A 54,257-nucleotide genomic window follows, 5' to 3' on the forward strand; every position below is an offset into this window, starting at 1 on the left:
TTCGAAAGGGTGGATTCAAGAGCCTGGTCCCAACGAGACTTCATGTAAATAAAAAGTATATCTTTTGCAAGTTCACTTTGTGTGTGCGGGTGTGCGTGTTCGTATACCTTTCTGCTTTTTATAAGCAGTTCCCTCAACCGAAAAAGAAAGCAAAAACAAAAACCACAATAGTACTACTATGCATTCTTCAAAAAATTCCCAAGCTGAAATCAGAGAGACCTAACCTAGATTGATAACAGTTCCCTCGACCAAAACTGAAAGCAAAAACAAACACCACGATTAAAGAACCATATATGCTTTCCCCAAAGATCAGATTTCAAGATGTTGATAGCTTTCACCACATCATGAAGAAAGTTTTCCTTTACAACTATGAATCAAAGAATCAGCACCAAAACATCAAACAAGAAGCTATATATGCAACTTGAGGTAGAGAGTTTTCATTATTGAACATTGGGCTAAAAATGAATGCGTCGCAATCCCATTCATTACCATAAGCCAATGATGTTAAGATTTTTCCGTGGAGAGCTCATCAGAAATACAACGGTATAATGTCTGATGTTGGAAATATTTATTGACAAACCAAACATATCCCCTAGTTACCATAAGTAACAACTTGGTGAGCCGCAATTTGACGAAGTGTTGTATATACAACACCACCTGCATTAATGCATAATCTAATTAGGAAAAAATAACCAAACTGTTCCGTTCAGCATTCTCTAGAACACAAAAGTACAACAAAGTCTAGTGGGCACCATAAAAAAAGTTGAACGACCTGACATATAAACCTCCATGATCTCACGGAACTTACGAAGTACAAGTATTTTCCAAAATGTATAAAGATCATTATGATGTGCAACACAATTTTCAATCACATGAGAAGGGGTAATTACACTTTCCAAGTATAAAATATCACCCAGTTTTCACTTTGTACTCTAAACAACAGAAGTTTCAATACGCATCGTTATTAAACTACCAATTGATTTGACTTTGCAACTTCCAGTAAAATTGTGTTACGTGACCAATTTTCATTCATCTTATTGGTTAGATCTTACCCGAGTGTAAATGAAAAATATAGGTCGTTGGGGATAAAATCAACAGCTAAGAATCTGGCTCAAAGATACGGCCAAGAAGAGATAAGGCAAGTTGACTCGGACTCCTAAAAGGAAAGAGCTTCACAAGGCAAGTAAGACTCAATCACTCCAAAGAAGGAAATAGACCTCTATAAAATGAGGAAATCTCTACAAATCTAAACAGGCTCTCTACAACTTCTCTACGCACGGCCTCCGCCACACACAGTGACTCCAAATGACCTCTCCTAAGGGAGGCATCATCTTCAACCTCCTCCGAAATCTTAAATTTCTCCATTATATTGAGAGATACGTGAGACCATGAGAAGGGGTAACTACACTTTCCAAGTATAAAATGTCACCCAGTTTTCACTTTGTACTCTAAACAACATAAGTTTCAATATGCATCGTTAATAAACTACCAATGGATTTGACTTTGCACCTTTCATTAAAATTGTATTACGTGACCAATTTTCGTTCATCTTAATGGTTAGATCTTAACCTAGTGTAAATGAAAAATATAGGTTGTTGGGGATAAAATCAACAGCTAAGAATCTGGCCCAAAGATAAGGCCAAGAAGAGATACGGCAAGTTGACTCAAACTCCTAAAAGGAAAGATCTTCACAAGACAAGTAGAATTCAATCACTACAAAGAATGAAATAGATCTCTATAAAAGGAGATCTCTACAAATCTAGATAGGCTCTCTACGACTTCTCTACGTACGGCTTCCACCACGCACAATGACTCCAAATGATCTTCTCCTAAGGGAAACATCATCTTCAACTTCCCGAAATCCTAAATTTATCCATTGTACTGAGAGATACGTAAGGCCATGAGAGATTGTAAAATCGTCTATTATAGTGGATTTCGCCCCCAAACGACCAATGGACGTAAGCATTTACCCAAACCACATAAATCCCTGCATCCCTCTGTATTTCTAATTTATACGCTTTGTCTATTATTTATTTCACGAATAAACGACAAGAGCATTGTATCGACGCCTGAATCATCCTCGTGGGCCGGGGATGACTCTTTCCTCCGTTCCGGTCTGCATTAACGTAGGTAATTAGAATGCAAATTGAAACTTTGTGTTGAAGGATGTAAGAAATGAAAATGGGGTGGTAGTTTGTAGGTGAAAATAGGATTTTCCCCATAGAACTAGCAAATGTCCCAGAGAACTTTAATATTGAGGAGCAAAAGCCAACTTCTTGAAGGAATGTTGGTATAATAAATTGTTTGATTAGATGAGTTGAGTTGAGAGTGTTTTTAAATCCAAACAAGGCCTAAAGTTTTCCTTTTGGCTATTAAATCCTTCCTTCTGAACACAAACCTCTTCCTCTTCAAATGAAACCCCACAATTTTCCCATGCACTACAAAAACATGTTGACAGGTTGGCTATTATCTGTCCTATGTCACAATCAATTGAAAAATTAGCAGATGTGTGGCCGTTGAAGTGGTAACTTGTGTAGCAGGCTGGCAGCTATGTCACAATTTATGGAGGATCAGCACTTAAAAAGAACTAATGATACATATTAGCGAAGGAGTGATATTGAATCTGTAGATAACATAGCTAAAGTAGTCTTGATCTTTACCTTGACCTTCGTGGAAGCTTGCACATTATGACCATGTAGGACAAGCTAATTGGAAATTGCTTAGCATTGGAACAAATTCTTCCAAGCAACCAGAGCAAGATTTGGTTTAAATCCCTATTTAATTGCAGCAGATGCAGAGGCCACTGAAGCCTCTGCTATTAGGGAGACTGGTTGACGTGCCTGCAGACAGGCACCTATATCGAAAGGGTGCAACTCAGAACCGTCAAAAAGAAGATTAACACCGGGAAGGATTACGTCTCTGCTATCAGCTTCATCTGTTTCAACCTTTACTGAACTCACAGGGGGACCTTCTTCTATGGGCCTTGTAGCAGCCTCATAGACAGGACTTAGTGCATATGATCTGCAAAGTAATTTTCCAATAAATCCAGGTGATTCACAACCAAATCAGAACAGCAGCAAAGAGAACCAACAAATCACTCCCTTTTCTATTAAAAGATTAAAAAAAAAAAGATGCTTCATGACCCTGTCTAGAAAGTGTGTTCATACAAATGATTTTGTTCTTCCTCACCAAATTTAGACTCAGAATGCTTCCCCAGAAAGTTGTTTTGCAGCTTGAGACGACCTTATGCGACATTATGGACAGTTCACAAGTTATTTTCAGATTCAATTATTGACCTCCATTTATCATTCCTAACCAACACCGTGTCAAGCTGGAAAACCATGCAAAATAAACAACAAATCCACAGTAGTAACCACCAAGCTTGATCAGGCTCCTAAGAGCATTGGCATTGGTCTATGCATATCCATATCTAAAGTCATATTTGGATAATATGACCCTAAAATCATCCACATTGGCTTATGCATATCTATAAATTTGGCTACCTATGAACAGTTGTTATCTAAATTTAGATAACAACTATTCACCCTACATATTATATTTTAATAATTAATTCTCTCTCCTCCCACTCTCTCTCACACAATCCTTTCATTTTCTCACTCCTTCAACAACAAAAAAAAACATTCACTTGCACATTCATTTTATTATTATAATATATTATATTTTTTTTTTTCATTTTATTATATTTTTAATATATTATTATTAAAAAATTATATTTTTTATTATTATATTTGTATTATTAATGTCAAATGTATGTAGTGGATGTTAATTGTAAAATATATATAAAAAAATAGATTTTAGCAAAAAAGTAATAATAATAAAATAATAATATTTTATTATTATTTTGTTTCAAATATGCATAAGCCAATGTGGGAATTTTGCTTGAATGGCAAAGTGGATATGCAAAAGAGGTAATTTTGCATATGCATATGCATAAACCAATGCTAATGCTCTAACCGCAAACTAGTTGATACTTCTTGATCTGACACATATTTTCCCGAAAGAACTCTTTCTCAGATTTTAACCACAGAAGATTATATTTAAACTAAAATATATTTTTTTAAAAAAATGGAAACTTTATCCCAATAAAAATCACATTTTCGCATAAATAAATACCCAACTCTCTAAATATTGATCTTCAATCAAACAGATCAAGCATTATGTGTCTATTAAGTCAAACGCAGGCATATCACCGAGTTATATTTTAAGTTCATGCACAACTTATTTATTATTCGAGTGAGTTTACGAGCTCCTTCATTTTGACAAAACAGATTATTAATATTGGATCTTATAACTTTATCTACAAATTTTGACAAACAAACTTTAACCTTTTGTTAATATCTTTAAATAATTAATATATACGCGTATTTACTTATAAAAAAAAAATTATATATACGCGTATCAATTATTATATTCATAAGGATTCGAGCAACATGAATAGTATTAGGGACATCATTTCTTCTCTCTTTATATAATTAAGATATTCCCATTATAAAAATAAAGATAATACTGTAAAAAATAATAAATATGAAGTAATTCTAATTTATATGAGCTTATACGAGTCAAGCTGAGTTTTATACGAGTTGTATTATTTATAACCGATCATAATTTTATGTTTGCAAACAGCTCATTTAATAAACGAATCGAACCAAACTCAAGTTTGACCTAGTCAATCTCAAGCAGCTTGTTGAATTGTCTTGTTTATTTACAGCCCTAACTGCCATAACTCCACTCAGTATCACCAGCTCCAGGCACCACAAGATACACCTTAAATATCCTGTTTCCTAGTTAATATTTCAAAATCATTAGCAAATACAAGTAAGAATAAACTTTCCCATACAAATGTTTTCCAAAAAACAATCTGCCTCAGCTTAAAGAAGTATCATTGGTAAGAAATTAAGAGAAAATCCCAGCACGGAGACTAATGAAATACAACATATCATAAGAGGCAAACAAGCTGCATGTAAAAATTGTGATGAACTGATTTATACATACCTAAGAATGCTGCCATCAAAGCTCAAAACTTCAGTTCGGCAACGATGCCGATTAGCAAGTTTTAGTCTGTGATGCTCACTCAAGGCTCCTGAAATGGGAGAAGAAGGGTCAACAAGTGGATTCCATCTTCCACTAGCATAGTTCATGAGTTGCCGAGATGAGTCCTTTGTTTGTTCTTTCTGGTAAAGAAGTTTTGCAGCAGGACCTGTTGCTTGGTACTCCACACAAACATCCCGTAACTTTTTTCGCAAACTTTGCATTGCATCATGATGCTCACTAAGTGAGTCTGATTGAAGTAATTGTGATGATACCACCCTTTTACATATACTGTTACACAATTTGGGACTAAAAAGTGGCATCCCAAATTCCACACTCAAAGGAACCCATTCATACTTTCCACAATCAGGAGAAAAGTGTTTTGAATTTCCTTCATTAAAGATTTTTAAGAGGCGAATGTAACCAACTGTCCATAAATCTATCTTGTTTGCCAAATCAGTTAACAGAGAGTTGAGTTTCAAACTTTCTTCTTCGCACAGTCCCAATTCCTTCCCTATATGAGCAATTGAACCATCGGCATTCTTTAGGGGCAACGGAACGTCCATAGTTATGATTCTTCCAGATTTATCAAGATCATACCTACCGAGGGGCTGCACTAGCACAGCCGAGTATTTAAGAAGTGAATTTAAACAATGTAAAAGTATACTTCCCTTGACTAAATTTCCTTCAAATTTCCCTCCCAGCCCTCCAATTGTAGAACCATCCCAAGACCATATAAGGGCTTTCTCACAACCAGCCAATGGCGCAGGAAGCAAGCGTAGACATTGTCCTTTCATGAGGACAACTGATAGAGGCCCACTTGCCACAGTTAAATATAGTACTAGTTTCATCCATGGTGTCATAGATGAATACGAGGGAGCACCAAAATGTATGGGACCTGTAGGTCCAGGAAGAATTGATGAAGGAGGAAGAGGAACCATGGACACAACAATGTCATAGTCACGATGAAACAACCGGTCTAAAGTTGCTGGAGCAAGAGAAGCCAAGCTTTCACAGCGAAGAATATCCACACGATATTTCTTTCTCCTTCTCAATGGATCTCTTCCAGCATCTGGCCCTTCGACCAGAATCATTTTCTCATCATTCTGGAAAGTTGGATCTGATTTAGGTACCTCGCTTGAGCAATTGGTGTCTTCTGATAAAGTAGCAGAAAACATTTCATCACCAGTACTTCCAGTAGCAGGTTCACTCAAAACATGGGGCATCCCCAACCTAGCCAAATCATCTTCTTCCTGCTCAGGTTCATTTGTACCAGAGTTTCCTGCTATGTCTGTCAAAGTGATATTAGCTATCAAAGTGGCCTCATCATTGGCTGACGCTACCATATCCATCTTATCACAAACTTCTTCTGTTTTGACATCAGTAGCAACTCCACCAGATTGCAGACATTCCAAAACACAACGCAGGCTAAATGCATGATTTGCAAATTCCTGCAATTCTCCCTCAAATTTGGTTCCCTCTAGTGTACCCAGATCTTTGCAGAGATCCGCGATACTAGCATGACCCAACTTCCCAGCTTCATATAGTGTTACAGCATGAGACTTTAACCCTGAACAAAGCAATTAAAAAGTAAGACATCTTATTAAGGTTATAGAATTTGTTTAAATTCTACATGTCAAATAAAATCTCCATGAGATACGTCAACCTGTTTCTCTCTGTTAACTGCTACTCTTTATAGTGATGTCTTCCAATGGAAATTGAATTACTGAGAGTGCTAAGCCTATATACTAATCGAGCGGGGCTTGTTTGGAAATAGATCTCATCCTAAAATGTTCATCTCATCTCATCTCCTTCCCAAACATAATTCAAATATAAAATTTTTAAACTAATCATTACAACTTTTTCAAACTAATCATTACAATTTTTCCAAACTTTCAAACAAAAAATAAAAAACAATTCAACTTTTTCAAATCTCCAAACAAAAATAATATTATAAAACTATATTCTAACAATATTTTAACTTTATAATATTTTTTATTCAACTTTTTCTCTCTCCTTTCCCAAAACCCAAAAAATACTCAACTCAAACTATCTCACTACTATTCACAAACTATCTTACTACTATTCACAAAATTCTCATCTCATCTCACTCCCCAAACGAGCCCTAAATCAACCTGTATAGTTTTTTCACTCTACCCGGGAAACAAGTCAGCCAAAATCTTGTTGTCATGAGATTTAGACTGGGTGGAATAGATACTCATTTCTATTATAGAAGATTTTAATTTAATAATCCATTATATCCTGTTTTTAACATCTTGTGACTGAACTGGTATCACACTAGAGTTTCACCTCCACTCTTGCTGCAATTTTCACCTCTTAACAACTGGTAAGGGTCTTTTTGTTGCACTATCAAGTAGTTAAGTCTGGGAAAGTTGTCTCTAGGGTTTAGCAGGATCATAGTTGAGTTCCGGAGAAGGATGGTTCCCTCTTCACACAAGTACAATCCAACATCAAAAGGCAAAAAAAAAAAAAAAAAAACGAGAGTCAGAGAATGGCTATGCTTCAACCTCCTGACATGCGAGTTTGCCCTTGCCTCCCATAAAGATGAATAAGGACAGGTATAGACTAGGTCCACTTGGGATGGTGTCATTGATGAAAGACATTAAAGTTGCACTATGGAACAGATCAGAAGTATTCAAGCTTGCTTCAGCATGACCTTCTGCACCTACTGAAGATGGTAAAATACCCATGCCATATCTAGTCCCTCCTAGATCATTGCTACTGGGGGTTCTCGTTCTGACAACAGGGTTAGAGTGTCAACCTTATTTTTGTTTTAACACAGATAGCATGCAACATTCATGGTAAAAACACCATAAAGGGCACACTCAGGATTATAAGACAAATGGGCTCGAAATTGATATGAAGAAACATGTTATGACAAGAAGAAGAGTGAACAAACCTGGTGAAACAGACCCCATCATAAGATAGGATGTTATATTAGCATCAACAACAAAAGCAACATGAACATGGGCAGAACTCGTCCCATGGTTTTCTGTCCCCAACACATCTCCTTGTTGAGCAGCATCACCATCAATGAATATGCTTGCTGAGCCTAGACTAGCATGAGAAGCATCTTCATCACTAAGACTGGTTCTAGGAGAACCAGATATGCCTGTATCTTGAAGAATAGATCCTGGATCAATAAATTTTACTGCCCATCCCAATCGACATGCAAAAGATGCAGCAGCCTGCAGCTGCAAAAGGTCTGCCTGCAATGTTGCTGCCAATTCAGCTACAGTTGCATTCTCACTTGAAACAACAAAAACTGCATACAGTAACCTGAACAATATACTAGAAGTGTTAGTATCTTAATTCAACTGATAGCAGAAAACTGCCAAACGACAATGAAGCTATCTACAGATTAAAATAATGGCCTTACTCCTCAATAGGATCTTCATATGACTGCTCCCTGTTGGAAACAAACCCTTCAAGCCTGGAAACTGAAAAGCCATGAACATTAACAATGTGAACTCAAACCAAACCCCGGGTTCGGCTTTCGAGTTCAAAAAAAGATGATGAACCCATAAAACATCCCTTATAACTTCAGCACTCCATTTAACACAGATTTTACAGATTTTTAAGAGGAAGAAACTTCTACTCCCTTTCCACACTGTCTCAGCTTACAGCCAAAGTACAAAAGAGTATTGCTATCTAGATATATTTTACAGTATTTGACAGTGGTAGCAATAGTAGTAAAAGAAGAAAAATTTCCGTGAGTCAAAGCAAATGCACCCTCTATATGGCAGTTCCAGGTGTAGATTTTGATTGGTTAAAAAAGATGAATGTCAAAATACACAATTTTTCCCAAAAGACTTACAGCCAGCTTCAATATAAGACCACACAAATATGCTCCTCACGGAAATTAAGCATTACTTCAATGAAAAAGAACTTCACCGACAAAAGACAACACATAATTTCATAATTTATGAATAACTAATTTTTTTTTAATTTGATCTTCCCAAGGGAAAGGATAGCATGTCCATAAATGACAACATGCATCCTTTTATTACAACATAGACAAAAGGATGAAAGAATGAAAGAATGAGAAGAAAAAATAAAAAAATATATGCCACTGATTTTGGACATTGGTGTATGTTTCAGGTAATTGCTTATCATATGGAACTTCCATAAAAACCGTTAAAGAAATCAATTCCTTCAACAATTAGATCAACAATAAAAGGATAGAACTTACCCTTAAAACGATCGTCAGAATAAACCGGGACATCAAAGTAGATCAAACCCCGTCTGTAGAGACCCTTTACAACATCAGGATCGAACAAAATATATGAATTTCCCTCCTCCTTACAGACTTTATCAATTGTTGCCGTTTCTTCTTCTGAGAGTTTCTATAAAAAGCAGGGAAATTGATATTTTACCAACAGCTTGACATAAAGCACATAAGTAGAGATTTGTGTGACTTACTCCCCATGAAATCAAACGTTTTGATTTAGATAGAAATCCTCAGAAGTCAAAGCAGTGAAAAAGAAGAAAGGATTATTAAGAAACTCACCTTAAATTCTTCTAGAGTAAAGTTCACAAGACAAACTCCCCACCATGGTTCAATTGCAAAATCTACAGGTTGTGTAGGTAGCAGTTCTTTTGCAATTGACTTATTCAGCTTCCACATAATTTTCTGTACAGCTCCAAAAAAGGAAACAATTAGTTAAGTAATATGTACCATTCATCTGCAAGCAAAGGAATTATTACAGCAGTATCAGTTTATACAGCAAAATCCATGACACTGAATAGTTAGACAATAAGAAGCTCACTAAAGTTAACCACATAATATAAAGCTTTCATTACTAGAAGTAACTCATATCAGATAGCACTGATCATGCACAAATAAATAAATGATTCACATATACAAGATAAGAATTCGATCAATTTACAGATGGGAGAATTATGAAGAATGAAATTGGAAGGAGATGCCAAGAGATTCCCGCGATAGAGGAAGCAAATATGAAATATATAGTCGAAGCTAAGTATTGCCTATTGTTGCTATTCCCCTCAAAAAGCAATGATGTTCACAATAGCTATAAGGAGGCTCCTTCTAGTATTTAAGTACCTTTATACTCCCTGTGTACTCAGGCCTGACCTTTTTTCATGTCTTAATATATTTCTTCTTACTTATAAAAAAAAAAGTATTTAAGTACCTTTAATTTCTCCATTAAAACCCTATAGTGCAAGTCAAGTCCCAAGAACATCTATACAACGTTAGTAGAAAATTTGCATGTTAGTGAAGCCTTACTATACAAATTAATGATGCCTGCATGCATAATATCTGTAAACATACGAAGGAAACCAGTCCACCACCTTAGATCTGCACTTATTCATGATATCAATGAACTCATTTCTTCCTATGCCCGTAAGCCGCAAAGCATCCGCGGCACTGAAGTTGGGGATGCTGTCATAAGGTTGTTCTGCAAAGGTTATGAAATGCTTGAGAATGACCATCAAACTTTTTTAAAACTGCTAAGCAAGAAATGGGGAAACAAGCATGAGCACATATGAGGCAAATGATGCATAAATCCACACAATCCTACATTCACACACTTAACCATGATAAGTATGCAACCTAGAATAGCCAACAAAATAATGAAGAGATGAAGGCAAGTTAGTTTTACAAAGAAAAGCTTGGAATGACATTCTTTGGGTAGAGTGGCAAGTTTACCAATGAAATACTTGAAATTTCCTTTGGGAGTGGCATTTAAGGCCAAAACAATTTGGGATGATATCGTTGAGAAGATGAAATATTGATTGGCTGGGTGGAAGTGACTCTACAGGTCAAAAGGAGGTAGGCTAACTTTGATTAAAAGCACCTTATCTAATTTGTCCACTTATTATTTGTCACCATTCCTTAAACCAGCAGATGAGGCGAATAGCATTGAGAAGCTTCCGAGGGATTTCTTGCAGAGCAGAATTTGTACTCTAGTTTACTCGTGAGGGTTTGGAGTTAAAAAAATTTATGGTGTTCAACCACACTCTGATGGGGCAATGGCTATGGAGCTTTGCCATGGAAAGAGAGGCTTTATGGCATTCTGTAGCGAAAGTGAAGTATGGCAATATGTGGGGAAGGTAGTGCTCTAATGAAGTAAGTGAATCTTACGGAGTTAGAGTGTGGAAAAACATAACGGGTGGGGGATCTTCACTAGCTTTACCAGATTGCAGGTAGGTAATAGGGCTAAGATCATATTTTGGCATGACATGTGGTGTAGCAATCAATCCTAGAACAATTCATAATTTCTCACAGTTAGGAAGCCTCAACAGTGGATTCTTGGCAGCTATCAAACAACACTAGAAAATGAAATAGCACTTTTATTCAATTAGCACAAAACTAAGAAGTGGAGTTGTTTTCTTCATTCGTTAACCTTTTATACTCTTTTAGGATGGGAATGAAGATAAGATCCCGTGGGTTCCATCCAAAAAAAAAGAAGTTTAGTGGAACAAAGCTCCATCTAGGTAGAATTGTTGTGTGGGCACCTGCCTTAAAAAAGATTCTAACTATGAATGAGTGGAGAGGAATCTTAGTGATGGATTGGAGTTATGTGTGCAAGAAGAGCAGAGAAACAATGGATCACCTTTTCCTGCATTGCAAAGTGGCTAGAACAGTATAGGCCTCAGTCTTCCAACTTTTTGGTGTTGAGTGAGTGATGGCCCCAAGGATAGTTGGCTTGTTAGAGAAGTCAAAGATGGGTCTGGTTGGCGAGTCTCCTAGGTTGTAAAGTGTCTTCTTTGCCTATGAAATATTTGGGTCTTCCGTTGGGGGCGACATTTAAGGCTAGAGTTTTTTGGGATGGGTTTATAGAAAAAGTTGAGAAAATGTTAGTTGGCTGGAAACGGATGTATTTATCGAAATGGGGTAGACTCACATTAATTATGACTACTTTATCTAACCTTCCCACCTATTTTTTATCTCTATTTCCTTTGCCTGCAGAAGTGGCTAATAGGATTAGCAGCTATTAGGACTTTTTTGTGGGGTGGAGTGGGGGAAGAAACAAAATTTCATCTTGTTAATTGAAATAAAGTTTGCTCTCCTATCTCGAATGGAGGCTTGGGGGTGCGCAATTTGAGGACATTCAATAAAGCTCTATTGGGGAATGGTTGTGGAGGTATCACTTGGAAGGGGATGCGCTTTGGAAGGAAGTTATTGTTCCAGTGAAGTGAGGGGGGTATGGCGTGGGCTTATAGAAATTTATTAGGAGGGGCTGGCAGAGTTTTGAAACTCAAATCAGTTTTGTGGCTGGCAAGGGTTCCAGAATCAGGTTTTGGCATGATGTTTGGTATGGTGATAGCACTCTTGATAGGGTTTTTCCAGCTCTCTATCGCATTGCAGTTAGCAGGGATGGCGGATCTGATTGCATTTTCTCATGGTTCTCACCAGTGAAATGTCCTCTTTAATAGGGATATTCATGATTGGGAATTGAATACTGTTTCAAAATTCTTCAGCTTGATATACTCCATCGGAGGTATAATGGCACAAGGGGACAGGATGCAGTGGAGGCCCAATGGTAGCAAGAACTTTATAGTGAGGTCGTATTAAAAATTATTGGCACCACAAGGTAATTTTCCTTTCCCGTGGAAGAGTCTTTGGAGGTCTCGCGTGCCTTCCAAAGTAGCTTTTTTCATATAGACTGCTTCTCTGGGGCATATTTTGACCACGGACAATTTGAGGAAGAGAGGGCTCATTGTGATGGATTGGTGCTATTTGTGCAAAAAGCATGACAAATCAGTGGATCACTTATTATTGCATTGTGAGGTGACAAGAGTACTATTGGATGAGATATTTAGAAGAGTTGGTGTAGCTTGGGTAATGCCATTGAGGGTAGTGGACTTACTCGCTTGTTGGAAAGGGACGCAAGGCTGTCCCCAAGTGGCGGCGGCATGGAAGATGATTCTGTTGTGCATTATGTGGTGTACTTAGTTGGAAAGGAATGCATGGTGCTTTGAAGATAGGGAACGTACAACAGCAGAGCTTCAGAACTTTTTTTTACACACTTTATTACTTTGGTTTTCAGCTATTGTGCTTAATGGAAACAATGTTCACGATTTTCTGGTTTTAATTTCTAGATCCTAGAATGTATTTAGGTATTCTCTTGTATACTTTCTGTGTACACTGGCTTTGCCTATTTCATTCATATCAATAAAATTTACCTCTTACTTATAAAAAAATAAAAACAAATAAAAAAGAGAAGTCAGAATGTAGGTCAATGAACCATGGAAGTTTGGCGGATGGTTGTCTTATCTAAATATGGCACTTGGAAAGAACACAATGCTTGAAGTCAGAACTTTAAGGATGGTGAGAAAGCAGCAGAAGAGCTAAAAATGTAAGTCAGTAGTGCTAAAAACTTTTTAGGCTTGGATGATGGGTCATAATAGATCTGGCCTTTTTACGTATCTAGATTTTATGTCTTTAGTTTTCCTTCCCCCTAATTAGGTCCTTTCACTTGCACACACACCCCATGTACTTGTGTTGCACATTTATTTTTTCAACAAAAAAAAAGGAAAATTTTGGTTCCAATCATGAAATGTGAAGATTAATGGTATAGGGACAGATCAAGGGTGAAGTAAAAAGGCAATAAAAACAACTGGACTCGATCAAACATAGAGTCATCCTAAGAAGGCACATAACTACAGATTAAAAGAATGTCAAGCAGGAAATATTCCTCTCCTCATCACACCCACCCCCAAATACGCCCAACATTAAAGCATTTGTCGGTATACAAGATGTTGTAACAAGTGAGGCCGAAAAGATTATGCACGTGACATGATATGAGAAAGCATCTACTTGTAAGCAACTAACGGTATAAACAAAACAATAGCTGCAAATTTAAGAAAATTCATATCAGATTTGTTAAAAGATTACCATTTTTCATAACCTCAAATAACATGTCACAGTAATATCTGAAGGGTGATATCCTCATTACACGACAAACATACTCCGCAAGGTGATAGGGATAGAGCTGCAAGTAAGAAAATCAGATGTTTTTTATAATACATTCAACATGTAAACTGCATAAATCCTGAAGATGACAATAAGACCATCTGAAATACCCATGTTTTCAAGAGATAAACAAGACAAAGATACTATACCCTACAGATGCGCAATACAGAAACTCTTGTAAAATTAAGGTATGACACGATTGGAACATGTTCATTCAACAAATGGTAGATAATTAACAAGCTAATATTCAAGCAATAGTAAATAGCCACAGAGGAAGGGACATATTGAACTATAAAATAACTGTCATCCATGTTTACCATTCATAAATATCCACAAAACACACTATCCACAAATATCATCAAGTCTATCTTTTCGTATAGGATATCATTCCGTCTTTCAAATGTTTAATATCCTATTTCTAACATTTTATTCAAAGATTTTAAAATAGCATTTAGAAACCCCCCTCTCCCCTACCATTCATAAATATCCACAAAACACACTATCCACAAATATCATCAAGTCTATCTTTTCGTATAGGATATCATTCCGTCTTTCAAATGTTTAATATCCTATTTCTAACATTTTATTCAAAGATTTTAAAATAGCATTTAGAAACCCCCCTCTCCCCCCCGGCCTTCTATATTAGGGAATAAATATTTCAACCCCAGCCATGTCCTAGCCATATCTGAGTTGTGTCCCAGTCGTATAGCGAAAGTATCTTGCCGTGTTTCAAAGTATTTGACTTTAAGATTTCATTTTTAATTAATCTACACTCATCAGACATGGATTTGGATATGTCCAAACCATATCTATGTTTGATTTTTATAAGACACAGATGCTTCAGCCTTTCAAAATGTGTGCTTCCTAAAAAATTTTCTCTCCGTACACTCTTTTCTTTTCTTGGTTTTCTTGTGTATTGCTGCTGTGTTGGTAGTTTCTTGTGGTGATTAACATGTAGCCCAGTGGTGATTAGCATGTAGTCTAGTGTAGAATTTAGATTGGTATCATCTGGAAAAAGGCCTATCATCTGGAGAAAAGTATGGGAAGTTTTTGGGAACTTGTCATTGAAGCAAAAATCTTCTCCATCATGAGAGAAGGAGGTCTCATACGTATCACTGAGAGAGGTAGGAGGTTTAAACAGGAGGTGTTGATGGGCTTGAGCACTGCACAGTGGCTTGAGAGAGTTATGGAGGAGAGTGAGATGGGTGTTAAAAAGGATTATTATTCATCAACAAGGGAGGGGTACCGGAGTTTCATAGCGCAGAGATGTTCCAATAAACGTGGCAGATTCTTGGAGATTGCGGTGTATGCTGAAGGGGGTCGCCGTAGTCTCATTTTGATTCCTGAAGAAGAGGGAGGAAGGGGATGGAGAAGATTGAGGGAGGTGCTAAGGAAGGCCACTCTGCTGGGTAGAAAGTCCGCTGGGTATGGTGATGATATTCAGAGGAGGCAGTGGGGGAAGGAGACTCAAGTTAAATCGTATAAAGCTTTAACACCGACAGAGACATTCGTTGAGCCAAGGAAAGGGGCTGGCGGAGGAGAAGGGTCTCGAGGTCACCAGGGCTACTTTCGGGAAGGAGATTATGAGAGAGACATGAGGGAGGTACACTGCATGGTGAGGGACGTGCAGTGGCAGTTGAGGAACTTGCAGAAGGAAGTAGAAAAGGTGTTGCGTGTTGTTGGGGATGGAATGGGTCTTGTTGAAACGGGGCGTTTAAGGGATGATAAGGGGAAGGGGCAGACAACGGGAGGGTCATTTCATATGGGCCCATATGGGCCAAGACAGGCCCGAGACCCGCGCGGAAGATGGAGGCCCATCTTCAAGACCCGAAACCTCTGGAGGCCTAGGGCAGCTTCTGCGAAGGGAAAAAAGCAGCCGTCATCGATGTTGCAGCGCCATAAACAGGCGGAGGACTTGCCGGAATCATCGTCGCGACGAACTCAGAAGTCGCCAACGAAGATACTGATCCATCAGGAAGGTGAGATGCACACGTCGGCGATAGAAACAAACCGAGAAGTGGTTCTTCCACCACCACCGAGCGTATTTCTTCCTCCTCCGAGTGCACAGAACGTTCCGATGGGGAGTGGGGGAGGTGGTGAAGGGGCACAGAACGTGCCGATGGGGAGTGGGGGGGGTGATGAAGGTCCGACGTGCACTTTTAAGCCATACAATGAAGACGTATTAAGGAGGGACAGTGAAATGGGAGATTCGGCAAGTGAAGATTTATTCCTTTCGGATGAGGAAAATTCCCAGAGGCTTATTCAGGTGTCAAATAACTCTATGGATGAAGTAGGTCTGGAGGAACTACAGGAATTTCAAATTCAAAATCATTTCCCCGTTGAGTTGTCTCTTCCCAGATCAGTCGAATGCTTCAGATTGGGTTTTTAAAACAGTAAAAGATATTCAGGAAATTGTGGGATTGAAATGTGAAGGGTATGAGGAGCAATTCATGGCACTTCTCACGGCCATTGAAGCAGGCCATCAACAACAAAAGAAAATAGGATCCAAAAAACAGCGCGAGCTTAGGAGGTTGACATGGTCAATGAACTCTGAAGGTAGTTCTAGTAGGGAAAGGACTAAAGGAAAGGGGCTGGCCCTTCCCAAATGAAACCAAAAATAGTTTCATGGAATGTCCGTGGTCTAAATGCGTTGAGTAAGAGACTTCAAGTGAGAAACTTGTTGAGAGAATGGAAGGCGGACATTGTTTGTTTACAGGAGACGAAGTTGAAAGCTATCACCACAAGTATTGTAAGAAGTGTATGGAGCTGCACACATGTGGAGTGGGTATACTTGGCAGCTAATGGGGCCTCAGGAGGTGTTTTGGTGATGTGGGATCAAAGGGTAGTGGAGAAAAAGGAGGAGTTTATTGGGGCTTTTACGGTAGCATGCTCGTTTATGAGCGTCTCGGATGAATTTTTGTGGGCATTTGCAGGGGTTTATGGTCCAAATTCAGACATGGATCGTAGACTTTTGTGGGATGAATTAGCTGGAGTATACAGTTGGTGGGATCTTCCATGGTGTATTGGCGGAGATTTTAACGTAACAAGATTCCCTAGTGAGAGCTTTGGTAATAGAAGACTACGGCCAGCTATGACTGATTTTTCGGAATGTATTTTTGAGTTGAATCTTGTGGATCTACCTATGGCGGGAGGCTTAGATACGTGGGCTAATAATCAGACGTGGTCTCGAATAGATAGATTCTTAATTTCCCCTGAGTGGGAAAGTCATTTCCCTGAGGTTTGGCAAAAAAGAATGCCTAGATTATGTTCAGATCATTGGCCAATTATGTTGGATTCTGGTGGGATTCAAAGAAGACGTATGTATTTTAAGTTTGAAAATATGTGGCTGGAAACAGAAGGTTTTGTTGATAGGGTCAAACAGTGGTGGTCATCTTATCATTTTCAGGGCACTCCAAGTTTTATACTGGCGGGGAAATTGAAAGCTTTAAAACAAGATTTAAAATTATGGAATAGGCAGTCTTTTGGAGACATTGGGGAACAAAAGAAAACCAAGACAAGGGAGATCGCTGAAATGGATAGGATACAAGAGTCCAGGTCTTTATCACATGACGAAATGATTAAAAAATTAGAATTGGTTGCAGATCTTGAGAGGATCATTCTACTAGAAGAGATATCGTGGCGGCAAAAGTCGAGAGCACTATGGTTGAAGGAAGGAGATAGATGTACTAAGTTTTTTTATAGGGTGGCCAATTCTCATAGAAGATCTAATAATATTGAGATGTTGAAGATAGATGGGGCAGAGTGCAAGGATGAACAGAGAATTAATGATCATGTAGTTGGGTTCTTTGAACAACTACTTACTGAACAGGAGGTTTGGCGACCGAAGCTTGATGGATTAGCTTTCGACTCTATTGGGCCTAGGGATGGTATTCACTTGGAGAGGCCGTTTGAGGAGGGTGAGGTTTTCGAAGTGGTGAGGAAGATGGCCAAAGACAAGGCTCCGGGTCCTGACGGGTTTTCTATGGGTTTTTTTCAAACTTGCTGGGAAATACTAAAAGATGACCTCATGTTGGTGTTCCAGGAGTTTCATGAAGCTGGACATTTCGAGAAAAGCCTAAATGCCACATTTCTTGTTTTGATTCCAAAGAGAGTTGGCGCTGAAGAAATCAGGGAGTTCCGACCCATTAGCCTAATAAATGGGGTTTACAAGATCATTTCTAAGGTACTTGCAAAACGCCTTAGTGAGGTAGTGGGAAAGATAATCTCAAAGCCTCAAAATGCTTTTGTCAAGGATAGACAAATCCTAGATGCTGTCCTTATCGCAAATGAATGTTTGGACAGCAGACTGAAAGATGGTAGTAATGGGGTCTTATGCAAACTAGACATGGAAAAAGCATATGATCATGTAAATTAGAAATTTTTACTAGACCTTCTAAGGAGATGTGGATTTGGAAAAAGATAGAGATCATGGATCCGTTGGTGTATATCTACAACAAAATTTTCAGTGATGATAAATGGAAGTCCAACGGGTTTTTTTAATAGTACACGAGGCCTTAGACAAGGAGATCCGTTGTCACCATTACTATTTGTCATTGTAATGGAGGCTTTGAGCAGAATGATTTCAGCTCTGGTTGCAAATGGGTGTCTGAATGGGTATTCAATAGGATCCCCGGGGGGAGGATTAATTAATATTTCACACTTATTGTTTGCAGATAATACTCTTATTTTTTGCGAGGCAGACAACAATCAGATTCGTGTCTTAAAGGCCCTTCTCCTTTGTTTTGAGGCAGCTTCAGGGTTGAAAGTGAACTTGGATAAATCAGAGATGGTGCCTATTGGAGGTGTGCAACGGATAAGACAGTTGGCTAATACTCTGGGGTGTAAGACTGCTTCACTCCCTATGACATACCTTGGTCTTCCATTGAGGTCTGTCTCACGAGCGATTCCTATATGGGATATAGTGATTGAGAAAGTAGAGCGTCGATTAGCAGGATGGAAGAGAATGTATTTGTCAAAAGGCGGTAGGATTACCTTGATAAAGAGTACGTTATCTAACTTACCGACATATTTTCTATCCTTGTTTCCTATCCCAGCAAGTGTGGCAGTTCGCATTGAGAAACTACATCGAGATTTCCTATGGGGAGGAATGGGGGAAGAATTTAAATTTCACCTAGTCAGGTGGGAAAATGTTTGTAGACCTATCTCTTCTAGCGGGTTGGGCATTAGAAATTTGAGAATCTTTAATCGGGCATTACTTGGGAAATGGTTGTGGAGATACCATAAAGAACCTGAGGCTTTATGGAAACTGGTGATCGAGAGTAAATATGGAGAATTATGGGGGGGATGGTGTACTAATGAAGTGAGTGGGACATATAGTGTGAGTTTGTGGAAACATATAAGAAGAGGATGGGGGGTTTTTTCCAGGCACATAAGATTTTGTCTTGGAAATGGGACTAGGATCAAATTTTGGTATGATAATTAGAGTGGTAATGGGGTTTTAAAGGATCTATTTCCTATTCTTTTTAGGGTGGCAAGTGATAATGATGTATCCGTGGCGGAAGTTATGGTAATAGCGGGGGAACAAATTCAATGGAACATTAATTTTAGCCGGGCGGCACATGATTGGGAAGTTGATAATTTTGCAGCCTTTTTCAGCCTCTTATATTCTCTCAAACGCAGCAATCATCAAGCTGATAGGTTGTGGTGGTTACACACGGGGAAAGGCTTATTCTCGGTTCGCTCGTATTATAAATCTTTATCACAAGAACACCCAACCCAATTCCCTTGGAAAAGGATTTGGAGACACAAGGCGCCCCTCAAAGCAGCGTTTTTTGTGTGGACTGCTTCTTTGGGTAAGATACTCACAACAGATAATTTGAGAAGACGAGGGGTGATCATCGTTGATTGGTGCTGCATGTGCAAGAACGAGGGTGAATCGGTGGATCATCTTCTACTACCTTGTGATATAGCTAGAGGGATATGGAATGAAGTATTCAGAAGATTAGGCTTGGGATGGGTTATGCCCGAGTCCGTGGTGGAGATGTTGGCTAGTTGGACAGATTTAAGAGGTAACAAACAGATCAAGGCTATATGGAAGATGGTGCCTATTTGTGTCATGTGGTGTCTATGGCAGGAGCATAACGAACGGACTTTTGAAGACAAAGAAAGATCAATAGAGGAACTAAAGGCTTTCTTGTTTAGAACTCTATGTACTTGGGCTAATTCCGTTAACTTTAATGGCCAAGATTTCCATGCTTTTCTTATTTCCAATGCTCCTACTTAGCTAGGACATTCTTTGTACTGAACATGGCTTTTGCCTATTCTTTTATTAATATACTTACAATTATCAAAAAAAAAAAAATGTGTGCTTCCTATCTTCCAACACTATATATATATATATATATATATATATATATATTTTCCTCGTAAAACAATAGCATTTGCTTAAGCAAAAGTTCAATAAAAAACTTTCAAAGAAATTTTCATATTGGACACACCGCTAGATTCTTTCGCAGGTAACGCATCATATCCTCGTAATATTCACTTTCTTTGCACACTTTGCGAGCAAAAGAAGTGTTCCATTGGAGTCTTTTCTTTATGCTGTGTTCAATTATCCTGCACTCATGGGATGAAAAGGATAAAATTAAAAGAAAATGAACGAACTCATTCAACATCTACATCTATCCCCCACAGAAAAATAAAAGATAAAAACAAAAATAAAAATAAATCATTCAGGCAGGTCAAAAAAATGGGCATAAATGGCTCAGAGATTATCAAAGTAACAGAATAATAAAGTTCACTCCACAAGTAGAGCTCCTAAAAACTAAACAGTCCAAGATATGCATGCATAAGTTATTAAAGTGAGGGGAAAACACCTGAAACCTTGAATAAAATTAAGACCATATTACTTTTTGTGGCCTTTGCAGCCAGTGTATTAATATCTCCACTTGAGAATAGATTTAAATTTTCTAGGGGGGAAAAGTAGAAGTAACCATTCACCTTCAAAGCCTTCCTCACTCATACACTGATTCACTCGGGTTCATAAGGGATACCCAGCAAGCATCAGTTCCAAATTGAACAGATGAGTCTCTTGTATATAATTTATTTTTGATAGGTATGAGTCTCCTGTATATGATACCATACCAAACAACCAATCATTCATTCCACTCTGGCTATACAAACAGATTATGAAGATCCTCTTCTATGAATAATCAAATTGCAAAGAGAACTACCTATTAGGGGAGGGCAGCGGGGCCCCCACCAAGGTGGGGCAGTGGCCCCATCCGCTAGATGCGGGTGGCAGGGCAATCCGCTTGCATCCAACCACCCCTGTGGGTGCAAGGGACGGACCGGGCGTGGCCACACTCTGCATATCCACCGCCCCGCATGAGCCTCACGACCCACACGGCACACAAACCTCTTTCTCAACCTCTCTCACTCGTCGCCGAGTCCGTGTCTCTCTCCTACATCTTCAACTTCTAAATATCCCAAGGACCCATTAATTTTTAGTTCTCGGATTAGACTATGGAGGATGGGATTCATGAATGGATTTGGAGAATTGGGTTGTGAGTTGTGGGCTATGGAGATATTCGTGTGATTGTGATGATGTTTATTGTTTGGTGAATTTTTGTAGAATTATTGCAAATCTAGGGTTTCAATTTGAAACCCTAAATTAGTTTAGGGGTTTGATTTTTGGATGTCGATTCGATTAATTTATGTATTAGGGTTTCAATTTTGAAACCCCTAATTTGATTTAGGGTTTTGGATGGGTCAATTTTTCAATATTGAAACCCCTTGATGTTCATTGTTCACGACTGTATGTATGATTTTATGAAATTGTGTTGTGATTTTTGCATCATGCCATCATGTATGTCAGGTTTTTGTCAGTCGAAGGGAATGGACAGTGAGGCAAATCCAACCACTAGCCTTAGTGCTAGCTCTCTTGACCCTACCGACCCCCCTACCACTATGCCTACCCCTGACCCTATACCCATTTGATATGACTTCTTCGTTCGATCCACCATTACCATTGGTTTGTATAATGATTCTCTTATTTATTCTTAGTATGTATATAATGTTTATTGTTTGTAATTCTAATTGGTTTTCTTGTATTTTTTTCAGCTTTTATAGTCTCATTGTCACATGCCCAATCCCATCCCAATGATCTCATCTTCAATCTCAATCTCATATTGGTTTGTAATTTTAATTTTGTAACTTTATCACATATCTATATAATGTTCATATTTATGATTTTATTTTCTTATTTTGTTTTTCAGGTTTTATAGTCTCACACTCTCGCTTAGGCCTCATTTGGTTACCCAGTTTAGATGAGATGGGATAAGATGTTTTGTTGAAAGTTGAATAAAATATTGTTAAAATATTATTTTTATTTTAAAATTTGAAAAAATTAAATTGTTTATTATATTTTGTGTGGGAGTTTGAGAAAGTTGTAATGATGAAATGAGGTGAGATGAGATGAGATGGTTTTGTATATCCAAACCGAGCCTTAGTCACTTGCCCAAGTTCGAACCCTGATTCCAAATTCCCAATGATCTCATTTGCAATCATTGATAGTCTCACTTGATTTGTACTTGTAATTTTATGTTTTTAACTTTTTTTACATATGTATATATCATTATATTGTTTGTAATTTTAATTGGTTTTCTTATTAATGTTTCAGGTTTTATAATCTCGGTCTCACTTGCCCACCACTCCCAAATTCCAATCTCATGACTCAAACTCAAAGTAAAAGTCATTTTTTTGTCAAATTGCCAGATACAATTTCTAATATTGTAATATTATTTATTTCAATTATTTGATAATTTGTAATATTTTTAGATTATTTTGTAATATTTTTATATTAATTTGTAATAGTTTTAGATTAATTTATATTATTATAATAGCTTAGTATACTTAGATTTTTATGTTTTATGCTTTAAACAATCTTTATTTAATTTTATGTTACATGTAAATTGTAAAATATAATTTTTCTTCTTTTTTTTTTCTTTTTTTTTAAGACTTGTTTTTTTTTTTTTTTAATTTGGGCTCAAAATGATCCAGAGAGAGGTTATGGGCCCAATGGGCCCTGGACCCATTTACCCCAGATGGGGAGCGGATGGACCAAGGGTCCAAATCCGCCCCCAGTCACTCGGGCGGGGAGCTAAATCCAAGGGGAACCCCACCCCCCGCCCCGGGAGGTGCGGGTAGCACCCTTATTACCTATAGATTTTTTTCTTTCTTTTTATAAGTAAGAAAGACAATTTTATTAGAACGAATAAAATAGGTGAAGCCCATGTACTCAAGACGTCTATCAAAAGAAAACACTTAGGGCTTGTTTGGATTCACAAGTCATCTCAGCTCATCTCAACTCATCTCACTACTATTCATTACTATTCAGTAACTTTAACTCACAAATTTCACTACTATTCACAACTCATCTCATTACTATTCACAATCCATCTCAGCTCATCTCAAGTCATCTCAAATCATTTTCGAATCCAAACATCTCCTTAATTACATTCTAGGAAGTAGAAAGCAACAACAAAAAGTCATGAGCTAAAGCTCCATTAATCACTAAAGCAAAAAAACCATTGCAATAAAGAGTACACAAAAAGATACCGAATATCCTCCAAGGTGCGCTCCTTATCTTTGAAACACCGATCATTCCTTTCCCACCAAATGTACCACATAAGACACAAAGGAACCATCTTTCACACCACAGCCACTTGAGAACAACCATATAGCCCATTCCAACATGCAAGAAGATCCACCACTCTCAAAGGCATCACCCAAGCCAACCCGATTCTACTAAAAACTCCATCCCACAAAACCTTAGCCATCTCACAATGCAATAGTAAATGATCCACAAGTTCCCCATGCTTCTTACACATAAAACACCAGTCTATAACAATAAGGCCACACTTCCTCAAATTATCCATCATCAAAATGTTCCCAAGTGATGTTGTCCATATAAAAAAAAAAAAAAACTTTGGAAGGCACATGAGACCTCCAAATACGCTTCCTAGGAAAAGGAGGACTTCGTTGAATAGTCAACACCTTATAATACAATCAAACCGCAAACTTTTTACTTCCCTTAGGCTTCCACAACATTCTATCCCTCTCATTACCTCCAATAATTCAACATACACATTTTCATTTAAGGATGAGAAATTTCAATATCCTGGTAGAGCATGTATAGGTCCAATCTTGCCAATTGCAAACTTCAGTATTTACCTAGAGCATGTCCTTTCGATTTCAACAAAAGCTCTCAGTAACTAAACCTAACAGGAATTCTTTATTTTCAATATACAATTGGAACTCTTTGGGATCATTATAAAACCAGTTCCACCTACTAAGGACCCAGCGTGGGAGTTGACAAAATGCACTTTTATCAAACTCATTCGCCTCTATCAGAGTTCACCCACCCAATGTGGGACTTAACAACATTGTGAAGCCCCAGATCGAATTAAGTTCCCGATGTCACATGGTGTTATTAAGTTGGCATTACTCCCATTTGTAATGGTCCACAGAAAAGGTCAAGCCATTTATAGGCTTATACTTCAAAAGAAACAAGGCTACAATTGGAACTCCTAATAGAGCTATTATAAAGCCTACTTTCACCTAGTAAGGAACCAATGTGTGACTCGACATTCAATGCATCTCCATTCACTTCTATGATACTTCTTCCACCCCAAGTGGAACTTTGTAATGCATCACAAATTCCTCATAAACCTACGTCACAATAAGAGCCCAATGGCATGTGGTGTTACTAACACAACTCTAATACCATTTATAACAACCTAAGGAAAACTCAAGTTACAACCAGATTTATACTCTGAAAAGACTATTCAATTTACAATTAAAACTCCTTTAGATCATTATAAAGCCTAATTCCACCTCATAAAGAATCAATATAAACTTCACCCTCTACCGATCAAGAAATTAGGAACTTGACACTCCTCACATTTATCATGCTCATTCACCTCTATCATACTTCTCCCATCAACGTAAAAGTTAATAAGTAAGGCATTACAATTATTAACCAAACAAGATGACAACCAAAAATAAAAAAACACTCACCTTCTGTGCCATTCTTCTTTAGAAGAGAGCGTCGCTTGAAGCCGTTTAGGAAGACTCTCCCACGGGCATTCTTCCTTGATCGCTTTCAGTATCAACTGTTCCTCAATTGTAGCCGGAACGTGCTGCATTTTATGAAACCAAGTAATCTACTCCCTGCAAAGAAAACCCCTCACGGTAAACGACCACCAAATAGGAACATTTGAAAACAACCGCACGAGCTCAATCAAATATTTAACTAAATTCCGCACAATTAACACTTAATGACTGTCACGAGCCTCAAACTCAGAAATACGAATTGAACTGGTGTCTTATCAGGACTATAAGAACAAAGATGATGTATATCAACAATTGAAATTAGATCGCAAACATCAATGCATCAAAAACTGCATATGACATTGTAAACATGCAGATCAAAAAATCATATTTAGCAATGCCAGTGATGAGTTCCACTTTCTATCTGAAAGAACGGAGAAGTAGAAGTACGGCACCTGTTCGTTATGGCAATGGTGGATCAAACTAGGGCTTAAACTGGGCAAAACTTCTCCGTCCTCTATGCGTCTTTTTGGCTATGGAATTTTGTACGAGATCTGAGAGAGAGAGAGAGAGAGAGAGAGAGAGAGAGATGAAACTGCCAAACTGGGAGCGCTGAATTTTCAACTGCTGCTTCTTCTTCTTCTATCACGACGAAGCGTGGCTCGTTGTCATAATTGCGGTCGTATGACCCGTTAGATGTTCTCCGACCCGTCCAGTCGACCCGTATTCGATTCCGTCTGCGTTAAACGGAATGGCCCGAATGGGGTTGAATTTCCACTAAAGGCCTTTATTTTTATATCTCATTTTATATAATTATTATAATTTTTTTAAATTTTTATATAAAATAAAATTTAAAAAAAAAATAATTTTTAAATAAAAATAATATTTTATTTTATTTTTATTTTTAATTTTACTTTATTTCATTTTCTCTGTAAAAACAAACTGACCTAATTTTCAGTGCGTACATTGCAAAGCGAAAGCCGAACGAGCCCATTTCGTGTCTGGTTGGGTTCAGCCCATTCTTACCAATTTGGAGTTTGGTTTTTTTTTTCTATTCGTCTTTTTTTCAAGTTTTGAAAAAGCAATCATTCCAATTATAGTTTATTATTAAGGGATTGTTTGGATATAAAAATTATTTTATCTCATTTCATTTTATTATATATTATCTCATCATTATAATTTTTTTAAAGTCTTACACAAAATTTAATAAATAATTCAACTTTTTCAAATCTTAAAATAATAATAATATTAAAAAATAATATTCTAACAATATTTTATTCAACTCATCTAAAACAATATCATCTCATCTCACTATCCAAACGAGTCATAAAAGAAAAATTATACTCATCATCTCCACACAACACATGATTTTTTAATTTTTAATTTTTTCTCCTTACCAAACATGTAATGTATGAATGATGAGTAGAATAATTCAATTAATTTAGGAGGAATAAAACATAAAAAATAAAAATAAGTATGATGTATGATGTGTGATGTATGGAATGATGAGTAGTAAACTAAAAATGTATGATATACATTATTTTTAATTTTCTTCTATTGTGAGATTATTTTAACACAAATAATTGTGGGTGTTGGGATTCTTTCTCAATGCTAGGGCTGCAAACGGGCCGGTCCGGTCCGGTCCGGTCCGGCGATGGACAGAAAATTTTCGGTCCATTAGTTTTCCGGACCGAACACCCAAAGGGACCGGACCGGACCGATAGCTGGTCCAGTCGGTCCGCCCTCTTTTTTTTTTTTTTTAAATAATTAATAAAAAAATTTATTTAAAATACTAAATTAAATTAAGTGACTTATTAATGTGAATTATGTAACAAACTCAATAAAAAAATATTTTATACGGTCAATGATAATAAATTAGATAAAAATTATATTATTAATTTATATAATTACTATATAATTAACTAATTGATATTATATATTTATTAATTCATAGAATATTAACAAGTGTTAATAGTATATTTAAAATTTTATATTGTTAATAGTGATAGGTTAAATAAAGATATATATATAAAATATTGTTAATTTATAGAATATTAACAAGTATTAATAATATATTTAAAAATTTATATTGTTAATTGTACAATTATTATATATAAAATATATATAAAAAAAAATTTTATTTTTCATTCGGTCCGGTCCGGTCCGAAAAAACTGTGAACCGTGGACAGGACCGAATGATTTCGGTCCTCTAAAATATGGACCGGACCGGACCGGTCTAAGTCTCGATCCGGTCCGGTCGGTCCGTTCGGTCCGACCGGACCATTAATCACCCCTACTCAATACCAAGATCTCCTCCACTTTGGCAAGTAAGAACTAAGATGGCCAAAGGTTCCAACTAATGAATACCCCGATGCTCAAGTTAAAATAGAAATTAAAGCAACTCACAATAAGACCAAACCCTTTTACCTATGTGTCAGGGATATTTATAACATAGATTTTGCATTATGTGAGATAGGGTTATAATCGAGCCGAGCTAAGTTGGTCATTGACTTGCCAAGCTAGGCTCGAATCAAAATACTCGAGTCAGAGTTTAAGATTTTTATTTATTCTTTATTCGAACTCGATAAGTTAAACTTTCAACTCGAGTTCAAGCTCGAACTCAAATTGTTTTTTTAATAAGATTTAATAATTAATAAATTAGATAAATAAAAAATAAGAAATATAATATTGAATTTGTACAACTGACATAGAATCTCTATTAAATTATAAGATTTTAAAAATTTATAAATAATTAATGTCTAACTAGTTGATATTTATCTATAATAATAATATATTATATGTCTACATATATTATTAATACATACACATGTATGATAGCATATATCTATCTTATATATAGTTCTCACATACTAGTATGAAAAATTATTAAATATTAACGACTAATTATTATACAAATTATAAAATATAGCTATGAAGTATATTTAATATATAGACATAAGTAATTAGGTTACATATTATAATTTTAATTATAAAAGTGATATGCTTATATTATTAGCAAATACATAGATGAATGTATATATTTATCAATATATGAATGAGTTTTAATCGAATCGAGCTAACGAGTCGGCTCAAGCATAAATGAGCGGGCCTTAACAAGTCTTAGTCGAGTCAAGTCAAGTTTTGTTTTTTATGAATCAAATTCAATTCGAATTTAACCGAATGAGTACTGAGCAAGCTATCAAACAAACTGGTTCATTTACAACCCTAATGTGAGATATATCATCTCACATATTTACACTTTGATATTTGCTTTTAATGCAGGTCAAATTACTTCATCCCTTTGATCAACAATGGTTCATAGATGCATTAGATGCATGTATGGTCGTCACCCTCCATAGGTTGACTATCATAATGATTTAGGACTTGTTTGAAAAAGTTTTCATTTCAAGATTTTCATCTCATCTCAATTTATCTCATTTCTAAACATCACTCAAATATAAATAGTTTTAAACTAATTATTAAAACTTTTTTAAATTAATACTCACAACTTTTCTAAAATTTCAAACAAAAAATAAAAAACAATTATATGAGAGAGGGGGCCATCCCATAAGGGTCCAAGCCTGAGGAGGTCAAGCTACATAACTCTAGGCCCAAAGATGAAACCCTGCCGCGGGCTAAGAATCCGAGCTAGAGGACTACGTGCCAAGCTCGTGGCCGCAAACCAACCCGGGAAGGCCATTTGGCACCGAGCCCGGATATGCAAGAGAGAATGTCTCAAGGCTAAGAGCCCGAGCCAAAAAATCATGTGCCGAGCCCGTGACCGTTAAACTACCTGAGAAGACCTCTTAGCATTGAGCTCAAATATACTAATGAAAAGCATCTCGAGGCTCGACGACCTACCAAGCCCTACCGCAGAACGTTGGACGGGATGCCCAACTCTATAAAGGACGGCTGAATGTGCCCGGTTGTGGATTCGTCAGACTTAAGGCACGCCGCATTCAATACATGTGTCAAGAGACCCAGCACGCAACGATGCGCCTCAAGTACGAAGGACGGCTCGGCCACGACCTAACACCCAACCCTGGTGGAAAGGTAGCAGCAGAACTGGCCTAGCATGGCCTGACACACCAGGATCTCCCTCGGCCGCTTAAGCCGCGGACTGACGCACTGTGGCAGCAAGATATGAGTGACAGCAGGTCTGACGCCTGACACATCACGATCTCTCTCGACAGCAGAACTTGGATCATGTATAAATAACAGTCATCCCTTCTACGGGAGGTCGTGCTCTCTATCCAAAATCTTTATTGTTCTTACTTATCTTGAGAATTATTCTTATCACTAGAACATAGTTAACTAACTTTGGCATCGGAGTAACCTCATACGTCACCGAAACCATTTCTTTCTTTTAGTTGCAGATGGTGTGAGCTTGGTTACTGCGGTAGTGCTCGAGCTACGAAATAAAACATCAACAAATTCAATTTTTTTCAAAATTTCAAATATATATATATTAAAAAATATATTATAATAATATTTTAATTTTATAATATTTTTTATTCAATTTTTTATTTTTTATTTTTTAAAATCTCATAAAATATTATTTTAAATTATTTAATTATTATTCATAAATTATCTTATTATTAATTATAAAATTTTTATCTTATCTCACTTGTTAAATTTGTCGTAATATTTTTTTATTATTGTTAATAACAAACTTGTCATCAATGTTGAGCTTTGATCTCATCGCATTAATTAGGCACTAGCCATCCCTTCACAATTAATGCATGTCTCTTCTCGTATCTTGTAGCATTAAATATGATGTTTGCCTCTTCTTGTGTCTTGTAATATGTGATCGATTCTCTTTGTTTAGCTGTCTTTTTCTTGTTGCCTTCATTTTACTCGCCTTTATCTTGTTGGTCTTGTTATTGCTCAATTATAGCTCTAGCCTCTAATCTTGATGGGCTTAGAGTATTGATATTAAATTATGTAAATATAAATAAAATAGATAATTTAGTTAATAAAAGATAAAAATGACATGTATTAAATTATGTAAATATAAATTAAAATGATTTTTAACTACAATAAATCAACTATTATAGTTATATTTGACCTTTATTGTAAGTCAACTAAATTTATTGAACAATTATTTCTTTTGTCTGAACACTCCCTCTCTTCCCACTACTGAACCACATTTTGGTCGAGAAAATCGTCCACCCTCCAAGACACATGCGCGTGCTCGTTCGAGTCACTTGCTGGCAAGTAGTAGTTCTACCAACCACAAAAAAAAAAATAAGATGAGATGTGTGAGGAAGGTAAACTAATAAAGTCCAGTATAAGGCCCAACCACCAGGCCACATTAGGAGATAAGACAAAATGCTAGAAACTAGAGGACACGAGGAGACCATAAGGGTCAGGAGGGTGCAAAGGGATCAGAAAGAAATGTGGGTGCAAGGGACAATCAGGGGCCGCAGTCAGACACGCAAAACGGGCTTGGCCTTATCATTGCAGGGATGCATGAGAGAAAATCAATCAAATAAATAAGAGTCTCTGGACGACTTTCAGGGGATCTTCTTCTTCTTTGATTTTTCTTCTTCCTTTTTGACTTCTCCTTCAACCTTGGAATAGGGAGCTCCAGTGAAGGCTTCTCTACAGTAAATCTATATTCAGGATTACCATTGTACAAAGAGATATGAGAGATCATGAGAGACTGTAAACAAGAATATTATAGTAGATTTCTCCTCTCTAAATGCCCGTGGACGTAGGCATTATGCTGAACCATGTAAACCATGTGTCAATCTTCTCTTATTTTCTTTACACATTTCATTGACGTGTATGTACGCATCGACATCGTTTAGCCGCACCAGATCACCGTCGGGGGCCCCTAACAACACCGATCGAGGCTCAAGTCGTCCCAGTGGACCAGTAATGAAACTTTCTTCCCTTCCGGTTTGTTGTGCGATTTTTATAGCATCAACATGATATGATAAAATGAGATTAGATGAAAATTTTATATTTCATCTCATGCCCCAAATTTAACTTTAATGTTGGTTTGGCTTGAGGCTGTCAAATTCGAATGTTTTTTTTTTAATTATTATAATGTGAAAAGCCTCATTCACAATAAAATGTATACATACATACAATTAACATATTACATCTCAACATCTAACAAGATTCAAGAAAGGAGAAAATCTTGACATTTATGCCATTGTACAGTGTCGTTGATAAGGCAAGCATATCAAGCCAACAAATGAGTTGCCTCATTTTCTTCAATTCATAAGCTATGAACCTATGAAGAAGAAGCTAAATTTGCACAGTCAAAGAATTCTGACTTAATAGAGTAACATCCCTTGCTTTAATTGCATCAATAACCACCAATGAATCTCATTCTAATATCAAATCAGAAAAACCCATATTCAAAACCATCTACAAACCTCGAAAAGCAACCATAGCTTCTATAGAGAATGAATGCTCAACCTAATATTAGAAATATGCACATTTGAGAGATCTCAAAACCCATAAATCACAATCTCATACTTGGATACAAACTAAGGGTGCTATGACTATACCAATCAAATCTTGCCTAGCCCCATTCCCAATGGGGGCAAGGTGTTGCCCCGACCCTGACCCTAGTTCAAGTTAAGTTCACCTCCATCTACTCAACCGTTGAACAATTTGATCAAAAATTTCACCCAAATATAGATTGTGAAGAATAAATCAACCCTAATTCATAAATAGAAAACACGAAAACAAGAAAAAGAAATCCTAATAAAAATCAAAATTTAGACTAAAATCAAAATATAACAAAAAAACCAAGATGAAATCAACCCTCATTGGGTAGGAGTAGGGGTAGGGAGGAGAGATGTATCTTAGTGTTTTTAACTCCTAATGATGTATTGTCAATGTTTCCACAGTTAATTTTGACCCAAAAGCTTGTCTTCTCCTTCTTGTTATTCTTCTCGTCTTTTGTTTGTTCACCTTTTGTTTTTTTTTCCTGCTTGTTCTCCTTTTCTCTTATGCTTCTTCCTCATCTTTCATCAAACATAGTAGATGTGGATTGCAATACTCCTTTTCTTTCATTGTACTTCCTTAATTGAGAGAGAAAAATGGGACGATTAGGGCTAAATGGAGAGATGGGTGTGAAACATGTTAGCCCTTGTAAAAATGTTAGCCTATACCAAGCTGATTTCACCTAGCCTTGCCCTTGCCCCTAGTCCCAACTATGATCACCCATAACCACCGTGTAGATGAGTAGACCAAAGTCTTCTCCCAGCACAGATTGTAAATGAGAGATAAGCACTAATTCAAAAATTGACCAGCAAAAAAAAAAAATATATATATATATATATATATAGAAATCAAAACACAACCAAGATAATAATAATAAAACTTTTTGTATAAGAAATTAATCAACCGTGACATAGACAAACATCTTATTTGTTTTAACTTACATTAGTGAACGACACATCATTGATGCTTCTAGGACTGTTCTCAATTCAAAGCTCATGGAGCAAAGGAAGAGGGATATCTTGATACAAATCAATAAAGTATGATGAATGGAGGATGAGAGGAAGATAAGAAGAGAAGGAAACACAAGACCATGGAGATGACCGAGAGAGAATAGAAGGGAACAAATAGCATTAAATAAAAATTAGGTTGGACAAACTCTACTCGCCCTAATTGTGTAAACTCAGATGTGGATTAAAAAACTCGGCTATACCTGGATATGCATTCGAGTTTATAATGCAGTCCGAGTACCTACTCGAGTTAACCCGGTTATAACTTGGTGAGTACCCAGTTATAAAAATTTGCGTATCCGATTACTCAAGTTGTAATCAAATATTTGAATTTGTCAAAAATTTGTTTTAAAGATGAGGACTACAAGCACAAAATAATGCCGTTTTATTTATAAGGTAAATTCTTTTTAAATGTAAAATTTGATTATGGGTACTGGGTATTAATCTAAAGCTCGTATTATATAATTGTACCCGCCTCTGAATAAGGGTAGTACTAGATCGGAATACCCGCCTGAGTAAAATCCGGGCGGATACCCGCAAACCAACCCGGATGCACATGCCTAATTAAACCCATAGACCCGACTGGATTAACATATGGATTTTTTGCCCATTTTCGTGTGGGCCACGATTTGGGCCACCCATGCCCAGCCCAATACAAGCACAGAGTCAAATTTCCCAGCCAGACCCGGCCCACGAAACTAGTCGTGATGCGCGGTCTCCGACAAAGGAATAAGGATCAAAGTAGGGAAAAAACCTGGCAACTCCCCATGTCGAGTGGAACGCAATATGACAGAAGAGAACGCATAACCGGCACAGTACATATGCCCAGCCGCCTATGAAGACTCCCTTGGGCTCTGCTTTTGGCGTACTTTCACATGCACCCTCTCTTCCACTCCGAAAACAGCACGACCTTTTAGTTTTATCGCCATCGTGTTTCTCGCAATTACTACGTTCCCTGCCTATTTCTCTGTAATCTCTTTTACAGCATGACGTAGTGGCATATCAAAATCACGACTTTGCGAAGTGGAAGAGGCGAGACTGACTGTACAAGTTGGAATTTTTTCGTTTTCGTTTTCTTACCTGTTATTTTCATCTTTGTGTGGGTTTCTTTCGTTATTTTTTTTATTAAGTTTGTTTTGATGACAGGAAGTTCTCAGTTATCGACAACTTCCTAGAGGAACAGAGGAACGAATTTGCTCAATGGCGCTTCGTTTCGAGGTAATGGCTTTATTTGCGGGTGTCACATTACGTATGTTTGTTAGTTTTACGTTCAATTCGGTTTACCCCATTCACATTTTGAGTTACAAATACATATTAAGATCCACATTTTTTATAAAACAGAGAAGAATGCTTTATTTAAGCGAAGAATGCTTTATTTAAGCGGACAAGAGAGAGGAGATAAGGTTGCTGATAGCCATTTTAGCATCGCATAATTAAAACTTCCTTGGAGTTGTTAGTTTTCCATTATAGAAGTACCGGCCATATTTTTTATTCATGAGAAAATTGAGAGAAAGGAAAAGTGCAAGTCTGAAAATGGTCAAGGAAGGATTTTATGTAGGCAAGATTTGACGTTAATGGGAAGTTACTGTGGATTGCAATCAATTAATGTCTTTTCTGTTTACATCTCGCTTCTCCTGATGTTTGAAGTAGCGCTTGTTTGATTATTATTGTCAGTAGATGGGGTAAAAAAGAGGAACCTAGACAATGAATGGCAAAATCATTATGGAAAAGAGCAACTTTGTAATCTGCGTTTTGTTATCGAAAGGTTGTTTCTTTTTGTTGTGTGGTGCCATTAGCTTTTTAGACTGGGACAGTGGTTTCTGTTGTCATTGTACACTATATGAATTGTCACGAAACTGACTCTTGCCCATTGTAATTTGTAAACTTGTTTATGGTTGTTTCTATTTGTGTTGTAGATTGTTATATGCTAATTTGTTTGGTCAACTCTTTCTGTTCTATGCCTTCAGATTCTTGGGAGATTCAATCGTGCTCGTGCAGCCCAACTAACACTCCCGCACTTTGTGTGCCAGACGCCCCTGTTTATGCCTGTGGGTACGCAAGGTCAGGGTTATACAATCTTATGCCTGTGGGTAGGCATTTTGATTGATTGTTTTTTGGTACAGAAGTTAAAAGTAAATACTCATACATGCATATCTTGACATATCCATGCATGCGAGTAGAAATGGTTGTTAGCTTCTGTTCTATATAAGATTCTATAACATTACTAGGGTTTTTCTGTTTACAGGGACTATCAAAGGGTTGGCTACTAGCCAGCTTGAGGAGATTGGTTGCCAAATAATACTGGGAAATACCTATCATTTGGCGCTTCGTCCTACTTCTGAGCTTATTGATGAATTGGGGGGTCTTCACAAATTTATGAACTGGCCCAGAGCATTGCTTACAGATTCTGGTGGCTTTCAAATGGTTGTCCTTAAAGATACAGTATCTCATCATGAATCTAAATTGATTCTATTTTTCTGTCATCCTAATAAAAAAACCAATAAAAATTTTTCCTCTGTCATTGATAGTGTGATTGTATACTACAAATGGTCATCTGTATATGTAGTTTTGATTGTCTCTCTTAATATTTGTGAAAGCTGTTTATGGCACATAGTTTCAGTAGTCTACTTGTCATATCTGCTCACCTTTTTGTTTTGTTAAATACTGTTACACATATCAATTATCATTAAGAAGACCGGTAAATGCATTGCCATGTGAATTGATTAAAGTTGACATATGAAAAGAGGATTACAATAAAAAAAAGTTGCCTAAGGCAGTGAGACAGGTATGGTGATTTGTAGAAAAGGATATGATCCTATTAAACAGTGAAAATGTCTTCTAATGGATTGTGCCTTTGGGCAGGGGCAATTGATTTTATTGGGTTAAATGTCCATGAGTTTCTTATTTTAGTTGTAAATCCTAGTTAGGTATGACTCATTTATATGTCCTGTGTACTTGGCTATGCCTGTTATGTTATGAACAAAACGTCTTGATTACCGATAAAAAAACAAAAGAGTGTCTTCTAACTAGGAATGTGTACTTGGCTATGCCTGCGTACTTGGCAGCCTCAAGTAGTTTTTTTTTTTTTTTTTATAAGTAATAAGGTTTTTTATTTATCAAAGAATAGGCATAGCCCTGGTACACTGGAAGTATACATGTGAATACACCTATTTAGGAACTAAAAACAGTTACAAGGAAATCATGAAAGCTAAGACCATGCAAATCTAAAGCAATGGCCCACATAAATAAAGTCTTCCACATAAAATTCCTAAACTCTTCTGAGGAACGTTCATGATCCTCAAAAAGTCTATCATTTCTTTCACACCAAATGCACCAAAGAATACATAAAGGAGCCATCTTCCACATTGCTGCTATCTGTGGTGTCCCAGTAATCCCTCTCCAACTTGCTAGTAGTTCCACCACTCTTCCCGGCATTACCCATGCAATACCCATTCTGCTAAAGAAATAATTCCAAATTTCTCTTGCAAACTCACAATGTAAGAGTAGATGGTCCACTGATTCGCCACTATTTCGACACATACAACACTAATCTGTGATAATTAAACCCCGTCTTCTAAGATTGTCAATAGTCAGAATCTTCCCTAAAGCTGCTGTCCAGACAAAGAAAGCCACCTTTGTAGGTGCCTTACTCCTCCAAATGTTCTTCCAAGGAAAAATCTGCCTCTGTTGTATGGTAGATGATTCATAGTAGGAGCGTACAGAAAAAATCCCTTTCCTAGAAGGTCTCCATACCATCTCATCTTCATTTGTGACAGCCATATCAGCAGTATACAGCAAGTTAAGAAACTCCACCAGCTCCGCCACTTCCCAATCATGAGTATCACGAGTAAGGCTAATGTTCCATTCTTGTATGCCATTAGTAATAACCCTCAAGTCAGCCACCATAGCTTCTTTGTCCCTTGTAATTCTGAAAATAGGGGGATAAGCCTCCTTCAATGCCGTGTCTCCCATCCACACATCATGCCAAAAGCTAATCCGATTGCCATTCCCCAAACATAGCCGAGTATGACGAACAAAGGAGCACCAACCTTTCCGTATGAACTTCCATAGCCCCACACCATATGCCCCCCTCCCCTCTCTAGAGCACCACCCCCCCCGAGTACTTCCATACTTCATGTCTATCACCCCTTTCCACAAAGCTTCCCTCTCCTTATTATAACGCCACAACCATTTGCCCATTAGAGCCTTATTAAAAGCCCTCATATTCCGAACGCCCAATCCTCCATCTCTCAAAGGGGTACACACCTTATCCCATCCTACTAAATGAAATTTAAACTCGTCTCCTATTCCACCCCACAAGAAGTCCCGATGAAGTTTCTCTATTCTATTTGCAATGCTGATGGGGAGAGGAAATAGAGAGAAAAAGTATGTGGGGAGATTAGATAGAGTACTCTTGATAAGAGTGATACGCCCTCCTTTGGTTAAATACAATCTTTTCCACCCAGCCAACCTACGCTCTATTTTCTCCACCACCTCCTCCCAAATTGTTTTAGCCTTAAAAGGAGCCCCCAACGGAAGACCGAGATACCTAAATGGCAACGAAGAAACCACACATCCCAGAAAGCAAGGAATCTTTGATCTTACTATTAGCCTTAACTACAACATGGGAATTGTGTCTGAAATTAAGTCAAAACAGCATTTTAGAGTGCAAATGTTAGATAATGTATTGGTGACACAGGATTAAGCACTGATAATTTCTTCTGAGGGGCTTCTGCTGTTTTATCTATTTGTAAACGCTCCTGGGAAAAAAATTGGATTCTGATTACACATTCCGAGTTGAACAAAGGCTCTTGTTGCCTCACCTGTTCATAATTCATTTGTAATGAGTCTTTAACTATAATTGCCCTTTTTCTTGCCTTTACTAAAACATACCTGAATTAGAGAAACTGTTTCCATATCTGCCATTAAGCCAATACCTTGAAAGCACTGTAGCAGCAACTAAAAGCACAACCTGAATCTTTTGTATTATGAATTTCATTGACTTCATGAATGTATAAGATGGGTTAAATATCTGATGTGAAATGATGCAGCCATTTTTTCTAATTTTATTTTTAGTTCCAAAAACTTTAATCCTTTGGTATGTACATTGTTCTTTTTCTTGGATTGCTAGTAAAATTACTGTTGGCTAGAATACTGGATGGCGGTACTGAAAATTGGCTGTCATCGTTAAGGTTATTTATTCATTGTGACTATAATTTAGGCATTTGAGGTACATGTACATTTATTCTCTCTATCTTATGGTGTGTAATTTGCTTGTCTATTTAGAGATCTTGATGTCCTTTCAGTTAATGAATACAATGGATTTACTTTTCTTATTTATTTCCTTTTTATTTTTATTATTAATGGCATTTTGATTTTTTTAATCTTTTCTCATTTTTGGAGTATCATTTTGATATTGCTACCCAAATGTAAATGTGATAAATTTATGTAATTTAGTTTGTTACTCCTTGTTGGCCTCATTCTTTATCAGCAACTCCAGTCTAATAATGTCTACAATTTTTTTTTGATCGATAAAAACGGTTTGAAGAATAATAATGTCTACAGTTAAAGATCATAATTTATTTTGCTGATGTTTTTCAGGTGTCGTTGTTGCATTTAGCTGATATCACTGAAAAGGGAGTTACATTTCAGGTATCTTTTTTTCTGTTTTAATTTATGATGTTGGCAAAGTTTGCCATGTGTTATTTTTTTGCAAGGCAATGGTTTGCTCGATGAGAGTTTATTTTGAAGTGAAAATTCTTTCTAAGGACCCAAAGAATCATCATGTCTTTCTCTTGAATTTATGTATGAAATCTGTTATGATTAAAATCAAGGAGTAACATAATACATGGGTGTAACCTGACTATTAAGACAAATTGTTTCAGGATTTAAGAAAGCTGTTGAATATATCCAACTTTTTTTTTTTCTTATACATGTCTTGTGTTTTATTATTAAATGCACAAGTCTAATATTGTGTCAGCAGTATATGGTCTTTTTTTTCCCAAATATGGACAATTTTTCTTTTTCTTATACATGTCTAATGTTTTATTATTAAATGCATGTCTAATCTTGTGTCAGCAGTATATGTTCTTTCTTTCAAATATGCCACCCCTTATTGTGTTGAGTGCTCTGTAGAATATTTATTTCCCCTTGGTTATAGTGACTAATTCTCTGCAGAACTTTGTTAATTCGCTGCAAAATTCTGATTTAGGTTTCTTGCTTTTACCTATTTATGCTCTTTTGTCATAAAGAATTGGAGTGTACTGCTGTTTTGGTGTTGCTTGTAACTGAGGCTTCATTTCTTACTTCAGTCACCAGTTGATGGAAAGCCCATGCTCCTAACACCTGAGGAATCAATCCAAATCCAAGTAGGCACTTTCATTCTGATTATTTATTGTTAACCTGTGGGCATTGATTTTATTTTGTAGAAGTCCCGAGTTTCCTGTTGAGTCTTTGATCATATGGAATCCGTGACCATACTTTTTTTAAATGTCATCAAGAACGAAACAGAATTTATGGGCTTTCCATGTTATAGCTCACATAGTCGATTGCCTTTTTTTTCCCCTGCTTGCAACCCTGAGATTTGATTCTCCTTCTCTGGACAACCTCCATGGCAACTCTGGGACTTTGTTTATTGGCTGTCTTTAACATTTTCCGTTTATGGTTTTTTCGGTCTTTAATCTCTTTGCAAGGATATTGAATCTTACCTATAATTTATCAAAAAAAAAAAAAAATTCAATCTTACCTATAAAAAAGGTATCAAATCTCTCTCTCTCTCTCTCTCTCATAAGATTTTCTTCTCTGATACTTTTAAAACAACAAATGAAGATTTTCTACCCTGAAGAGAAGCTAGCGGAGAAATTTCAACCGGAATGGATTATTGGTATGGAAATTTAATGAATTATCACAATTGCTAACCTAATTAATATATGGAGAACTGCTATTTTATGTTTTTACTGTACTAATAATGGCCATAATAATTACTTATTAAAAAATAATGACCATAATAATTTATGAATATCTAATTGTAACCGAATATGGTGAAGGAGGTCGGCGGGAGGTTCTAGTCATTCCGGAAGGGTATGAAGGCCTGGGTTAAATTTGTTGTCGAGTTGCGCAGATTCGCTGCTCTATTTCCTCACAATCATAGAGATGGGTCATTGGGGAAAAGCTAAAAGAATTTATCTGCTAAAGAGAACAACAATATGGAGCTGAAGCCAAAAGACCCGAGCACAACCACGGTGGTGAGGAGATCATATGTAGAAGCTCTGAATACGGGTCATGCTTCGGTAACTTAGTTTGATAATAGGGGCAAGAAGGGAAGTAGTGAAAGGGGTCTGCAGCCTCTATAGATTGTGCATGGACATATTCCAAGTCAGAGAGGGTCCGACTCCTCCGAAAGCTTAAGAATCGTTTCTTATGAAACAAGGGATGGTTTTTGGTCTTCCCAATGGTATGCACTATACATTGAAAGAGATGCAAAACCAGCTTGCCAAGTTGAAGGCAGCGATTGCTATGTTATTAGCAAAATTGGATGGGTTAGGTGTGTTAAGAGGTGGTAAGGGGGCTGCAAGGCCCAATCAGGGGGAGTCGAATCACAAGTCATTTACACAAAAGAGCGGGCTTGGCGTGTTAAGAGATGGGCCAAATCTTATAAAAAAGAAAGTTGGGTTTGGCCCAATTTTGATATCTAGACCCAGGAGAGTGCGACTGGTCAAAAGGAGAAGCGGTTCTTCTAAATTCGAAGTGGGTTCTACATTGGGTATTGGCTTAGAGACGGCCGAAACCCCAGGGTGTCAAGGAAAAGCTTGCCAATGAGTGGAGCACCCCTTTGTCAATGTTCTCTTCGTCAAAACGACGGCACCCACGACGGAACCTGAGGTATTGACGAGTCTTACGGGAGTTTCTGGGTTTTCCGCTGACCCAAAACTTCTAATGGCGCACATGGCTCCACTACCCATGACAGAGGGAACCAATTCTTCAATACCTCTTCAGGCACCTTGTGGGTCGACACATAGCTTTGGCCAAGGAGGTGACAGCATCAATGGTGCTGTGGAGGAGATGCGAGATTGAGGAACTGGTGAGGAAAAGATGGGGCTGTCATTGGTGCCTTGTGAGGAGAAATATTTAGGCCTGACCTACAGTTGGGAGCTGTGTCTGCAAAAGATGTCCCCCTGATCTCTCTTCCATCGATTAACAATATAGCCAATTCATCATCGAATTGGGTTTTGAAAAAGGTAAACGAGATACAACAGTGTGTGGGGATTACATGTGGAGGATTTGAGGATCAATTCATAACACTACTCACATCAATAGAGGCGGGTCACGTACTTTGGAACAAAATCAAAATCTAAGAATAGGAAAGAGTTAAAGCGTCTTACTTGGGCAATCAACTATGACACTAAGGGAGGTAGTCCAAGTTGAGGGAGGATCAGAGGGAAGACAAAACCAATTGTATATTTCTAGTCTCCTTTGGAGTTTACAAGTATTGAGCAGTGTGTTGGGGAATTTACAGCGGCTTGGTGTATGGGCAAAACCTGGTTAGGTGGGATAGGCATTGGTGCACTGATGGGGGTTTGGTGAGAGCTCGCGGTAGGCACGTCTTTGGGCTTGGACTTTGTTAGGATCTTTTTTCTAGATGGGCTTTATGTTCCTTTTTTCCTTGTATCTTTTTCTGCACCCCAACTAGGTGTTTCTCTTGTATACATCCAGTGTACTTTGCTACTCCTATTGGTATTAATAAATTTTTACTTATGAAAAAAAAATATATTTTTCCTCTTTCTTTTCATTTTTGGCCCTATGGGGAGGGGATCGAAGCCTGTGCATTATTGGAATATTTTGATTATTTTCTTATAAAAAAGGAATCTTTTGATGATTTGAATATGCTATTCTTTTCTTAAGATTTTTTGTAGTGTAGATGTAATCTCCCCCAAAACTCACCCTAGTGTGAACTATGTACGATGTCAAAATTTAAAATCTAAACAGAAGTACAAAATCCAACAGTCAGTATTTTTGGTTTGTGCTTGCATGTCTTTATACGCAGGACATTTTTTACAAGAAACTTTGTTTAATACCAACTGCATAAACACAATAGATGTTTTTTCCTCTTTATTATTATTAGTATTGTTGTTTTGATCATCATCGTCGTCATCTCCTTTTAGTAGGCCGCTCTAAGCTTTTATTAATTTGCTAAAATAAAAAGGCTGTGTATCTTCTTTTTGTAGGCCATTATTAGCTTTTAGTATTCCCAGTGTCTATGTCATTGATTATGTTAACAGTAAAAAATACAAGATTCATCTGAAAGCATGACCTGAAACTCCAAAGGCTTGAGTGCTAAAGCATTGGTTTTGTTCTTTGAGTAGTTCATTCTTGACTGCTTCATGTGTCCTTATTTCTCCCCATCAAATTATGCAGAACAGAATTGGCGCAGATATTATTATGGCTCTTGATGATGTTGTGAGAACAACCATTACTGGCCCACGTATAGAGGAAGCCATGTATCGCACTCTTAGATGGATAGACAGGTGCATAGCAGGTAAGCCTGTTACTCCCCAGTGGCATCATGCTTTACTGCACGAATGAATGAAAGCAACAACCAAGTGTTGTAAATCTATACTTCATCAACCATAGTTTTTGAATGTAGCAACGGCCGCAGTCCTTCTAGAACTGGCCAGCCTTGTAAATTTAGAAGATCTTACCTAAGGTTCATTGCAACATGCTATGCTTGCTTTGCTATTTAATTGATTGGAAGCTTTACCCTTTAGGTAGGATACAATAGCTAGGTTAGTGAACCTGTAATAGTTATGCTAGATTGATAGAACATATGGCACTTATGCATCAGTAATAAAGATAGTGTGATATGCTGGTGTTTTCCTCTTTTTCCGGATCCCCTGGCCTTTCATGGATTTTCCAAGAATGTTTTTTGCTTGCATCTAGCATTTATATAAAAGCACCAGTTTTCGTTGAATATATTTCTGGTTAATATTTTCAATTAGGAAAAATCTAAAATCAGGATGTAGTGTAAAAGTGGCTTTTACACCCTCCAATCACACACCACCATGCCATGATTCTACCAGTTCTACAAAAACTAAAACCACACCAAATTAAATCTTTTTGAAAGGAAAATTCTAAAACCCTAAAATATGAACCCTAAAATTTTAAAAACTCTAATGCTAATTATTCTTAAGAGCTTTTTTATCCACTATTTTGGCCAGCAACCACCATTAGTTTTTTTAAAACAAAAAATTATGAGTTTTGATTGTGTGTGGGTGAGTATATTTTGTCAATTACGTTTTCATTATCCCAACTTTTGGTGTTTCTGATTCAATATTATTCTTGCTGCATTGGTTCTTGTAAGCAGCTCACAGTAGACCACACGAGCAGAATTTGTTTGGTATTGTACAAGGTGGATTAGACCCCGTGCTAAGGTGAATCCCAATTCAACGTCCAATCTTCTTTCTTCATCTTTTTTTTTTCCTGGCTGATCCGTGTATACTTAATATCTCTCTGTTCTGTTTCTTTACCAATTGTTTAATGTCATAATATTCTAATCAGGGATATATGTGTTAGAGGCTTGGTCGATCGGAATTTACCCGGGTAAGTGTATATTATTTATAGTTAGCGGCTGATTCTTCTAGGTTTAAGCTCGGCAGTAGTACTTTTAGCCCATCATTGTTTTCATGGTAACTCATAAGTATTCAAGGGTGGTTTGGAACCATGGCTATTTCTTTCAACATTATTTTAAAATCTTTGGACTGTATTTTAAAGTTTTGAAGAAAGCATTTTAGTGCTCTCTTTTGCTAATTTTTCTCAACTTTAAAATAAAGTATTTGAATCTCTCTTGGTATATCTTATGCTACCTCTAGTTTGTGCCTTTAACAATATTAGTTCAATGCTTGCAGTTGTCTTTAAAGCTTGACAAGTTTTAGTTTGAAGCAAAATTGGATTTGTGACAAAGCTTTCCCTGTTTTTCTCGCTCTTTTCTAGTTTTTCCTCTCCCTCTCTGATTTTTTATTCTTTGTACAGTTGCAACTTATCAGTGTTTACTATCTTTCAGCTTGTCATCAGCTTTCTTTCAACCATTTTAGATCTTCTCTTTACATGCTAATACGAGCACATAAACTTCATTCACAAGTGATCACTGTTCTTTTAACTTATTGCTGTCGTGATTCACTGATCAAGGAATTATATTAACTGAGTTTACTCTTGTGACAGCTATGCTATTGGTGGCCTTGCAGGAGGTGAAAGTAAAGATTCATTTTGGCGTGTTGTTGCTCAGTGTACTGCTGCATTACCTGAGGACAAACCACGATACGTTATGGTGCAAATTTCTTTCTTGAAATCGGCCTACATTCACCAGACATCTCGATTTCTTGTGAACTGAGTGGTTCTTTTCATATTTTTAATGTCATAATATCTGTGCTCATATCTTTCAGGGTGTTGGTTATCCACTGGATATTGTAGTTTGCAGTGCTTTAGGGGCTGACATGTATGACTGTGTTTATCCTACTCGTACTGCTCGCTTTGGCACAGCTCTTGTACCTGAGGTGATAGCTTCGTCAACTACATAAATTGTACTTTTGCAACATTGTAGATATTTAAATTTTCTAATCCTCTATTGATCTCCAAGATTCTCTCTGTACTGTTAGTTTATATATGAATGGTATATATACAACTGGTACCAAACCCATTGTGCAGGGTATTCACAACTGTACCATGATCCATCTTTAACATTAATATATCTCCTTTCTATCCCCATAGCTGGCATTCCTTTCTAAACCTTTATTCTAATACCTATTAAAAGAAATGAATATATCTCTGCACATAGTTGCCAATCAACTCCAGCTATCTATGACCTATTAGTGCTTATAATCTTGTAATTTAATTAATCTCTTTTACATCCTGGTTTCTGAAAATAATGCAGGGAGTGCTGAAGCTAAAACACAAGGCAATGGCTGACGATACTCGCCCCATTGATCCTACTTGTGCTTGTATGGTGTGCTCATAACTGAAACTTGTTGGTTTTAATTAAGAATGTATATATTATAGTTATGATACATGTCTGCTTTATTCTATTTCTTTCACCATAGGTCTGCAAGAATTATTCTAGGGCCTACATTCATTGTCTTGTTACAAAAGATGCCATGGGATCTCAGCTTTTGTCATATCACAATCTGTACTACATGATGAAGGTAAAAATATAAAGTTTTCATATCATTTTTATTTCTATTTTTTTTTTTGTTTATAATTGAAGTTGACTTTCTTAAAAAAATGCAGCTTAGCCGAGATCTACACACATCCATAGTTGAGGAAAGGTTTCCAGAGTACGTTTTTTCTCTTGCTTCTCACTTTCCCTTTTCCTTCTACATTCTTTCTGAATTAACCCTTGTTTAGTGGATAACTTTATGCTGATTTATATGCTTTGCAGTTAAAATTCCTCGTGTATCTCTTTGGTATTGACTAATTTAATGTTCTTCTTAATCTTATTGTAGGTTTGTATGCACGTTTTTGCTGAAAATGGTATATTTCTTGGCTTCCTGCATTCAAATTGGACCTTTTTCTAATCTCTAGTAAATATCAAAAAATAAATCCATTAATAATCCTCCATTCACAAAACACACACACACATTGTTGGGGGTACTCCCATCCTTTTTCCTTGATACTCTGTTGAGTTGATTGTCAGACTTCCATTGTCTTTAGTTGTAATCACAAGTGCAGGTCTTATTTCCTTTTTCTATTTCAAATTTTGCCTTTTCTTTGGTAATAGGAATTGGAATCTTATTTAAGTTTCTCTAGTTTGCCTAATGTTTGGAAGTCCTAGTCTGAACCATCAAGACTTCAGTGCCATAGACAATTCTGTGGCACAAGCACATATGCCTTTTCTTCTCTTTTCTTTTAAGAAGCTGATGGTACTACAGTTTCACTCTGGATGTATGGTTTCTCTCTAATTTCTGATTTCTTGGTGCTCAACAAAAGTTGAAATCACTCTCTTCTTATTTATACTTTATGGATATGTACCTTTCTTTAATTATCTACAAAAATACATAAAATTGCTATTCTTGGTTGTCAGACTGTATTTTTCTTGAAGCCTTTTTCTATTACTTGGTATTGATTTACTGCTTATTGTCATATCATTGTATAACTATTTATCTAATTGTTGAATTGGTCATCTGATGAAACATTTAGGACATAACTCTTGAACCTTCTCATCTCTTTATTGCCTTGTAGTTTCCTGAAGGAAATGTCCCTGAATGGGTATGCAATGCCATGGAGGTTGCTGGAATTGATATCTCTTCCTGCTGTGCTCCCTTTTCATCATCTCAAGATTTAGAGTCATAAAAGATACCCAAAAGGAGGTAGGCTTATATTGAGTTCAACTTGAAAGAAGTTGAGGAGAAATCTAACGAATAGATTATAACACGGGTGCAGCATAAGTTTTGTAGCTCATTTTGTGCTGCTTCACATGGATTTATGCCCCAAAGAGAACATTTTTGTAGTGTCTTGTTGAATTTATTTGGTATGCACACCTCGAGATTAATTTTCGTCACTTTCATTTCAACTTTGAGGCCTCAAAGGGGTAAAGTTTTTGTTTAATGGAGGTTAATTTTGTTGCTCGCTTCTTTCCTCATCGAGGCAGCCATGGTTTATTCGAGTAATCAGGTACGTTGCTAGATGTATATGGTGTGGCATTAAATGATTATAATGTTTGAAAATCTGATGTGATTGAGAATTGGAAGGATAAAAATTCCAAACAAGAGTTTGTGGGAAGTTATAGATAGCAAGGAATTGGTTACCTTCCTTTAGATGAGAGAATTTCACTGAAAAAGCACAATGGCATGAACTGTAGGCATGCATTGAGATCTGATTCAAAGGCCTGTAGGTGTATAGGTTGAAATCCACAGTGGCACTGGACATTTCAACAGAATAGATGCCTTTGCTAGCCTTAAGGGGAGAAAAAAAAAATAGTATCAATGCCTTTGTTGTCTTTTGAAAAAAATAGTATCAATACCATGTATGCATAATACACATTGGTATGCACTATGCCATAAGATATGTTCTGGAAACCAACGTGTCCAACAAAGCCAAAAGGACAGAGTCTTGTGCCCATGTCTTGTTGCTTTTTAAGAGTATGAATTCCACAATAACAAAGCCACTTTGCACTTTGAAAAGTCTATAAGAGATAAGACTTTTAAGACTTTTAGGCAGTGTTTATCAGAGTTTTTTTCACAATATCTAGACTTGAACGCTTTTCCACCCAATCTTCCCTCTCCTCCTTTGGACTGTTTAAAGCCACTTGAGGTTGGATGAGTGTCTTTGTCCCCACCCACAGGTCAATGCAACGTAGCTCTGCCCCCATCCCATGATCCATCTATCTATCAGTTCTTGAATATTTTCTTTTTTATTGTTGTAATAATTTTTTTGTATCAACATATTGGCGAATACGACGCCATTCTTATCTAAAATTTTGTCATCTCCAATCATATTTATCGATGATAATCACGTCTTAAATAGTCTTATATTTTAACCACTTGAATTGCGCGATCGGGGATAACAAATTTAAAATGAAAAGTATAACAAGTTCATATATCGCCATCTAGTTAAGATTTTATCACAATGTAAAGTGAACTCGAGGGTCTAACTTATAAAACACTTAATTCATCTAAAACCACCAAGAAAATGAAATGTGAATGAATACACATCATTGAAAAATTATCATTTAAAAAAAAGGATGCATACTTATTGGCTGCAATTCAAAACCCTAGGAGTCAAGGGAACTTGCTAATCATTGAATCCTAAAAACACAACAAATAATGAAAGTTAAAGCCCTGGCTCTAGCCACCACTCGAGATTAGAGAGCAACTTGATCTATACCAATCCCCTCTACTTTAAGAGAACTCACGATTGGATTAAAGACTGGAAAAAGCTACCTCATGGAGAGAATGATACTTCAACCCTCTTTATGCGTTTCATTAATTAAGAAAACTAAATGATTATTAGGCCTCGTTCACTTTTACAATATTTTTCATCTCATCTCATCATTTTAATTTTTTTAAATTTTTACACAAAATAAAATAAACAATTCTACTTTTTCAAATCTCAAAATAAAAATAATATTAAAAAAATATATTCTAATAATATTTTATTTAATTTTTATCTCATCTCATCTCAAACGAGGCACTTAAGAAGTTAATTTTATAGAATTTATCACTTAATTAAAAAATTATTTAATTAACTCCTAAAAATTAACGAATGTAACCAAGAAAGCACTTGAGATCAATTGCAACTTCTAAAAAACTGTAGAGCATATATTTTCGAACGATGAGGAAGCCGTTACTCCCTCCTATCATTTTCGAAAAAAAAAAATAAATAAATAAAGAAAATTGATTTGGATAGAGAGATGCTTTAATCTCATCTTATTTCAATATTCAAACACTACAAACATAAATATTTTTTAATTTCAAATCTTTAACATTTTTACTTAATCATTATCTAATTATTATAATTTTATTAAACTTTTAAATAAAACATAAAAAATAATTCGACATTTTTAAATTTAAAAAATATATATATTTAACAATATTTTAATTTTATAATATATTTATTCAAATTTTTTTCTCTCATTTTCTAAAATTTCATAAAATATTCTAACTTTTTATAATTATTTATAAATTATTTTATTATTATTTATAAATCATCTCAATCACCTCATCTCAATTTACTGTACAAATGAGTCGAATGCTACAATTTTTTTTCTTCATATGGGAAAATTGGGTAAAAATCTATGGCAGCTCCAAAGCTCGAGGTTTGTACAATTCCCAGTCCGTTCCTCTTTTATTAATAGTTGTGGTCTTGCTTACACTGCCTTTTCAAACCAAGAACTTGCTCACAACTCTCCCGTTCCTTCCTTCAGCTCTGTAAAACAGTGAGGGACTTCAAAAGATACGGCTCTAAACATTTCAGCAATGCAGCAGCAGCTCGATAGCTCAGATTCCTTGGGTGCTTTAATCTCATTCTGTCAACCTAAAGGTAAACAAAATTCATGAAGAAATTCTTGTGATTAGTAGCTTAGTTGTAGATGCAGACATAGCTTTCATTATTTCAGACCTGTGACAAGATTCTGCCTATGATTGCTGTTAAAGCCAAGGGGAAAAAGTCCTACTGATGTTGTTGAACTGTTTTTGGGTTGTTTCAATTTCCAAAGAAATGAAAACCTGAGTTCATATTAGCCAAAAATCCAAGTTCTTTTTGGGTGTTTTCGCCTTTTATTTGACACAACTTCCACCATAGTTTATGCAGAAAAGAAAGAAGAGCAGAACACACATGGTTACGGTGCAGAATTCCAGGCAATGCTGGATAGGATAAACCAAGAAGATTTGGGGTACGAAACCGGCCTGATCTTGGAGAAGAGACAGCGGCTGAGCTTGGAACAGGTGAAGGAACTGGAGAGAAACTTTGAGGTGGAAAACAGGCTAGAGCCAGAGCGAAAGGTGAAATTAGCAGAAGATTTAGGGTTGCAACCACGGCAAGTAGCAATATGGTTCCAAAACCGCAGAACCCGTTGGAAGACTAAGCAATTGCAGAGAGACTATGGCGTCCTTAAAGCCAGTTATGATGCTCTAAAGCTAGACTGCGACAATCTTCAACAAGAAAAAGAAGCTCTAAACTCAACGGTATATGAATGAAGTCTCATTTTGATTGAATACCAACGTGGAAAATTCCCTAAAAACTTAACTTGAATTTTGGAACTTTTTCTGGGTTCTTGGATTGCAGCTGAGAGAGTTGAAAGAGAAGATCTACAGAAAAAGTGCAGAGAGCAATCACTCAGCAGAAGAAGAGTCCCTAATCTCAGAGTTCAACAACAACGTTTCAGAACAATATAAAGCCAGTGATTTACATGAGAATAAGAAGAACAAGGCAAGCTTCGGAGTGCATGAGAATTCCAAAGATGGGTCATCGGGTAGAGTTTCTAATGGAGTCGTGAAGGAAGAAAACGAAAGCAACACGATGTTTTCAATCTGTTTCAATGGCGCCTCGTCTTCATCCTCAAACGCAATGGTGGATCCGTTTTGGTTCTCTGAATCCAGAGCAGTTGCAGATAAAACATACCAACCTCAACCTGTGAGGATGGAAGAGCAGAGCTTATTCCCTATAGAGGAGTCTTGTAATTTCCTTTCAGTTGATCAAGCTCCTACTCTCCGTTGGTACTTCCCCGAGCAGTAAAACCAGTCCAGACTCAAACTTCGAAGTTGCTAAATTCCACATTTGCATGCAGGATGCGTTTGTTTATTTAATATATTTCTACAGATATAACACAAATCCCTATTTCATATAGTATCATAATAAGTTTTAACTTCCGAATCTGACTTTAAACTATATCTCTCGACTTGTTAAGGAAGAGTTTGATCCGCATCCGGGGAAGAGTGTTACAAATTAGCAGTGATATATATTTAGTGCTCAACAGGTTAATAATTAGTTTAAGTACTTGAAAGTTGATGTCAATCAATGAGAATAAATTTTCTTACAAGAAAATACTTTTAGCCACAAAAAATTATATAAAAATAAATTAAAAAATTGACATGATTTAGATAGTGAGTCATACTGTAAAGTAGATATAATAGATTATTTTATAAAATCACATCATCAATTTATAAATTTACTTTTATATAATTGTTTTGTGTCGGTCAGTTCTCTTATTACAAATTACACGCAGTTGCACGTAAATATGGAGTCTAGGAATTTCTTCTCTTGGGAATTTAAAAATATAACTGTCATGTGACACAAAAAGATAATATAAAATAAATTTATAAATTGATATGATTTCATAAAATTCGTTAGATCTATTTTATAATAAAAATAATTTTATAATTTAATATATCACATCAAATCATATCAATTTATTAAATTTTTATATAATTTATTTGTGGGTAAAGTATTTTTCATTTAAAAAAACAACAGGAGATTGTTTGCTCTGGGAAAGGTGTGGTGGTTTAAAACTAAGCAAATTTCCAGGCAGGAGGTCTGGCATTAATAGAAGAGCCAAAGCCTAAAGGCTCGCCGGACGGAACATGTTTTCGATTCTTGAGGGTTTTTGAAGGGCGCCCGGCCATCATCAACGCAACGCATGTGTTTGGTGAAAAGTAGATATTGACGCATAGCTAACACTTTGCATGACAATGACTGTTATTACTGTTGCGCGCATTTCTCACACCCAACAAAGTGGAGTTTTGGTCAGACTTTTCAATCCCTAAAAGCATTTGATTCAAAGTACAGCGTGAACACTCATCAATCACACGGTAATATTTAGGTACGAAATCATGCTTTTCTATTTGTTTGATAACTTTATGTATACGATATGTATTTTTCAGTTGAACTATAGAACCTTCAATTTTTTGGTGTTTGAATAGCAAAAAGTTGTTCCAAGACATTAATTTCATTTGCACGTAACTGTAAGGAATGTTAGTCACGCCAATATCATTTGGAATATTTCATGTATTTATTCAATCAATAGTCTATGCATTCAAATGTATAAGAAGAGTGATAAGCCATGAGAGAAAGACATTTATGCCAAAGAGAGAGAAAAATTGGGTAGGTGATGTCGGATAAAATTAGAATTATTCTTACGGTTAGTTGATAAATAGAAACTAAGGATTGAAATTGACACGTGCGTGATTCTGATACTGCTCGTAGTTAAAGTTATAGTCAAAATACTAACATATACTCAAATTATTCCAATTCAAAGAATCTTCACTATTTCTTATCATATTTGCATCGATTTATCTTTTGAAAAATGTTGTGAACAACCGGTTTGTGTCCTCGCCGTGACCTCGCATCTGACATGGCAAAAAAACAAAACGACATCGCCTTCGTTTTGGGTCTTCCAATGGGTCCTCGTCTCCATTATCATTTCATTTCCCTTTTCAAAACGCATTTCTCTTCTTCCCACACTTTCTTTTTTTCGAAACGCACCCCACGATTACCTTTCATCTTCTCCGAATCGCTGTCTTCTTCTTCTCCATCCCTAGATTTCTTATTCTCCAAGCCGCAAACAGACCTCTCTTCTCTTCTCTGAAACGCACCCCACTATTACTTTTCATCTTCTCCGAATCGCTGTCTTCTTCTTCTCCATCCCTAGATTTGTTATTCTTCAAGCCGCAAACATACCTCTATTCTCTTCTTCGAAATAAACCAGGAGTTAGGGTTTTAGGGCTTTCTTCTCCATCACATTCATCAATCTTTCTCTATGAAGCCATAGAGCCACACCCACGAATCCACAAAGCTATGCCCTCTTATTCTATGAAAAATAGACATAAATTTCTCAAAAATTAGATTCTGTAGTTACTTGTTTGGAAGTGACTCGTTTCTATCGATGCTTTTAGAAGGCGGTAGTGGGTAGCGAAGCTTAGATAGTCGGAAGCAATAGCTTGATTTTATGACAAAATTGAGCCAGCTGATTAGGTAGGTGGGGGAAGGAGGAGACCAAGCATAGCCAGCAATGGAGTGGCAAAGGAGGCCTACTATAGCACGTATACTGCACTAAGTATACATTTGTTTAATCAAATATATGCATCATCTAGTAGTAGCATACACACACAAACATGTACATATTTGATTAGATATTAAAGACTTTGATGTAAGATTTAAAGCAGAAACCTTTTGTTTGTTTTTTTGTTTATTTTCCAAGGCATATATTTTTTTATTTTAGTCTATCTTTTCCTTTATTATTTCTCTTTTAAGTGATATCAAGATAGATAAGATTCTTCTTGTGCAAAAGTAACCATGTCACCAATTACTAATTTTCATCATCATGGTAAAGATGGTTAGAAGTTTTCAACCTCAAAATTTTAGTTTTAAGGATCAAAATATAACTTTAGATGTCAATCATCTTGCATTGTGATTGATAAGATCTAAGGATGTTAAAAGAAAAACAAAAGACTAGAAATATTAATTTTTCCCACACGCATATTGGCTTACAATAGGGATAATTGGGTGGTGCGGTGTGAGCTTTTGCGTAGATCAACATGATTTCTAGTTTTTTATTTTATAAATGATTTCTAGTTTTTTATTTTATAAATAAAAGACAGACATAAATCAAATGGAGAAAAAATCTTTTCTACTCCAACCACATAGAAGAAAATAAATACAAGGGGCAAAGTTTGTATAGAGCAAATTCATTAATATATGGCTTTCCTTTCCCAATTCAAGGCACTTGCATTTCATGTTTATACCATATACTTGATTTCTGCTGCTCTAATAATTTTAGAAACCTAAGAGAAATAAACAAAATTGAAGTAAAGTTGACCAAAATATTAAATGGAGAAAACATTTTTCTTCATTTCTCAGCACTCAGAATTAAGTACAATTGCAACAAGTTGTGGGGACAACGTACATATATCTTTCCTCTTTTTGTTCCAGATCGGCCAACGTAAGTGCACAAACCACAATAAAGAAAAAAAATGAAAATCTAAAATAAAATTTTTCGGCTACTTTCAAAGCCAATAATTTTTCTAAGCTCTTGAATTTGTGAACACTGTACAATCTCTATGCAAACTGACAGCAAACAAATGTGGGTCCTCCTCCTCTCACTGGAAACAACTTAAATGAAAATCTCAGTTCAATATAAAGTCATTTGTGAGATTTTAGCAGATCTAGCTACTGAATCTAGCTACTTCAGAGGATAATATAACTTAATAGCAGATGGACCAGTCGCTCTCTCCTCCACAATAATGAACACGACCACTCGCTCTCTCACCCACGACGACAAATGCGACTCAAAGATGTGGATTGTCCCACGACGGCGACCACAACAATCGACAAAAATGGAAGAGAAGCTCTCACACGAACGTCCCAGCCACAGATCACTTGAAAAAGAGAAGCTCGGCATCGGGAGGGGCTCAGACGAAAATGGAGACCCATTTCATTTCATTTCCAGCTTTCTTGGTTGGTTTTTGCTTCTTTTTTTTTTAATTAAAAAAAGCTGATGTGGCACGTCAGGCAGGGCCGCGACGGGGTGGCAACCCCGATTGCCCCTAGAACTATTGTTATCTTTTTTAGACATTCCAAGACCATCAACGTGAAATCTATCAAATTGGCATTATCAGACTTGGATTCTCCTAATTCAATAGGATACATATTTTGTTTAGGTAATAATCTGAAGAATATTTTTTCTTGGCATTTCATTCATACTTAAAAACATTTTTTTTGTTATTATCAAAAAAAAAAAAACATTTTTTGTTGGAGTGTCTTCAGAGGTATGGGGCTATACCTCAAACTGTAGAGACCACCATTTTAGCAGCCCTTTTTAGACTTTGACTTTGGTGGGGGCTTGGGACGACGAGAGTTATTCCTGTATACAAATATCTTAATTTCATTGCCTACAGCACATTCTCGGAGACATGATCTCAGCCTAAAAGCAACGTCCTTTTTCTTTTCTATTTTCTCATCAATGCTTTCACGTTTTTATTAGCAAGATATAGATATATATATAATATATATATATATATATATATAAAATATAGTAATCACACCAAAAGGGGTTACATGATCTTGGATCTTTATAAAGGATTTAGATCCACGACCACTTTCTAGTCATGCCAGTCATGCATATTGGGTAGAGTTTGATTGATCAAGTCCAACCAATTAACTTGTTTGCGACTAGTGAACAAATTGCTATTTAAAGATCCTCTGTATACCCTAGTGTATAA

The 54,257-nt window shown here is 36.5% G+C and overlaps 3 protein-coding genes across 9 annotated transcripts; 2 read left to right on the plus strand and 1 right to left on the minus strand.

Moving 5' to 3' along the window:
* Positions 1-279: 279 nt before the first annotated feature.
* LOC109001195 (protein FAM91A1) lies at positions 280-25,723 on the minus strand. The gene is made up of 12 exons (XM_018978378.2): positions 25,540-25,723; positions 25,052-25,204; positions 20,470-20,587; positions 13,934-14,030; positions 10,384-10,490; positions 9,581-9,703; positions 9,263-9,416; positions 8,450-8,510; positions 7,970-8,349; positions 5,014-6,619; positions 2,661-3,021; positions 280-657 (listed from the first exon to the last, which is right to left on the minus strand). The coding sequence occupies exons 2-11, from the start codon at positions 25,177-25,179 to the stop codon at positions 2,775-2,777; spliced, it is 3,021 nt and encodes a 1,006-aa protein (XP_018833923.1). The 5' UTR covers positions 25,180-25,204; positions 25,540-25,723; the 3' UTR covers positions 280-657; positions 2,661-2,774.
* A 7,603-nt stretch (positions 25,724-33,326) lies between these two features.
* LOC109001191 (queuine tRNA-ribosyltransferase catalytic subunit 1-like) lies at positions 33,327-46,183 on the plus strand. 5 transcript variants are annotated; one of them, XM_018978369.2, is made up of 16 exons: positions 33,327-33,606; positions 33,703-33,774; positions 34,524-34,617; positions 34,802-34,980; positions 38,158-38,208; positions 38,868-38,924; positions 41,971-42,091; positions 42,917-42,983; positions 43,111-43,152; positions 43,771-43,876; positions 43,992-44,102; positions 44,480-44,551; positions 44,646-44,747; positions 44,833-44,879; positions 45,048-45,075; positions 45,784-46,183. In XM_018978369.2, the coding sequence occupies exons 2-16, from the start codon at positions 33,757-33,759 to the stop codon at positions 45,892-45,894; spliced, it is 1,206 nt and encodes a 401-aa protein (XP_018833914.2). In that variant the 5' UTR covers positions 33,327-33,606; positions 33,703-33,756; the 3' UTR covers positions 45,895-46,183. The 5 variants fall into 5 exon arrangements, with proteins under 5 accessions (XP_018833914.2, XP_035547215.1, XP_018833915.2 ...); XM_035691322.1 differs by having other exon boundaries at positions 34,524-34,608; XM_018978370.2 differs by having other exon boundaries at positions 33,327-33,600.
* Positions 46,184-48,281: 2,098 nt separating this feature from the next.
* On the plus strand, positions 48,282-49,887 carry LOC109001192 (homeobox-leucine zipper protein ATHB-6-like). 3 transcript variants are annotated; one of them, XM_018978375.2, is made up of 4 exons: positions 48,282-48,358; positions 48,467-48,582; positions 48,844-49,226; positions 49,327-49,887. In XM_018978375.2, the coding sequence occupies exons 2-4, from the start codon at positions 48,519-48,521 to the stop codon at positions 49,774-49,776; spliced, it is 897 nt and encodes a 298-aa protein (XP_018833920.2). In that variant the 5' UTR covers positions 48,282-48,358; positions 48,467-48,518; the 3' UTR covers positions 49,777-49,887. The 3 variants fall into 3 exon arrangements, with proteins under 3 accessions (XP_018833920.2, XP_018833918.2, XP_018833921.2); XM_018978373.2 differs by lacking the exon at positions 48,282-48,358 and having other exon boundaries at positions 48,365-48,582; XM_018978376.2 differs by lacking the exon at positions 48,282-48,358 and having other exon boundaries at positions 48,365-48,582; positions 48,853-49,226.
* Positions 49,888-54,257: the final 4,370 nt, after the last annotated feature.

Source organism: Juglans regia, chromosome 6 (genome assembly GCF_001411555.2).
Source record: "Juglans regia cultivar Chandler chromosome 6, Walnut 2.0, whole genome shotgun sequence".
NCBI classification, from domain to species: domain Eukaryota; kingdom Viridiplantae; phylum Streptophyta; class Magnoliopsida; order Fagales; family Juglandaceae; genus Juglans; species Juglans regia.

What these genes read in the sequence shown, in the direction of transcription:
- LOC109001195 (XM_018978378.2), bottom strand. Translation starts at nt 25,179, where the DNA reads ATGCAGCACGTTCCGGCTACAATTGAGGAACAGTTGATACTGAAAGCG. An exon ending in TTACTCTAGAAGAATTTAAG is followed by an intron (nt 9,417 to 9,580) that starts GTGAGTTTCTTA and finishes TGCTTTTTATAG; the next exon opens with AAACTCTCAGAAGAAGAAAC. An exon ending in TTTGATGGCAGCATTCTTAG is followed by an intron (nt 3,022 to 5,013) that starts GTATGTATAAAT and finishes ATTACTTTGCAG; the next exon opens with ATCATATGCACTAAGTCCTG.
- LOC109001191 (XM_018978369.2), top strand. An exon ending in AGGAATCAATCCAAATCCAA is followed by an intron (nt 38,925 to 41,970) that starts GTAGGCACTTTC and finishes CAAATTATGCAG; the next exon opens with AACAGAATTGGCGCAGATAT. An exon ending in ACAAACCACGATACGTTATG is followed by an intron (nt 43,877 to 43,991) that starts GTGCAAATTTCT and finishes CATATCTTTCAG; the next exon opens with GGTGTTGGTTATCCACTGGA.
- LOC109001192 (XM_018978375.2), top strand. Translation starts at nt 48,519, where the DNA reads ATGCAGCAGCAGCTCGATAGCTCAGATTCCTTGGGTGCTTTAATCTCA. An exon ending in CTCATTCTGTCAACCTAAAG is followed by an intron (nt 48,583 to 48,843) that starts GTAAACAAAATT and finishes CTTCCACCATAG; the next exon opens with TTTATGCAGAAAAGAAAGAA. An exon ending in AAGAAGCTCTAAACTCAACG is followed by an intron (nt 49,227 to 49,326) that starts GTATATGAATGA and finishes CTTGGATTGCAG; the next exon opens with CTGAGAGAGTTGAAAGAGAA.